This window comes from Salvia miltiorrhiza, chromosome 1 (assembly GCF_028751815.1).
Source record: "Salvia miltiorrhiza cultivar Shanhuang (shh) chromosome 1, IMPLAD_Smil_shh, whole genome shotgun sequence".
NCBI classification, from domain to species: Eukaryota; Viridiplantae; Streptophyta; class Magnoliopsida; order Lamiales; family Lamiaceae; genus Salvia; species Salvia miltiorrhiza.
Genome location: NC_080387.1, coordinates 30744344 through 30816432, shown reverse-complemented (window position 1 = coordinate 30816432; position 72089 = coordinate 30744344). Strand labels below are relative to the sequence as shown.

General features: G+C 34.4%; 4 protein-coding genes, 1 long non-coding RNA gene and 1 pseudogene across 8 annotated transcripts; 4 read left to right on the top strand and 2 right to left on the bottom strand.

Moving 5' to 3' along the window:
* Positions 1–4416: 4416 nt before the first annotated feature.
* On the bottom strand, positions 4417–7895 carry LOC131019850 (ras-related protein RABB1c-like). Of its 4 annotated transcripts, none has more exons than XR_009100492.1 (8): positions 7516–7838; positions 6921–7060; positions 6641–6723; positions 5885–6089; positions 5719–5787; positions 5488–5597; positions 4811–5064; positions 4417–4737 (listed from the first exon to the last, which is right to left on the bottom strand). XR_009100492.1 is itself a non-coding variant. In XM_057948466.1 (7 exons), exons 1-6 carry the CDS (start codon positions 7559–7561, stop codon positions 5505–5507), a joined length of 636 nt encoding a protein of 211 aa, XP_057804449.1. In that variant the 5' UTR covers positions 7562–7838; the 3' UTR covers positions 4685–5064; positions 5488–5504. The 4 variants fall into 4 exon arrangements, 2 of the variants coding, with proteins under 2 accessions (XP_057804449.1, XP_057804459.1); XR_009100497.1 differs by having other exon boundaries at positions 4811–5061; XM_057948466.1 differs by having other exon boundaries at positions 4685–5064.
* Positions 7896–29668: 21773 nt separating this feature from the next.
* On the bottom strand, positions 29669–30610 carry LOC131019845 (uncharacterized). Its single transcript, XR_009100489.1, has 2 exons — positions 30298–30610; positions 29669–30185 (listed from the first exon to the last, which is right to left on the bottom strand). It is a non-coding gene; the product is annotated as an uncharacterized LOC131019845 (long non-coding RNA).
* A 6786-nt stretch (positions 30611–37396) lies between these two features.
* LOC131006152 (uncharacterized) lies at positions 37397–38488 on the top strand. Its single transcript, XM_057933327.1, has one exon. It carries the CDS (start codon positions 37397–37399, stop codon positions 38486–38488), a length of 1092 nt encoding a protein of 363 aa, XP_057789310.1.
* An 11027-nt stretch (positions 38489–49515) lies between these two features.
* On the top strand, positions 49516–53672 carry LOC131019837 (cytochrome P450 724B1-like). The gene is made up of 9 exons (XM_057948451.1): positions 49516–49834; positions 50027–50351; positions 50446–50598; positions 50757–50999; positions 51376–51462; positions 51815–51893; positions 52091–52197; positions 53129–53250; positions 53350–53672. The coding sequence occupies exons 1-9, from the start codon at positions 49599–49601 to the stop codon at positions 53435–53437; spliced, it is 1440 nt and encodes a 479-aa protein (XP_057804434.1). The 5' UTR covers positions 49516–49598; the 3' UTR covers positions 53438–53672.
* Positions 53673–65527: 11855 nt separating this feature from the next.
* LOC131019833 (6,7,8-trihydroxycoumarin synthase-like) lies at positions 65528–67939 on the top strand. The gene is made up of 2 exons (XM_057948446.1): positions 65528–66670; positions 67260–67939. Exons 1-2 carry the CDS (start codon positions 65789–65791, stop codon positions 67872–67874), a joined length of 1497 nt encoding a protein of 498 aa, XP_057804429.1. The 5' UTR covers positions 65528–65788; the 3' UTR covers positions 67875–67939.
* Positions 67940–68861: 922 nt separating this feature from the next.
* LOC131019823 (probable isoaspartyl peptidase/L-asparaginase 2) lies at positions 68862–70134 on the top strand (annotated as a pseudogene).
* Positions 70135–72089: the final 1955 nt, after the last annotated feature.

Genomic DNA, 72089 nt, shown 5'->3' with positions numbered 1-72089 from the left:
AAAAACAATAACCGAAACCGATCCATTACCCGAAATTTTCGGTTATTGGATACCCAAACCCGGGAATTTCGGTTCGGTTAACTGGATACCCAAAACCCAATAACCATTTAGACAGCCCTAAATACAACAACAATACATCACCACATAAAGTAGGAAAACATCGCCTCCAAGCGGGATTGATCCCAAGACCTCTCACAAAAGAGAGTCTTTGGGTGCCTTAACTTTGCCACTAGAGCAAGGCCTCATTGGCGTCTAGAATTGTATTTTAGGAGACAAAGGTTGTATTGTTTTTGGAGGATGTAGTTGGAAATACACAATTGTATTTTTAAGAACGCAGTTACTGTATGTGATAAAAAAAACACTATGCAAGATTTGTTATTTTTTAATTTAAATATATATATTTTTCAGACAATAATGACCACATTAAGGATAGAAAAACTTAATTAAATGACGGCTTAATAAGACACAGTTAATAGTACACAATTGAAAGTACAGAAATAGGAGTACACTATTGTGTTCTTAAAGACACAATTAGCTATATTTATTTATGAAATGATATTTGAATATATATATATATATATATATATATATATATGTGTGTGTGTGTGTGTGTTTATACAGTTATGAGATAATTAATTTAGTCATTTATTAATTTGCATATTAACTAATTTATCTATTTATGTAATGGGTAAATTATTTTAAACCTCAAACTATTTTCACACTATGAATTATATCATGAACTATTGAAAATGATTTTTTAACCTTGAACTATCAATTTTGTATCAATTGTACCCTTCATCTATTTTTCACCCTTTGAATTTTTAATTAATAAGGCATATAATCACGTCATTTTACATAATGTAGGTAAAAAAAGAATAATTCTAAATACATTGTGGCATCCGGTGAGCCACGTCAAATTTTTGGAGCAAAAAAAATGGTCAAATGGTACAATTAACACAAAATTGATAACTCAAAGTTTATAAAATCATTTTCGATAGTTCAGAATATAATCGATAGTGCGAAAATAATTTGAGCTTTAAAGTGATATTTATCCATTAATTTATAAGGAATTAAATAGATAAATTAATCAATTGAAATATAATTCACTTGTTAGTAAATACTACATAAATGCGTAAATTAATAAAAAAAAATTAGTAAGTAAATAAAATAGAGTGAATTTTGAAAATAGCCTATTTTTTTTAGTAATTTAAAAATTATCCACTAAGATAAAAACTTTAAAAAATGGCCACACTTACCATTTTACCCTTTAAACATCACCCCTTTAAAAATTCGCGCATTTCACAACCAATGGAACTCACAACCAAAATTTTTTGGTTGTGAATTTACAACCAGTCGAATTCACAACCAAAATTTAATTCACTACTAGAATTTTTTGGTTGTGAATTCACAACCAAAATTTAATTCACAACCAGAATTTATTTTGGTTGTGAATTAGAGTTTTTAAAGTTTGAATTCACAACTAAAACTAGAATTTATTTTGGTTGTGAATTTGAGTTTTAGTTACGAATTAATAGATATAGTTGTGAATTCAAAAATATTAAGTTGTGAATTTATCGAGCTGGTTGTGAATTCATAGATCTGGTTGTGAATTTTAGAATATTAAGTTGTGAATTCATAAATCTGGTTGTGAATTGAACAACATTAAAATGTGAATTCATAGACCTAATTGTGAATTCAACATCATTAATCAATTATTCATAAAAAAAAATTCTCTCTCTCAATCAATTAAATCTCTTTCAGCCATAATTATCGCTTCTAATGTGCTAAAATTAACAGATGATGAAGTAGCAATTGACTTATGTGAAAGCTCGGCCAAATAAACTCCAACTTCTTAGTCATAGTTCTCATTTCGAATTTTCTATCTCCTCAAAACTATTTTCTAGAACCCCTGATTTTCTATCTCCAAGCTATGTCAATTTTGCTCACAAAACAAAAATAATTTTGCCGCAGCCCTAGCCCTTCTGCTAATTTCCAGAAACCACCACCTCTTGTCTCTTCCTCCCCTTCTCCATCACCGCGTCCTTGCTCTGTGCCCTAGCAGATTCAGCACCATAACTAATCGAAATTGCTTCTGAATTTCGAATTCACCAATTGATTGGAGAAAAATTGAAAGAAGAAAAGAGAATAGGAGAGCTCCGACAAGGATTTTTTGTGAGCGAGAACACTGACAGAGAGATTCCGCGTTATCCCGATGACCTGAAGATCGCCGTCACTGTCGTAAATGGCGTAAACATCGGACTCGGACAGGAAGTTTATGTCGGAATCGGAGGAAATCGTCACCGACTCAGTCTCTGATAGCTTGTGCAGCGCGGAGACGACGAGGTCGAGGCGGTGGCGCTTCGCCGGCGATCTGAGCTCGAAGGATGCGGAGTGGAAGAGAGCGGTACACCAGTTCGCCGCCGGAGGAGAGAAAGAAAGAGGGATGGGGAGAGAGAGAGAGAGAGAAATTTAGTGTAGCTAATTTTTTTAATTTTAAGGGGAGGGGTATTTCTGACTTTTTGCTTAAAAACTGGCCATTTTTAAATATTTTTATTTCATAGGCTAGATTTTAATTTTATAATATGAAAGTGGACACTTCTATATATTAACTCAATAAAATATGTGGACAAATTTTTGAATAAAAAAAGAATAAATAAATGCATTCTTACGAGACACACTGGAAGTACACAGTTTGAAGTGCACAGTTAGGAGTACCCTATTGAGAGTACATTGGATTATTAATGACATAATAAGTTATATCTTGGAATCAACATTATGATTTATTATTTTTTTGATTTAAAATATATTTGCTCACATTTATGACTACATTAAGGATAGAAAAACTTAAAATAATGTATTTGATAAGACACAATTAAGAGTACATTGTTACGTTATTAAGGACATATTTATTTAAATGTCATTCCTTTTTTTTTTTTTTTTGCAGACATGTTATCGCAACTTCCTATTATCCGTAATAGTGGACATATATTGGGAGAGATCATATTATATAGGTGGGGACGAGGTTATTACATACATGCACGTGAGTCATATATTTTATGATAATTAGTATTCCCTCCGTCCACTAATTCAAGACCTAGGAAGCAAAACACGGATTTTAAGAAAAAGTATACTTTTATTAGTTTGGTGGAAAAAGGGACCCACAAAATGTATTGTTTATTGGTTGAGTGGAGAAAGGGACCCACAAAGTATATTGTTTATTAGTTTAGTGGAGAAAAAGTGTATTGTTTATTGGGACCCACCAATTAAAATATGAATAAAAACTTACTAAAAATAGATAGGCCTTGAGTTGGTGGACGGACCAAAAAGGAAAGTAGGCCTTGAATTAGTGGACGGAGGGAGTACGAGATATTCACGAGCAAATACATACTAATGAAATTTAGAAGTATTTAATTTATATGACAAACACGAACAACGATATGAAAATAAAGGTTCACTTGAAGAGTGATACATATTTTTTTCGATTTCTCATAGAACAATATGACTATCCAATAGTATATGTGATCAAGAAAGACAAACAATTAGCAGCTGCAAGTGTATCATATCATAGATACTCAATGTTCTATTATCTTGCATAAAAAATATGATGTTGATCAGAATGAACCACATGATGACGAGTCAGTGTCATCAGATGGGGATGACAACCACCATAAAGAACTATTTAAATCATTAACACGTGAATTTGAAGGTTGGATTCGTCAATCAGGGCACCTCGATAGAATTATCGAGCGACGTAATTTCTCTTATGAGCATCATGTAGGCAACGACGCTCATCATGATCATGATATTGATCCATCGCGTCATGACCTACTTTATTGGATGATTGCAATTTTCAAAAAACTAGCATCCTCTAGCTTGTGGGCCATGACCTCATGTATCGCATTATTGGCACCATTGCCTATCATCAAATTAAGAAAGTGACCAAATGGTCTTTTCCTAAACTTGTTCACAGCTTCATCGCTGCCTACTGCGCGTAACATCGACCCAACATGCACTACAACATCGTTCACATATTGTGATACGTCCCTTATATATTTGCATTTATGGTCTCATCCATTTACATTTAGGTTGTAATCATGTAAATGATAAATCTATAAATCAAATGTTCAACTGTATACAAGATATCAAATGTTTAAGTCAATTGTGTGCTATCTCAAATGTTCAACTGTGTAATCATGTTCAATGGTGTATTCTATATCAATTGTGTATTAACAATTAATTGTGAACTCGTGTTGTCCCAAATTTTCAATTGTGTATTAACAATTAATTGTGTATTCAATTATCAATTATGTAATTCAACTTTGTGCTATCTCAAATGTTCACTTATGTAATCATGCTCAAATATTCCCCAACTCAATTCCAACTGTTAATAAATTTCATAAAAGAACAAATCACATGTATTGCAAATTATTCTTCAAATAAACTAGTAGTTGGCAGCATTAATATTCGGATTCAGTGGGAGAATATGAAATGAAAAGAAAAAGACGAGCAAAAAAAAGGTTGAGAATGGAAAAATTCTCAGCCTGAGCTCGAGCCCTCTCGGCTGAAGCCGAACACGTCGAACTTCTATGAAAATCCTACCCTCTTCTCTCATTTTCTTGTATCGGTAGCGAGTGCAGCAAAGCTACTGCCACCGCCATTCTTCGCCTCTCAACAACGGCACTAACCCACAACCTCTTTCCTCAACTCAAAACAACAACAATATTCTCATTCTTTTTTCTCAACAACGGCACTAACCCACAACCTATTTCCTCAACTCAAAACAACAACAATATTCTCATTCTTTTTTCACTCTACAGTCACAGCAAACTCATACCAAGTAAGACAATTTCAATTTTATTTCTAAAGGAAATGGGTGTTCATAATCTATGTGATTCGTGAAATGGACTTATGTGCCATCGGGAAAAAAAACTCACTAGCAAGTGTGGCTCTTTCGCAGCATCGATAGGTCCTCTGAAGTGGTCATTTTCTACTTCACCATTGTCAATTGTTCACCGGTTGTGTACTCTCGTGGCTTCGCCAGCTCTCGCGACTTCTCCGCCCCTTCTGCCGTCGACTTTGAAAAGTTATGTATATGTATATACGGATCACAGATTCACAAATATAGTTTACTTTCTCCAAAAGCTCACTACATACCTATCAATAGACACTTTAATATGCCTACTATTTAGTATGTATGTGATCACTCCCCTCTAAATTTCTACTTAAAATTCGATTTTTCATCAACACAATCCTTGCACATAAATATATATAGTAATAGAGTTTAGTTTAACCATAAAACAAAAGAACATATACATAAAGAATTTGATAAGGAATGTCCTTTGTTTTCGCATCAATATAATCTTTGGGACATGGATCAATATTGTTCTGTAAAATCTAATTGGATCAAGACAACTTTAGATGATAATAAATATGTAGGCCTATTTGAAACTGAAGAAAATAGGGAAGAAAACATCTTCGTTTTCATACTTTTTCTCACAAACTTTTCAGCTGCAGCAAACTCCTCCTTGAGAAGCAGCACCATCTCTTCCAGCCGAAGTTCCTTGGTTCCCTCCATATCCAATTTTGATCCCATTCGACTGCGAAAATAAGAAGCAAACTCAAACTTATATAGCAAAGATCTCAACATCATTCTAGCCAAAATGAGTTAAGGCCATCATCAATTTGTCATATCAGAAGATTCAGAAAGATTGCATGTACCTCATTAGACGCGTCAAAAGCTCCATCCTGAATCTTCTTATAGATCGTTGATGCAGTCTGCACAAAGGCCTGTAGAAGAAGAGTCGCGAGAAACATGCAAGATTATGTATATATAATATGCCATACAATTCATTAAGGCCTTGAGCTCGATGAATACTGCTTTTACCTCCTCGACATTCTGAGCTGTTTTAGCAGATGCCTCCATGAATACCAAGCCATTCTCCTTTGCAAACTGCTCACCTTCCTCAGTGCTCACGGCCCTTCTGTGAGCAAGATCACACTTATTTCCTATCAACATTATTGTCATGTTCATGCTCGCGTGCTGCCTTGCATCCTCCAACCAGCTGGCGAGGTGGTTAAAAGTTTCCCTCCTAAAAGAGTTGGAATCCATTTCAATCAGTTTGACACGAACGCGTGTTGTTGGTACAGAATGATTCAAGATACACAGAGCCCTTTTATGTCAAAATCGGGGGCTTTCATTGGTAAAGTGGAAACATATGTTATTGTTACAAGGGCTACATTATGCGGTTCTCAGAGTAACAATATGTTGTAAAAATTTATAAGAACATTCTTATTCTGTCAACGATGTCATTTAATCGATTCTGTCTCACAAAGAGTACCTACGCAACCACAATGTAGTCGAGGCAGCTTAAATGAAAAACAATACACAAACAAAGTTCAAACTGTATATGCACATATCAACAATCAAAGACTCAGAAAATTCAGTTATCTTAGTTTGCAAGATTCATGAAATATGGGACCATATATATAAGCATGAAGTCACAAATGTATCTCATTGTGAAAGAAGAGAAGCAACCATATGCGTCCGAATTTAAGTCCGGTCCAATATAACCCCTTGATTTACACCATAGCATTAATGCTCATGTATCTAATCTCCAAAAATTCAAGAAAGAAATAGCACCTTGTGATGTCGTAAACTAGCAGGGCTCCAGCAGCACCTCTGTAGTAAGACCTCGTAATAGACCTAAACGATTCTTGACCAGCCTGGCATGAACAAATGAATAAACAAACCAACTAATCATAGTTACTTTGTAAAGAACAAACATAAAATAAAGAAATCTGCCATGGGATTGCCATACTACTCCCCTCAATCCACAAGCTGACACAATAAGAATGTAGCTATTGCCCTCCTTAACTTCATTACATCATAGGAAAAACAATGCTATGTTATTATGACAAACCGTATCCCAAATTTGTAGCTTGATGGGCTTGTTCTCAATTGTGATCATCCTGGCTCCAAATTCGACACCAATGGTCAAGTCGTGCACTGGCTGAAAGCGCTTGTCCGTGAACTGCAGAAGCAGACATGATTTTCCAACACCTGAAGAAATGATAACAAGTCATGAAACAAATACAAAATCTTCATCCATCCTCCACTAAAACAACAACAATGATGTCCAGCTTCATACACAAACAACAATAAGCCCAACCTAACTTAAACCGGCATCGTTCCCATCATAATATATTCAAACAAAATACAATGCAAAATAATTTTACCGTGATGCAATTCATTCTTGTTTGCATCATAATGTTAAAAATCTATAAAGCCAGAGACACAGAATCAGAATCTAAAATATTCAAATTTTCTTGCCAATATAAATGACATGATAGAATTCAGATTCGAATTCTTCAATAATTCCTCACTCGAAACAGAGCTCACATTTCAACATTACAGATCGGAAGCCAACAACAATCAATCAATATCACTACCAAAATTCAAAAAGATAATAATTTAATAAACAAAAACAAACACCCAAAAAAGGAAAAAGAGATTACCGGTATCACCGATGATAATGTACTTGAAGAGGTAAGCGTACGACATTGAATCAGCAGATCAAAAACCGAAGTGTTTTTTGTCCAAATGAAAGCCAATCAAATAATGATGAATTCGATACGAAATGAGGTGGGAATTCTTATCCAGAGAAAACAGATAAAAGAGTTCTTGAATCTTGATTTGTTTGAACATGGGAAGATTCCAAAAATGTTTTTACGAGGTTTCGATGTTGCTTAACATGGAGAAATTCTTCTGTGCTAAGTAACAGAAATGTCCTTAATTAATTTTAAAATACTGTTAAAGAAAGAATTGGGTAAAAAAAAAAGTAACAGAACTTTCAACTACTTTGTTGCGTTATAAATCATGTAACGAAACATTGTTAGCGGTGCATATTCACATCCTTTTTATCGCTTAGTTTGTAACCTTGTTTAATAATCTTAATTGTTTAAGTTAAAATTGTTTTAAAATAATTTAGAAAAAAAAAAAAGAACTGAAATACACACGGTTATTTATCTTTAGATTTGTGGCTATCCTAAAATTATAGTAATATGGTTTTTTTTTCTTGGATAAATCAAAATCCATATTTCAGTAACAAACAATCCAATTATAGCTTAGTAGGAAGTTTGGGCCTTGTTTTAGTATAGATACCTGATGGGCCCATTAGTAAAAATCATTAGTTGCCTGGGCCTTTTGCCGTATATGCTTGGTGAAAATTCTATAGATAATGACACTAACATATATAACGAAGAATAAAAATTAGCCATTTAGTGAAATTAAAAAAAATATCTATTCATAGCCCCATTTTATTATTTATAGTCACTATCTAAAATAATAATTAGAAATTTATCTCATATTTTACCCTACATTTAAATATGGAGGCTATAAAAAATAAAATCACCCAACTTAAATAATGGAGTACATAATAGTATCTAATTTTGGGGTGAAAAGACAAGTTCTCCATTAAAGTGGGCTTTTATGATCAATTTTCGAAAATGTACAGTGTGAATGGTGTCATTCTCATTCACTATTTATGAGAACTTATTATTTTAATATTATTTTTTATTCTAATAACTTTTGAAGTATTATTGGAAGGGTTAATTGTAGTTTATGACTCGAACTTTGGAGTATTTGTAAATATGGCCCGAACTTTAAAAAATACAAAAAATAACTTAAACTTTGAAATCATTTGTAAAAATGGCCCGAACTTTAAAAATAACATAAAAATGGCATGAACTTTGTAGTCATTTGTAAAAATGGCATGAACTTTAGAGTCATTTGTAAAAATGACATGAACTTTAAAAAATACAAAAAATGACATGAACTTTGAAGTCATTTGTAAAATAGCCAAACTTTAAACTCATTTGTAAAAATAACACGAATTTAAAAAAAATACAAAACTAATTTGAACTTTGAAAATTTGTAAAAATTGTCTAAACTTAAAAAAATACAAAAAATTCATATTGTCAATAATATTTTACGAGAGAAAAATTATTTGTACGAGATTAAAATTCTTATGATAAAAGAATTAATTATCATACTTTATTATAAATATTTCAAGTGAATTTATAATTTTCATATAATTTTCACATCAATGTCGGACTTTCCACATTGTCATAATTCAAATCCGAAAGTGTAAGCTCATGCCATTTTTATACATTTGATAAAAATTGAGTCATTTTTTATATTAATAAAGTTCGTGCCGTTATTACAAATGACTTCAAAGTTAATGTCATTTTTACAAATGACTCCAAAGTTCAAATTATTTTTACAAATGATTTCAAAGTTTAGGCTATTTTTTTGTATTTTTCAAAGTTCAGGCCATTTTTGCAAATGATTTCAAAGTTTAGGCTATTTTTTTGTATTTGTAAAAGTTCGAGCCATATTTACAAATGACTCCAAAGTTCGAGTCATAAACTACAATTAACCCTTTATAAATTACTACATAAAAATTAAAATTCAATTTATTTTCTCCCTTTTCTTAACCTCAATTTATTTTCTCCTTTAAAATAGACTAATAAAGGAATAACAAGAATGATTAGTTTTTAATTAAGTTGCGTCCATGAAGAAATTTGTAAATGACTCATTGCATCTAGAGAAATGTGATTAATTTGAGTCCACCCCTGGCAATGGCATGTACCCCCATCAAAAGGTGTTGAACAAAAACAACTCTTCTAGTTCTCACAAAAAGACATTATCTTTTCAAAGTTTCATCTATAAAGAAAGAATTATAAATGATAAAAATGAAAGCTCTCGTAGATTCTGACCCATAAATGATTTCATAAAAAAAAAAAAGAGTTGGTTTTAGGGAGATTTATTTGGATAGTATATGGCAGAGAAAAGTGGTTTGACCCCATATAAAATAGTACTAGTAGTAGAGAAAAAGAAGGGCAACCCCACCCCCACGTGCAAACCTCCATTAATGGAAGCTTGAAAGCCCTCTCTCCTTCCCTTTATTTTTTCTTCTCTCTTTTTTTCCTGCTCGCACGCATGCAACTATTTCTAAACCTTCAATCGCTACCACGCAACGCATCATGAGTTATTTGAATATCTCCACACTCCGATTTACATTAGGATATCATCAACTCCTAATTTCTTTCGCATCAATTTGATAAGAGTAAATATCACTTTAAACTTTAAATTATTAATTTTGTATAAATTGGAGTACCATTTAGTTCATTTTTTTGACTCCAAAAATTTAACGTGACTCCTTGAATAACACGATATATTTAATTTTATTTTTAATCCACAATGTACAAAAACGACGTCATTATATGTCTTATTAATTGAAAATTTAAAGGGTAAAAAATAAATAATGGATACAATTGATACAAAATTGATAGTTCAAGTTTTAAAAAAATATTTTTAATAATTCAAGATATAATTAATAGTACAGAAGTAATTTGAGGTTTAAAGTGATATTTACCCATTTGATAAATACCATATTTCCAATATACAAATTGAACAACTGTCTTTTATTATTATTATTATTATTATTATTATTATTATTATGAATTCAATTTTAATATAATATCAAAATAAGCCGAATGGTAAGAATTTGTCGGCCCCCATGGGCCCATTAATTCTAATGGCATCTAATCGATCAACAATGTGTATAATTTAAAATACACTTACAGAGGGTTGAATTTATGTAGTAATAGTACCATGTATTCTAAGCCGAATAGTCTCGTTTGATGGTAAATACGAGTTTTAATAAAGTTATTAAAGTTGTTATATGAGTAAAGGTATAATTTATAGGGATAATTTTAGTACAATAAAATAGAATAAAAATATATTATTAGATAAAAAATAAAATAATTAAAAGTACAATTTATTATTAAATATAAGAGAAAATGAATAATGTGATAATTCAAAAAGTTAGATAAAGCTTTTTTTCATTGAAAAAAAAGGGGCAAGACTCTTTTTCCTGGACGTAGGGAGTATTAAATTTGGATCACACATTATGTAGATGTGGCGCATCAAGTCAAAATACACGCAAGGGTAAAATAAGACTAATAATTTCGAATATTAAAAAAAATATTAAGTATAATTTGAATATAAAAATTACTCCCTTCGTCCCTGAAATAACTTCATCTTTTTCCTTTTTGGAATGTCCCCCAAATAACTTCTTCTTTCTTTCTTTCCATTTTTGGACAAATACCTCACTACTAATAATACTTTATTTATTTTTACTTTTCACTTTCACCACTCCCAACATTAATTATAACATTTTTTCACAGCTTCCAATAATAATTATAACATTTTTTTTCCACTATCAATATACTTTACAATTTTTTCTTAAAACTCGTGTCGTCCCCAAAAAGGAAGCTATTTCAGGGACGAAGGGAGTATTATTTTTTACATTCAGTAGCCGCCTTGATTATACATATAATGCATATAACTGGACATAAGTATGTATATAATTAAACACACACACACACACACATATATATATATATATATATATATATATATATATATATTATATATATATATAATAGCATCCACATCGGCTGACTCGAGTCAGCCCATCGAATCAGCCGAGTGGATGAGTTTACCCATGCAGCTGCGATGACTCAAGGCTTGATTCGATGAGATGAGCCAAGCTCGTTCCCCTTTATAATTGGCGCATGTATTACACACGCCTATTAAAGAAAATGTTTAAATTCCAATTGCAACGACTATTTCAGCCGATTCTTTTTTCTTCTCTTCTCAACGACTGCTTCACTTTTTATTTTTTCTTTCTTATTTCCTTCTATAAATACCTATCTTTTCCTACACTATTTCACACTAAAATCATACTATCTCATATTTCACTACTTCATCATTTCTCTATTTCTCCCTCAACTTTCTTCTCATTCTTTCAAGTTTTTCTCTAATGGATTCCAATTCTCCTGATGATTTTTTTTTTTTTTAAATTGGACATGTAATCTTTCTGGTCCATACTACCAATTCAATCTCTAGGCGGTGAATTTAGGGGAGGATCCGCAAGGCGAAGGGCATGGTTCGACGGAGCCACAACCACCAAAATCGAGGAAGGCGAAGGCCTAGAAGGAGAAGGCGCCGGCTAGTGGAGGCGACAAGAGGGGACGCCACACTTACACGCTTGAGGAGACCGATCTTATCGTCTTTGTTTGGATCGAGAAAACCAGTGATACCATCTGCGGTATCGACTAAAAAGGCGATGTCTATTAAGTTTACGTTCGAATCTCAAAAATAACAAAAAATTTAATTTTCGTAATTCTGGTATAATTATACAGCAAATTAAAATTTGTAACACATATACATCATGTTACATATTTTGTCTTGGACAACATTTTAATCTGCATTGTTTCTAATGAAATTTGCATAATCGATCGAGACTTGATGTTATGATTTTATGTTTATTATGTCCGTACAAATGTCGATCAATGCACACTTTTCTTGAAATTAAAAGAATATACTTTAGAATATAGAAACTACTATTCTAATGTCAATAATTAACATAAAAGATGTTAATTATTCTAAAGGTGTGCATGTGTTGGCCAAGCGTTAAGGGGTTAATGCCTAAGGTCAAAGGTCTTTGGTTCGAGTCCCCTGTGACGCGGCCATTTAATTTCTTTATCTAATATTGTAAATTTATCAAAAAATAAAATAAAAATAATTAACATAAAAGAAATAACTTCATCAAGACACATCTCGAGCCTCCTGCAAGCATATTTAAGCCGGAATTAATTTAATCGCTATTTAAATAATTTTAAATAATTCTAATTGTATATTTATTATATTATCAAACTGAACTAAAGTGAATCTAATTTTATAAAAATAAACTATAGAATACTAGAGAATTTCATGTGCTTTCATTGGACCATTTAATAGAAAAATTAAGTATTGTGATCGTTTGGACTACGAAAATGAACAATTGACCTCAGTATTCACACAAATGAATCTAACTAGTGGGATGTTCGGATTTTCTATCCCATAATTTATTACTATGTTTCACTATTAATTTTATTATTTTTATAATTATAAAATAAAAAAATAATTTCTTTTATTATACAATAAACCCTAATTAAAATTCAAAAATTTATAACCCTAACTTTATACCCTTATAATCAATTATTAATTAAAAAAATTAAGAAATAAATATAAAAATAATTATAAATCCTAATTAAATTAGTAAAACTTAATTAATTTTCCTAAATTACTGAATAACAATAAATTTAAATTGATTTTTTATATAAAAATTAAAAATAAAGCACCAAAAGTGAGACAGAATATTATAGATAATAAATGATAAGTATTGTGATCTTAACATAGAATTCCTTCATTAAAAAAACACATATAGTTATCTTTTTATGTTTAGATAAAAATAATAGAGGGCTGCTATGTGACCATATTATGGTTAGCCATAGATTGGTCAACAGACAAAAAACTTAATTTATTTTTAAAAAATTGGTTCAAAATTAAAAAGAATTTAGTTAATTTTCTATTTTGTCCACATTGTAATTATTTTCTTAAAATTATTTTATTTTATATTCAAAAAATTAAACAAATAACTATAATATGGACGAAAAATTGAATAGTTTTTGTTAGTTTGAACATTTTTTTTAAATAAATCAATTTTATTTTATTTGATCAGTTTATGGTTGACCACAATATGATTGTGTAGATTTACTAAAATACACGAGTTTTAGTAAATGGCTCAAAGTTGAATGGAGAGAAGAACTCATCAAAATTGATGTGTTAAATAATTTTTTTATATATAAATATTAAGTGTGAATAGAGTTTAAAATATAATGAGTAGTCTTCAAAAAAGAAAAGGGTTAATGGCCTGTAAAACCACGAACTTTGGACATATTCTAGTTTTAATCTCTAACAAAAAAACTCTGTCTGTAAAACCACGAACTTTGAGCATATTCTAGTTTTAACCTCTAACAAAAGATTCTACATGTAAAACCATAAATTTTTTATTATTTCTGATTTTAACTATGAGAACATTATACGACCACATACGTAGATTTAGTTAAGGTACATTCTGCGTGATTATCATTAAAATATATTTAATTTATTCATTTTTCTAAGTATGAAACAATATCATTTAATATTTATTAATCACATCAATTAGTTACAGGCCACGTAATGTTAAAATGCCATATATATGATCAAATACCGTTCATGTAGTTAAAATTAAAAATAATTAAAAGTTCGTGATTTTACAGGTAGAATATTTTATTAGATGTTAAAACCAAAATATTTTCAAAATTTGTAGTTTTACGGACAAAATCTTTTGTTAGAAGTTAAAATCAGAATATACCTATAATTCGTGATTTTACATGTCATTGGTCCAGAAGAAAAAACTACGATTTTCATAAATGAACGAAAATAATACTAATAAAATTAAAATTGATGTATGAAATACTCCCTCCGTCCCTGAAATAAGTTCATCTTTTTCCTTTTTGGGACATCTCCCAAATAAGTTCCTCTTTCTTTCTTTCCATTTTTGGACAACTACCTCATCACTAATAATACTTTATTTATTCTTACTTTTCACTTTTTCACCACTCCCAATACTAATTATAACACTTTTTCACTTTTTCACCACTCTCAATACTAATTATAACATATTTTTCTCTACTATCAATACACTTTACCACTTTTCCTTAAAACCCGTGCCATCCCCAAAGAGGAACTTATTTTGGGGACGGAGGGAGTAATTAGTATTAAGAGTGGTGAAAATGTGAAAAAATATTATAATTAGTATTGGGAGTGGTGAAAAAGTGAAAAGTAAGAATAAATAAAATATTATTAGTTGCGGGGTAGTTGTCAAAAATGAAAAGAAAGAAAGATGAACTTATTTGGGGACGTCCCAAAAAGGAAAAAGATGAATTTATTTCAGGGACGGAGGGAGTATAATATATTTTTCTCCACTATCAATACACTTTACCATTTTTTCTTGAAACCCGTGTCGTCCCCAAAGAGAAACTTATTTTGAGGACGGAGGGAGTATACGAGTATTTGATACTAGTATATTGATGTCCCACATTCCTAATAATTATATGGTGCATGATTGCACGTGCACCGGTCCACTCAACTATCTCTCATGAGCGTTTTTCTCTTCCATTCTCTCTGGCTTTGGGCCGCCTCATGAGCACGACTACTTTTTCAAACACGCCTTTCTGCCCAACGTTAACTAAATACTATTCAAAAAAATGATTTATGAATTTATTTACACACAAAAATAGGCTAATATTTCATATAATATAGAATAGTATTTAAATACTACTCATTGCTTGGTATCACTTTTTTCTTTTCTTTTTCTAGACGAGAAACAAATAGTATTTGAAAAGTCGTGTGTCGATTAAATTCAGGGCCGGCCCTTGTGTGTATCAAGTGGGGCAATGGCCTAGGGCCCCAAATTTTTGGGGGCCCCAAAATATAGATCCAATACTAATGTTAAAAAAAAAAAAAAAAAATCTTTCACTACCTATAGGTCAGCAATCAACAGCAAGATAAAAAAAAAATTATATTCCAAATTCCTAATCTTAAATGGTAACAGAACATAAAACGACTCTCTATTGCATAAATTTATATTACTAATCATAAGATACTAATTTTATTGGATGAGAAACGTTGCATAATTTAATTTAAATTACAATTCAATTTATTCTTTTTTATCATATTCTTGAATTGAAAGGGAAAAGAAATATATCAAGCTGTGATTTCTATTTAATTTTTAAATTTAATAATCTTAATAATATTTTATAATGTATATAAAACAAAAAATAATACGTATTAAAAGAAAGTAAAATAATAATGTAGAATATATGTCAAAAGTGTTCCAAATTGATGCTCCGTGTATTAAAGTTGACAACTTAATGCAAGGATTAGGCTTATATATGGTCTATATAAAAATATACACACAATAATTTAATAAACTAATACATGCAAAGATTGATTACACCGTTATCGCGTCATTCTGCACTAAAATAGGTAAAGCTATGAACAGTTTGACTTGAATTATTTAACATATATGCATGGTGGGATTATTGAGATTAATGATGGGATTGCAGCGCTAATGGGTTCATGTTCAATTCTAATAATTCATCAAAGTAGTTCAAACCTTAGTAATTTACAATTTTGGACCATCTATTCGATTGAAAAAAAAGTTATATATTAAAATGGGTGTGAATTATATTGTTGGCAAAACATGACATCCTGAGTGGCTCCAATCTCTTTCATGGAAACAACATAATTACAACTCATTTTGATTTTTAAAGATTGCAGTTAGCCTATGGAGATTGTGAAGAAACATTTTTATAAAGTGTGAAAATAAATTGTATGGAAACAACATTGATTTAAAAAAATGGAGAATCTTGAAGAGCGCAATGGAAATAGTAGCTGCAGAGTCAACATACAGTGAGTCCCACACTAGACTGTCCATTTCTGCACTCTAAATTTTTGATTTATTCCTCAACTGTAAAGCTGCTCTACACATGTGCAATCTTATTTGCATGCCAATACTCCATTTTTCCTCCTAAAATACTCGCCTGCATTTCATAAACAACTACACCATTCATTTTTGCGTTTTCATGTAAGATAATGTTACTTAGTTTATTACCCAAAATAAATATTTATACCCCCTCACTCGTTATAAAAAAAAATTTTATCACGGATTTTAATAAAGTAGTTGAATGTGTTATAACTGGAGTAAGGATTCCACTTTATTGTGAGTGAAAAACTTATCAAAATAGATTGGATACATTTTATGAGTACGGACAAAAATGACAAATTGAATACTTTTTATGAGGACAGATGGAGTATTAAAGATGTTTACTTTTGGAAATTGATTTTTATAGATAAAAATAATAACGCTTAAACTATTAAAAACAGCAAGATTTCTTATTATTTTAATTATTTGAGGTAGAGTTTTGTTTAATTTACATCTTACTAAAATAATAGAACTAGAGAAATTATAATGTTGAATAAAAAAAATACTCAATCATTCATCTCATTAATTATGCAAAATAAATGTCCCCTATAATTTATTATTGAAAGTAACATCATATTGATCTAAATGTATAGTTTTCACATGATCTTTTTAACGTGGTAATTATAATGATTCTTTAAAATTTTTGCAGTTATATTACAATATCTCTAAAAAACATTCGCTTAAGTTTGTATATACTCCCCTTTCAAAAAAAAGTTCGTATATACTCCCTCCCTTCGTCTATAAAAGGTGTGGTCTTTTTATCATTTTAGTTCGCATAAGTGTGGTGTTTTCATTTTGATACACACACCCTTATATTTTTAACTCAATTCACACTCAATATTTACAAAACTCTTCATCTAATAGATCATTTAATGGGTCGCTTTATCCACTTTATACACATCTGATAACACTCACTTTTCTATGGTTTTAATGCTCTTAAGATGTCAATTTTGTAGGGAATTGAGTGTTTGATAATTCTTTTGTGTTTGAATTGTTTTATTTTGTAAAATATAATACTTTCTCGTACTTTGATGAATTTTGCATGAATATTGAGCCTGTATTAGGTGAATCATTCTGAATAAAAGTTGAAGTTCATCTTGATACAAGTTCGTAAAACATATCAAAAATTGGAGTTCAAACAAGGGAGTTATGGTCGAACAAAAAACTCGCATGTAGTAGTGAAACTCGACGTTCGCCGAGTTAGTAGCCGAATTTTCTGCCTGTTGTAAGTCAACCCGGTGATCTCCAAGTTTGAAAAGAGGGATCTCATTTTAAAATGAGTTGATGCATTCAAACCTATGGGCAAATTCGAGCCAAATTGGAGGAGCTTATCATTTGCCTCATATGGATGAACGACAACTTACCTGACTACGGAATGTCAACACTTTGAAGAAATTTTACGCTTGATCCAAAAATTGTAACATCTCAAGGTACCAAACACTCATTTTCCCACTGAGTTTTAATGAAGTTTGGGAGCTGTGAGATCGTAATAAAAAGAATTCATGGCTATTAGGGAATCATGGCTGTCATATTTACTATTGCATTATAAGCACAATGTAAACACACAAATGACATGTTTGTTTGGGCACACACATGTCACTCGGACGGAGTAGGGAAGGAGTAAGGTATACACCTCTACCTCACACCTTCATAACCTATTTTATGTGAATAAAAAACCAAGAATCGCTTATTTTCACAATTGGGAAGGTACCCCTGAATGTCACAAAAATGTCTATTACGAAACATCCTGGGCATAAAAATCTAAGAATCACTTGTCATGGGGAGACAGGGAGTATTAATCAAGATTTCCTCATCCACGCCTTCTTCTTCATCTCTAGCAGATTCAAGTTGGTTCCCAGATAAAGCCCCCACCACCTGCTGGTGCAACATCACCTCTGAGGTGCGCATTGTGGCCAGGGTTGTGGTGTCTATTGTCTACTTAGAAGCTACCATGTTAAGGTCTGCCGAATAAAATGGATCATCTAAAGAAAAACTTGCAGAAGGAAGAAGAGGGAGGGCCATCGCTCGGAGAACATCGAGAAAAAGGGTTTGGGGAAATGGAGCAGCAGGGAGAGCATTCGGACAAACGCCACCGCCTTGTCCAAGATAGGGGCCCACCAAGCAGGGCCCTTCGGAGCTTTAGCAATAATACCCAAGCTCAGATTCAAAGCTTGATCATCTATATCCTTGAGCAGTCGACAGTGATCTAGTTAAGCTTCTTGCTTAGGGCTGACTCCTACTTGCCTCAGTGCCTCCACGCTGATGTCCATGGCATCTAAGATCTCCGGTGCACTAATAGGATGCCAAAGTATCATATAGATGATATTGAGAAATTAATGACCACTGGCGGACAAGAAAAATTGAAGACGATAATCCATTGTCCCTAACTCATACGCGTTGCGCTTAGCATCAACCTTTTTCTAAGCCCATCTATCTTTAGCCGCTTGGAAACAGGTATTGTACCCATTGATAAGCTCAGCTTTAAAATGAGCCATCTCTTCATCTCGGTCTTTACTGATGATCTGGGCCAGCTCTGGTTGGAGCGAATCTCATTCCGCTCGAACCTAGTTAATGTCAGCCTTAACAGCCCGAAGTTCTACCTCCGTAGAGATGAGTATTGTGAGCTCATCTGAAAAATGAATATATAAGGTAAAGATGAGGAATATATAAAGCATAATAGTAGTGACAAAAGATAAACGAAATACCCAAGACAATCATAGACGAGACACACGAGAAAAGCTTTCACAATCAAGATTGGGCGGCACGCTGCTTAAGTCATCGGGCCGATGAAAAAACCCGTAAGTTCATCTAAAATATATATATATATATATATATATATATATATATAAGGTAAATATGAGGAATATATAAAGGATAATAGTAGTGACAAAAGATAATCGAAATACCTAAGGTCATCACACGCGAGATACACGGGAAAAGCTTCAACAATCATCAATGGCAGAAAGAAAAGAAAAGTGACGAAGAAGAAAAGGAAAAAGTATTTATAACAAAGGTAATGAATAGTTTTGAGGGGACGTGTACGCCTAGGGTTGAGCACAATATTAAAAAAAAAATAAACGGAGAGCCTAGATGAAACCATGACGACAAGAAGCAAATGAAGGGACGAGATTTTTATAGATACGAAAGATTTTTACCTCGAGACCTGAAAAAGTGTAAAAATTTCAAAAATACAATTGGCACTATCATTATTACTCGTAATGTCATACAAAATGACTATTATTATAGAGCCGATAATCAACGCCAATAGACTAGGGACTGATAACCTGGTAGAGAACTTTCGTTTATTTTTTACCAGGGGGAGTGGCTGATGTGGAGTCTAACTAGCAAGATGAGATGGATTTCCTAAGATGAAGTCTTTATCTACTGAAAATGAGAACACCGATCAAGGGGTAAAGCTTACTCATCACTGAAAGATGCAGCGCTGAAGGGGAACCACTCACAACATCAGGTGTATTGGAAATAGAATCTCAAGACAACGATTCTCAGTCCAAGATATGGCATTGCTGAATTTATACATGAAACGCATAAAGATCAACCATCAACTCTGGCGAAAATGTAGACGAAATAACTAGTTGGTAAACGAAATCTATTAGATCGATAGTGACATAGGAAAATTCATGCAGTGTACGTGAGTCTTGAGTATTTACTTCTTTACCCCTATAAATAATGTGTCTCCACACAATGCAAGGTTACACTGCATAAAATTTATAAATACTCTTGACTTGCTACTAATTCGAAAGGTTCTTCATTCGGTATTTAGGATTTCTGCTACAGGTTACTACTTTATCTCTTAATTCATAGATAAGTAAGAAATTGGTTAGCTATCGATTCACTAAAAAGAACAAACTCTTTAAGCCAACGTAACTTCCCAAACCTCCACCCACAATGGAAGCTAACAACGTAAGAACCAAGCATTGCTTTGACTTGAGAACTGACTCTCACCACCCAACCCTTAGAAAGTAACAGAGAATAACTCTCACAGTTTTGTACTTTACACATATTACAACTCAACTAGATGAACACAAAAGAGTATAACTTATCTTTCACAAGAACAAAGAATGTAAGTGAGAGAACAATGAAATTAAGACTAGAAAATCGTTGTTGTTCAAAGAAACCTTAGATATGTTACCTTCTTGTGCAAAGCAAAAAATTCTCACGCGGGAAACATACCAAATGATCTGGTACAAAGAAAGGCAAGATAAATTGTCCATCCCATGCGCTCACGCCAGATATCTTACTAGAATCTGCTCCTAAGATCTTTACCAAAATTCACAACTTCGCACAAGGAAAGTTACCTTAAGACCATAAAGAAAACAACGAAACACTTACTCTGTTACTCCGGATGTAGAGAATTTTTTTCGATGAGTGCCTACATAATGACAAAATGTGTAGAAACGCATGCACTTACAATCTCACCCTTTGTCATTTATGCAGACAAAACCAACTGCATATTGTCATTAATCAATGCATGCGGAAAAAAGAATGCAACGACATCTTACATACAGTGCTCTCCCTTAAACTAAGAATACAACTTCATTAAAAACTCCCCCTTAAACCAACAGGAGGGAGCGCACACCACATCAAAGTACAAAGAGGATCACTCAGTTGCTCTGTACTCGGTATTGACAAAAAAAAAAACTTAAAACACCAACCTAAACCAACCAAGAAAAAAAAAACAAACAGAAACGACCACGGGCTACCAGATGCTTAAAAATGATAGAGCAAAACATACTCCAGCTATCCATCACCAATAACCATCTACTCCTTATTTTTGTCACAGAAAATGACAAAGCTCAGACTCTTGGGGATATGGACTCCTTATCAGAACCATCAACAACAATATGAGGGGGGGAAGGACCGATGTCATCAAAAGCTGCACCATGGTGGAGATTGAATAGAAAAAAAAGCAACATTATTTGGGCATTGAGTGGCACTGTGAATATTCTTGCTGAGAGATGAGTTTTCATGCTCGAGTTAAGCCACAATTCGGCTGCCAAACAATTCTAGCGTTCTTGTCTTCGCTGAAACTCTACTAGTCACTTTCATCTTCCCATGTCCATTCTCAACTCCCAGGGATGCACCTTAAACATCCTTCACATGCATAGACTCATTGAAGAGGTTCCAGCTGATGACACGCTTATATGGTTGTGGGTCGTAACAATTTTCACTTTCCAGTACATCAACCTACTTTATCATCAAACCAAATGTAAGATCTTGAAAACCCAGGGCACTTCTTCCACGATGGGAGGACTCAACATGGCTCACCACATGGTTAAAAATCATGCTTCCAAAATTAATGAATTGTCAAGTTTGAATACAATACATTACAACAGCAAATCAAGAGCTTGACCTACATCGAAGCGGTGCTTAGTGAGAAACCAGTTGAGAATGATAATCTTGTGTAAAATAGAATATTTATAGTAAGTAGAGATCCATAAATTTTGCGGTAGACGGCCAATGAGAGTGAACACCCCCAATTATAGTTAGTATATTTTATTTGTGTCTATACTTATCTGAATCAATTTGAAACAGGTGACATGTCTAGTCGTAGAGGTTTGTTGGGGTTTGGTCAGTCTTCTCGGTCTGCACAGGATCCTCAGGCTGGTGACACATCTGATGGGTGTGGGCTGCATATTTCTGCGACTCCTGAGACTCCCCAAGCCTCTGCTAGTAGTTCACGGGGCTAGAAGGCCCAGAGGCCCTACAACTGCCGATATCAGAGCCAGCTCGGCTAGGGACGGAGGGAGGATTATATTTCAAATGGATCACAATGGGTAAGTATTTTAATTTAAATTATTATTTATCGTATAGCAAATAATTCAAATTACTTTTACACAGTGTGTTGATGGAGCCAGTAGGCCTATCCAAACCCTGCATGCAAACATTTAAGAGGATTGATAACCCAGGCGGGTACACATGGAGGTTGACTCACCCGAGCGTGAATGATGCGTACTTTGAGGAATTACGGGTATAATTGAATTTATAGTACATATAAATTTATCATTATATATTGTTAAAATGCTATATATAAAATTAACTAATTCTTTCAACAGAAAGAATTTGCTTGGCAGCCTGAGGATGAGCATGATATGAGGTGCATGTGGGAGCGAAATGCCCGCAAAAGGTACTCCGACTTGATGAGCGACTACAAGAAACAGCTCAGGGAGTATACGGCTAAAGGGCGGGAGATGCCTAAACCCGTCTGGATGACTCCCGATTTTTGGACGGGACTCCAGGGACACTGGCAGTGGGGCGATGTTCAGGCCTTATCTGCGCGGGCATGTGCAAACCGAATGTCTGAGCCCGATGGAATCGATACAGGAATCAGCAGGCACGTGGGGGGGGTCTCAGTCCACTCGTATCCTGCAGCAGCATCTGGTTAGTAATTATCAAATAAGTTCATAATTAATATATAATATATATCGCAAATAATATAATTTATTTATCTTATATACATGCATGAACAGAGCTTGGAGACTGATCTCCCCCAAAATGCACACAACTACAACACCTTCCTCCGTCTCCACATGCGCTCAGATGGAAGTTATGCGTCAGAGAAAGATGCAAGACTTGATGTAAGTGTTTAAGTTTAATCAAATATTAGTAATTAATACATAGTGAAATGTATTTATTTTCTAACAATTATTTTGTTATGTATGAATTAGGCGGAGATTCATCGAATCACCGTTGAGACATGACGAGAGGACCGGCTCGATGAGGTCTTTCAGGAGGTCGTACAACCCAACAGGTCACGGCTCTACGGCACTGGAAGTGCCGGTCGGAGCCAAGTTAGTAGGGGATCTACTAGCAGTACTAGCATTTCTCAGATGTCTCAGCAGGTTTATGAGACACGGATCTCCACGCTGGATGAGCGCCTGCAGAAGGCTGAGGATGATAGGGCTGCAGAACGTCGAGAGTTCTTGGAGCGAATGACTATGATGGAGCAGTATATGAGGCAGATGGGTCAGCAACCTCCATCCCCTACTCATGATGATGATGATGATGATTAGGTCTCTCATCCCGGTCCATCGTCTTGACTTATATATATTTAAATTTTGTTGAACTATTTATTACATGTTTTGGAACAACATTACATTTGACATTTTGTTTTTACATCTATATTTTATTGAACTATTTATTTCATGTTTTGAAACAACATTGCATTTAGCGTATGCAAATGAATTCAAAATACATTTCAATTACCAAATTCAAATACTTATATATACTAGATTGATAAAAAAGCATTAGTTAAAAATTAATAAATAAATATTTTTTCGACATAAAAATAAGGACGTAAACAAATAAACTCAAAATACATTACAATTACCAAATTAAAGTACTTATAGTGTATAAACTAGCAAATTGAAAACTCCCTTTTTAATATAGTATAGATTAATGGAAAGGGGAAAACCCTAGCATGAAAAACCCTTATGCGATGTCGTGCGTTTTGTCGCCGGATCTGATTTCTGGTGGCTGCCGTTGATCACTATGAGTAAGGATAGCCTTAACCTACCGGTTATCTCCAACAATTTTTCGAAACACTCTTCGCAACATGTTTTGGCGACTGGAGAGGCTTCGCACCAAGCAGCTTCGAAGGGTTCGGAGGAAGGGCTTGCCGTCACTTTGCATGACAACAACACCAATGCCCTCCCGACTGGTTTAAACACACCTATGGATACTGGTGTTGAGGAGAGAAGAACTTATGCCGATATGGCGGTAAATCGTGCGCCAAGGAGACCTGATGTTGCTGCACACAAATATCATGCTTTGCGTCCCACGAAGGACGGGGATCTGTTCTATTTTAAGATGCCGAAGGATCTTCTCGAAAAGCAAGTTTCTGGTTTCAAACATGCTCTAACTGGTCGGCTGCTTCTCAAAAAAGGGAAAAAAAAATAGTGTATAAACTAGATTGATTAAAAAAAACTAATTAATTAATAAATAAATAAATATTTTTCCGACATAAAATAAGGACGGAAACGAGACCGATCCGTAATTAACAACATCTCTTAGATATATTTCATCTCGACATATTCTAAAGTAATGAATATATGATATTTGTATATAGCTTTTAAATGAATTAATAGGTAATACATATATCAATAATACGAGTGTTCTGTACTGGTGACCACTCGAAAAGAACTTCAAGTTTAAGCGCGCTTGACTCAGAGCACAAGTAAGATGGGTGACCGACTGGGAAGTTCGTCTAACTTATCTAATACTGTATAAATACGAAATAAATTGTGGATAGAAAATAAATAAATTAAAATTAAAAATATTACCGGCGCCGTCGCTAATTAGCGGCGGTGAAATGCCGCCGAAAATACCAAGTCACCGATCCGGCGATTACGCCACCGCCGGCCGGCACATTTAGCGGCGACGTAACGCCGGTAATCGTCCACCGGTCCGACGAGTGAGCCACCACTGTCCGATGATCTTTATCAACGACGGTGTCGCCGCCGCTAATTGCCGGCGATGTCTGCCGTCGGTAATTTTCCAGCATCCCTCCGCCATTCAACGGCGACAATTGGCGGCGACGGTGCCGCCTTTAATTGCCGGCGGCGTCCTACCGTTGCCGGTAATCGGCTTACTGACTGCGTTTTTACCGACGGCATCTTGCCGCCGGTAATACCGTCGGTAAGCCGATTACCGACGGCGAATACCCATTTTTTTGTGGTGTTAAATAAGTAGTCTCCTCAGTTTATACTCTTAACACTTTATTTTTAATTTTTGTGCCCATAACAAATATGTCAAGATAAGTGGGACGAAGATAGAATATAACAAGGGAGTATTAGATAACAAAAATCAAAATTAAAAGTGAAGAAACCTCAAAAAACAAATAGCTAGTCACATAAAAGATGAAAACTCGATACATAAACTAGTAGCATACTTCCTCTCAAAAAAGGATATTAATAGTAACTTAATTTAAGATGCGACGGTTTCTAAAGCCCGACCCAAATTTATTAGAGCATCTCCAACGCGGGTCTTAAAACCCGCGTCAATCCGGGTCGCTGGAGGGGCTGCCGCGTTGGAGACCTCGGCTGGGTCGAAGCCGGGGCGAAGCTTAGCACCGGTGCTTGGGGGGAGATTGGGGTAATCGTGCGTTCCACGCGCGATTAAAAAAAAAGAAAAATATTGTGAAGAGGACGAAGGCTGTGACTATGAGCAAGAAATTAGATGGGGGAGAAATAGAGAAGCAAGTTGCAGAGGATGGGGGAGAAATAAGAAAAAAAGCGGCTGGGTGGGGAAGAAGGAAGAAAAAAGCGGTGGGGTGGGGTGGGTAGGGTTTAAATTTTTTTTTTTTCTAATTTTAATTTTGATTTTAATTTTTATTTAAATATTTGTTCTTTTTTTTTTAAATCCTAGTAATTTTTTATTTTTTTTTCATTTTCACTTAATTTTTAATTATTGCAATATTTTTAATTTTAAAATCTTATATTTTATTTTAACTGATATAATATTGAATTTTTAATTTTAATAAAATATTTAATTCTAAAATAGAAGTGTAGAAATATGATTAAAGTGTAAAAATATGAATTTTGTGGAAATGAAAATTTAAGACTCACTTTAAGACCCAATACATTGGAGATGGGTGTATCTTAAGTGAGGACCACCATCTAAAACCCCCTCTAAAACACAATGCATTGGAGATGCTCTTAGTCTTGCGACTCTTGCCAATGCAAAGAGCTTTTGTCACAGAATGTAAAATAAGAAAATAAAGAAATTAAGAGGAGAGTATGATAAGAAAAGGAGTCAAAGTGGGAAGAATAAAAACACAAGATTGGTCCAAACTGACACAAGCTCGTGCAGTCTTGAAACTTGTGAATCTCACATTGCATGCATGGCATTTTTGGCTTCATATATATGGCAGATTCCATATATACTATCCTAATTAAGAGTAGTGTAAATACATTATGAAATTATTTTCCAATGTACTACGATGCTCTCTTGCTTAACCCTAATGATACCACCATCATTAATTTTATAATCAATGCAGCTAATATCATAGTTAATGTTTTCTATTCTTCTTTTAAAACCCATTTAATTAACGATTTCCTATAACACCCCAATGTGATTTTTTGTTTACTTAGGAAGGAGTAACTTTTTATAGTTATACAGTGACATTTTCTCGATGGTGTCATTCAAATTAACTGAAAAGATACGAAAAAAAATCATATACGATAAATTATTCAAAAAGAGAGTTTTTTTCCTTTATTTTTTCTCTTTCTCTTCTCATCAATTTTTTTTTTCTCTTTCTCCTATCAATTTTTTTTTTAATTTTAATTATTTTCTAAACATCGTCAAATTTGATTCATAAAAAAAATTAATATACATCCTAAATTTAAATTAGTGAGAAGATCTTTAATATGATAAAAAAAATCATCAAAAATGAATATAAAATGAATAAGTTATGAAAAATTTAAAATTTAAAATCTTTTATGTTCTCTCTCTTCATTAAAATTTTACAAGTTTTTATTTATGTTTGTGTATAAAAATATTTATTTATTATTATTATTAAATTAAGGTTTATTAAAAAAAATATATATATATTTATTTATTATGACACATAATACTCTATAATAATAATAATATGTAATGCTAATTTTCATTATCAAATAATTTAAAATGATTTCATAACTATAATTATTACTCATTTCGTCTTACTCTAATAGTCTCATTTCTTTTGGGCACGAAAATTAATAAAAAATTTTATGAGGAAATTGTCCACATCAATTAAGTACATTTTTTTACTCAAAATAAAAAACGAGCCTCTTTTAGTGGGGCGTCTAAAAAAAAGAGTCTATTAGAGTGGGACGGAGGGAGTATTACACTTTATACAAAGTTGAAATTTCATGTTTCAAAATTCAAAATTTTATTGAGCAATTGATGTAAATTATTTTATTTTAAAAATATATTTTACATTTATATATATTTTGAATTTATTTAATATTTATATTTATTTATTTAAATATTGCATTTAGTTTCGATGTTCACCATATTGCACGGATGAGTGTACTAGTTCATGTAATAAAGTAGTAGTGCGGTGTCAATATAATTTTCTAACACCGTGTGCATGATAGACAAGATCTTTGCGATGCGATGTCATTAAAAATTTAAAGAAAATTAAGTTAATCTAGTTTATATATGGAAACAATAATGTTTACTCCCTTCTACTAATTAATTTATAAGTCATTTTAGGCTTTACGATTCTTTTAATTTTTATTATTGTTTTAGCTTTTCAAATCAAAATTGCCTTTAGTTTACTAACTTCCCTCTTTGCAAGTCAAAAAAATAACCTTGATTTATATTGTCCGTACATACCTAAATATATGCTTGAGAATGTCATTGCGATTCTCAAAGTTAATACGACAAAACGTACTTCTTATAGTCAAACTAAAATCATTCGACGTTCCAATTTTTCAAATTTTATGTTAATTTCACTTTATTCCTTCTACGAATACGAAAACATAAACTGCCGAAGTTATGGATAAATTGTCAGATAAATAGAAAAATGCTTCTGAAAGATTCAACATCATTATCCCCACCAGTGTGTTTAACAGCATGCAGCCGTCCTACAAATCCCTTAAATTCTGCTTTTATTTTGGTATTTGTCACCCAAAAATACAACGACTACTTCTAAAAAATAAATAATTAAAAAAACTTTTATATGTATTAATTCTAGTACTCCCTCCGTCTACTCCCTCCGTCCCATGAAGCAAGATCAAGTTTCCTTTTTGGTCTGTTCCGCGAAGCAAGACCAGCTTCTAAAAATAGCAAAAAATTTACTCTTTATTCACATTTTCACTTTTTCACCTATCACACTTAACACACAAAATACCAATTTCTTAATTCACATGACGAAAAGAATTTGGTCTTGCTTCATGGGACGGAGGGAGTATTAGATAATTTTTTATATATATAACCGTTGGTCTGAAGTGTGAACCGTTTCTCTCTCTCTCCAAAAACTTGATTAATCATAATTCATAAGATATAATCTGCAGTGATTATGCAAAAACTTTTCACACACACCTACTAATAGAGTTGTTAAGTACACGCTTCTCTCTCTCTAAAAAGTTATTTTAACTCTAAACTTCAAACTTTCCGACCAATAGATCTTTTGTTTGTTCCTTTTATTTGGATTGTATTTATTTATTTTATGTTATTATTTTTGTCTCCCGGCCCTCATATTCAGTGAAATTTAATCTCCAATTCTTCACAAATTGTGTTTCTTAATTTTTAGTGTTTTTATGCCTAATTCTTGTAATTTGAAGGAACTTTTTTTTTAATTATCATTCACTTTGTCACGTTGACCTCTTCCATCAGTATGATGATTGTGTGAGAATTTGTTTTTTGGTTGGAGAAGATTATAGGAATTACAATTTAGTTCTGTATTATTACTATAATTATAATAATTAAATGCAAAAAATTCATCTCAATAATAGAAAAAGTTGTCACACTCTTTCATTCAAAGAAAACTGCGGCTTGGCCACGCTTTCTTCCCTTGTGCCGACTTTCTCAATAAAAAAAGAAAATGAGTTAATTGTGATTTAATATCATATAATATTATTTGAAAAAATATATAAGAAATGACATATGCGACAATAATTAATATTATTGTTTAGAAACTTGCGATTGCGATTTTTATACGCTTTTAGAACAGAGCTCATCAGATAGTAACTTAATTAAAAACTCAAGAATATATAAACCATAATTTGTTATTAATTGATTCTAATTGAGAGTTGCCGATTAAATTTTAATAATTATCATACTATTTTCACTTCAAATTAATTAAAAGAAATTAAAATTAAGGTATGTTTGGAATTAATGTGTGGGAGAGAAATTGTGTCAGGAGGTCATCACTAGATTGCGAACGTACGCATAGAAAGTTACATGCATGATAATTTATTTTGTATATTTAACTAATTTATTAACATGATGTTGTTTCCCCATGAAAGTACATAAAAGGAAAGCATTGGAAGACAAAAACCAATTGCATTTCCATGCTTGGTTAGTTGGTTAAGAGTAAAGCAACATTTAATTAGTTCATGAGTTAAATCCTAATTAATTAATTAGACGTGCGAATTAATCATCTCTAAGAGAAACACATTTTTGTATTTGTAACTACAAATTATTTCACTAGTTATCCATAGACGTTTGGTAGTGGTGTATATGTAAACCAAAATTTAAAAAAATATTGGCAAAATTCGAATCTACTACACATACAAAATAATTAATTACAAAAAGAATATTGCATGACTTGTAGCGGATTTTTTCAGCTTACATGCAATATTATAAAAGGTGAAGGTGCATATAGACCCCTGTAGTGTAGGCCCTTATAGCGTATTGCTCCTCATACTCACTGTGTGTGCAAATTAGCCCCTAAAGTTCAAAAAATCGTACACTTAAACCCCTCTGACCAAACGCCGTCAGTCAACGTTAATGATTTTTTTTTTAATTCGAATTGTGGGGCCCACCTGCAATTTTTTCTGCATATTCCTTTTTTTCTTCTTCTTGCTTAGCAGTCATCTTTCTCAGCAGATTTCAACCAAATTTTTGATGCTAAAGCTCCACTCACCGACGACGACGGCATCAGCAAGTCCGCCGCCGTCACCTACAAGACCCACCCTGCCGACACCCTCGCCTCCATCTCCGCTGCTGATGAAGAGCACATTCGTCACTCTCCATCTGCAACATTAATCACCATATATATTTTTTAGGTTTTGATTCTTGGGACCTGGATCAAAATTTTGGGTAGGCGTGGGGGTGATAGTGTCTGCAACAAGAATAGTGTGCTTACTTTGGTTGTGTTGGGGAGCAAGCTTCTCAACTTAGCAAGATGATTGTTGATTCTCTCTCTTCGCCGCCTCTCCGCGTCGTTTTGGCTCTTGGACGCGGCCAGCGCCTTGGCGTCCATGATTTCTTAGGTGGAGAGCTTCTGCAGCTCCGCGTGGAGGCTGAAGGGGGCGCCAGAGGCGCCATGGCGCCCTAGTGACTGCGAGAGCAGCCGTAGCTGCTGTTCCGACTCGTATCCCGCCGACGGCCTCCTGCTGAACATGCCACCGTAAACGGCTGCGCCGCGGCGGCAGAGAGGAGATTAGATTTCTGGCGAGAGTTTCTGGCGAGAGTTTTTGAGAAAGAGAGAGTGAAGTTTAGAGAAGAAGAAGAAAGGAAGGCGGGCCCCACAATTCGAATTAAAAATAATAAAAAATAAAAATCACTGACGTTGACTGACGGCTTTTGGTTAGAGGGGTTTAAGTGTACGATTTTTTAAATTTTAGGGGCTAATTTGCACACACAGTGAATATGGGAGGAGCAATACGCTATAGGGACCTACACTACGGGGGCCTATCTGCACATTAACCCTATTATAATAGCATACATGATCTTTTCCTAAAATTCTCATATTTATAGTTTGATACATGACATAAGATTGTGGCGAAATTAAATAATGCATCGTGATTAATGTGTGAGGCCAAAAAAAGTCTCATATTCAACTCCACCATGGCATAAAATTTTAAATATTTATATTTCTTTAATAAAAAAGAAATTAAATAATGCGAAGACAACTATAGAGCTCAGGATACGGTATCGTGTCTTGGTTCATTTCCTAGTGAACAAGATATCATTATTAAATAAGATTTGCGAAAATTCCAAAATTCAAGTATTTCTGTGAACTCAATGCGATTAAATCATTTAGCCACAATATCTTAGCGCGGTTAGCACTTAGCACAATAAGAAAAGATATTTCAAAAGTATACTATCACTACAAATTAAATCTTCCAAAATACTAAATGAAACAAGTAAGCTTATTTTTAAAAAATTATAAGATGTTTCGAGAGTTTGTAATATGTAGTTTCTTAAGAATTTATAAGTTGTTAAAATATTTGAATTAATTGAGCTTATAAGCTAGAGAGATAACTTTTAGTTAGAGAATAAAATCTTTGTTAGATGGAGAAAATGGAAGAAAGATGAGGTTGAGAGAGTATATAAAAATAACACATTATAGTTAAATAATCTTTCTAAAATAATTGTTACGTATAAAATTATAAAAAAATAAAATAAATTGAAGTAGAGGAACTTATTTTTTAGGAAGCTTATAAACTTTAAGTTTAGTTTTAGAACTTATAAGTTGTTTAAAAACTTAATTTGTCAAACACTTTTTAAAAATTTATAAATTTTAAATAATTTACAAATTATTTTGAAGAGATTATAAACTCAGTCAAATACCCTCACCTAGCATAAGATTTTTCATTGTAAAGATATTCATAAACAATCGGGTTTTAATTAGTTGTGGGCACAAAGAAGAAAGTAAAGATAATGGAATAGCCGCAATTAGGGAGCATAAGGTCCAGTAATTATAGGCATTAATGGGTAATTAGAAGTTGGGAGACAATATTAATGGATAAGTGGAAAATCATGAATTTCTACTCATTACATAGTGGCTAAATTTGACCACCTAAAGTGACTGCATGTTGTTAGACACTGTCGTTTTCGTGCTCCCTTTTTGTTCGAATTGAATCAAGTTTTCCACAATTTTGTTTATATTTATTATTTTAATAACATTTTTAATAAAAATAAAATTTATTACTATAAATTAAATTTAATTTTCATTTAAAAAAATTAAAATTATATACCCTAACTTTGAATTTAACAATCATAATAATAAATTATTACATTATAGAAGTGAAACCAAATATTATTATATGCCTTAATTGTATGAAATAAATTTTAATTAATACAAAATTAAATTAAAGCAAGCGTGATTGAAATTGAAAAAAAAAAAGAAATTTTTTTGAAAATCACACAAAATGAAACACCCATCACACTTCATCTCAAGATATAAATACATTTACATAATTTGACCCCCCCCCCCAAAAAAAAAGGTATACTTCCGAGTTTTTTTTTCTTTCCAATTTTTATCATTATGATATTTTAACTTTAATTTATTGTTTGTTTGATAAAATTAATTACCACAAGTCTCTAGCTTTCTTCTTTTCACATTTTCTACTCTTGTTTATATGCGTAGTCAAATAGCACCACTCTTTTATATATATATATATATATAAGGAGAGGTTCAAGAAAGAACCACTAAATAAAAAAAGAACGGAGAACTATTTTCAGCCATTCGATCATTAAGATCTATGGTGGATTCATCATCTTGTTGGATGAATGCAGATCTTGGGTTCGAATCCTGAAGGGAGCAATTTTTTTTTTGTTTTTTTTAGTGCATTAATTTTTACTGCAAATGCATTAATTTTTACAGTGGATTCATTAGATTTGATGGTTCACACGTTCTCACAAATAATGTAGGTCTCTCTAGAACCACACCCTATATATATATATATATATATATATATATATATATATATATAAGACCTTTATTTTTCGTGAGATACCGAGTACAATGAATAAGACATATATACTTATGAACAAGGCAATATATATTGATGAATGAAACTGGCTTACGGATAAAGGGGGGAGTTTGCGGGAGGATCTTCTTGCGATAAGCCCAACAAATGCTGAGACACTGGAGTGGGCCGAAAACAAAGGCCCAACAAGCGAAGTTTATGTGGATACAGATGTTTTAAGCCCAAACGATCTTGGTTTTAATCAGGGTCCTTCTCCAATTGCAACTCAATCTGATCTCCCTCGAAGTGCGCACGCCCCCGATTTAAATGACGGAACTCACCTGGATTCAGAAAGGAATAGAGAAGCCGAATCCTCTCATTCAACACAAAACTCTTTGCCTGATCGAATTGTAACACCAGACCAGGAGATACAGTTTGGTGAGAGCGCCCCGAGTAGTAAAGGGGAAGAATTTCAGAAGAGTACATCGAAGGAGGTTGAAACAGATCTGGAGGCAATTGATTCTCCTGGAAGTGAGTTTCCCGTTAGGGCTGAGCATAAACCGAACCGGACCGAAAAAACCGACCGAACCGATCAATTTTGGTTCGGTTCGGTTTTTAAATTTTTGGATCGGTTTTCGGTTCGGTTTGCAAAATTAAAAACCGATCAGTTATCGGTTCGGTTTCGGTTTCCCGGCCATGGTTCGGTCGGAAACCGAACCGAACCGATATATATATATTTTATTAAATAAATTATTTAATATATATATATATATATATATAATAATGTAGTTAAGTGATTCAAAACCATAACATAAGAATTCAGATCTGAATCCCCGCCGCTGCGCCTCATCACTCTTCTTCACTCTTCAATCACTCACCCCACCTGTCGGCCGCTGCAACCTTAGCAGATCGGCGACACCAGGCCGCTCCCTCTCCGTCCACCGGTGCGGCCGCTCCCTCTCTGTCCTCGGCTACTCGTGCTTCACAGCCACAAGCCCACAGAGCACTGCCTTCGCCTCTTATTCTCCCTCTTCGCCGCCAGCGGCATAGCCCGCCGCCTGTACTGCGCCTCGGCCGGCCTCCCCTCCCCTCCTCGCCGCGACGACACCCTTATTACGGACAGCTGAGTAGTTTGCTTACTCATCAAGCATTTTCTAATTTTTGGATATACGACTAATATGCTTATGAATCTATTAGTGTATAACTTTAATTTATTAATTTTGCCTATGAATCTATGGTATACAATAGGGCATATGTTTGCAACTCTCAATTGTCTATCGAAGCTTTTGAATTTTTGATATGTGACAGAAGAATTTGCTCCTTCACTGATTGATTTTTTTTATGTGACTAAAGATCGGTTGGTTCGGTAAACCGACCGAAACCGATTGGTTTTTGCCGGTTCGGTTTAGGTCGGTTTTTCAGTTTGACTCGGTTGGTTCGGTTCTTGTTTCTAGCTTATCGGTTCGGTTTCGGTTTTCTTAATTTGGTGTCGGTCGGTTCGGTTTTGAACCGATGCACACCCCTATTTCCCGTGATTCAAACCGGGGGTAGGAGGAAAGGAAAGGAAAAGAAGGAGTCGAGAAGATCAGACGTCCAAAGCAAACTTCAAATTTCTCCAAAACCAAAAGGTAATAGAAAGAAAAACAGAAAGCAAAGTAGAGAAGAGGCGAAAAATAAATGGGGGATTTTCATCTCAAATCTGGAAAATGAAGGAAACTCGGACAGACAAGAGGAAAGCTTGAAGACAGTACAGAGGAACAATGAAGTGCCCGAAGTCATGGATAAAGAAATATCGGCGAGTCAAGAAATTTGGTCGCTGGGTAAACAGCTGGGGATTACAAGTCATCTTGAAGATAGTGAAGTTGAACGCCAGATTGCGCATCAAGGTAAGTACCAAGACACAGAGAAAGATAGGAGTTTACCAGTTAGTTTCCCATGAATTTTTTGTCTTACAATGTGAGGGGCTTGGGGAGTATTGCGAAACAAAGGGATGTGAGTGTTTTGGTTAGAAACCAGAACTGGATTTTTGTTGCCTCCAGGAAACAAAGATGGAGAATTTTCTTGATTTCTTTTGTCAATCTTGGTGGGGGGTAAATAACTTCGAAGTGGCGGTGAGGAACTCTGAAGGGAGGGCCGGAGGGATTGCTTGTGTGTGGAATAGAGATGTTTTTGAGGCTTCCAGTAAATGGGATCTTCCTGGGGCAGTGGTTGTTAATGGTATTGTTAAAAAAGGGAATATTGGGTGTTGTATCATTAACGTCTATGCACCGGCTCGAGCAGGGGAGAAACATAGATTGTGGGATGCTATCGGAACTATTGTTGTTCAAAATGCAGATATGTGTGTTTGCGTTATGGGAGACTTCAATGTGGTGAGAAGAAGGGAGGAAAGAGCAGGCAATGGGGAGACTTTTAATGAGGCAGAGGCAAGAGGGTTTGATGATTTCATTTGTAGTAATGAGTTAGAGGAAATCAGAATTCAAGGTCGGAAATACACCTGGTTTAAGCCGAATGGTAGATGTAAGAGCAAGTTGGACCGGTTCCTGGTTAATGAGGAATGGTTGCGAGTGTGGGAAGGATCAGTTGCATGTGGTCTTCAAAGAACCATTTCAGATCACCTGCCTATCCAACTCAGGACCAAATGCGAAGATTGGGGCCCTACACCGTTCCGGTTTCTTAACGTTTGGGTATCACACCCGGACTTCCATGATGTTGTTGATGATGTGTGGTCAAAGGCAGATGTTGTGGGCTGGAAAAGTTTCGTTGTCAAAGAGAAACTAAAAATGCTTAAGGTGAAGTTAAAGGAATGGAACAAATTGACCTTTGGAAGTATTGATCACAGGATTCAAAGTTTGAAGATTGAAATTCAAGAAATGGATAAAAAAGACGAGGACAGTGGGCTGCAGGAATCAGAAATTATCAGGAGAAACGAAGCTCAAGCGAAGTTGTTCCTTCAATTAAAAGACAAACAGAGTCTGATGAAGCAGAAAGCTAAAATCAAATGGTTGCAAGATGGAGATCTCAACACTAGCTTCTTTCATCGGGCCATAATTGGGAGACGTAAAAGAAATGAAATTTCTGGTCTTGTTTTTGAGAATCAGTGGATTTCAAACCCGGTTGAAATCAAAGCGAGAATCAGAGATCATTTCGGATCTTTCTTCAAACGACGACAGCGCCATTTACCAAACCTTCCTCTTGATCTTATGAAAATGAGGCTTTCGAACGAGGAAAGAGTATGGTTGATTCGGGATTTTGATCTGGACGAGATTAAGACGGCGGTTTGGAGTTGCAGCGGTGATAAGAGTCCGGGTCCAGATGGTTTTAATTTTGTATTTTGGAGAGCAGCATGGCATACCGTCAAAGAGGATTTATTGCAAGTGATGAAGGAATTCCATCAGAACGGGGCTATCCCTAGAGGGTGTAATTCAACATTTATCGTTCTCATCCCGAAAAAAGAAGGCGCCGAGTCTTTGGAGGAATTCAGACCTATTTCTCTCATTAGTAGTTTATATAAAATCATTGCAAAAGTCCTCGCCGGGAGATTGAAGGAGGTTGTTGGGTCGATTATTTCAGAAAAGCAGAGTGCGTTTGTAAAAGGTCGATCTATTCTTGATGGAGTTGTTATCTTGAACGAAGCAGTGACAGAGGCCAAGAAAAGGAAAAAAGGTCGAATTTTCTTCAAAATCGACTTCGCCAAAGCTTACGATTCCGTTCAATGGGACTTCTTGGATAGACTGTTGTTGCTCCTGAATTTCGATGGTAAGTGGAGGAGTTGGATCAGGGGATGCTTATCTTCAGCGTCCGCAAGTATACTGGTAAATGGGTCGTCTTCGGGTGATTTTAAAATGGAGAGAGGTCTTCGACAAGGCGACCCAATGTCACCGTTTCTGTTTTTAATAGTCGTCGAAGGTCTTAACTCACTCATTGAAAAGGCAACAGAAAAACTGATCGTGGTTCCAGTGTTGATGGGGAGAGACAAGATTCCGATCTCTCATCTGCAATACGCAGATGACACTATCTTTTTTCTTGATGAAGATGAGAGGAATGTGTTGGCCATCAAGAACCTGTTACTTCTCTTCCAGTTCTTGTCGGGGTTGGCGGTTAATTTTGAGAAGAGTTGCATCATGGGAGTGTCGGTGACCGCAGAAAAAATTGTCAGATGGGCAACAATCCTTAGATGCAAGGCGGACGCCTTCCCTTGTAAGTACCTCGGTATTAAGGTGGGTGGCCGAAGGAATTGCATTGGGGACTGGAATTTCCTGGTTGACAAAGTCGCAAAGAAAATTGGAGGATGGAAGAGAAAAACCTTGTCGCTTGCTGGGCGAATTACTCTGATCAAATCGGTGTTGCAAGCCATCCCGGTATTTCAACTTTCTTTCTCCTTTATCCCAAAAACGGTGATTAGTAGGCTTAATTCTCTGTTCTGTAAGTTCCTTTGGGGGGGAAATGGAGAGTCGAGTGGCATTGCTTGGGTCAAATGGAGTGCCCTCTGCTACAAAAAGAGAGAGGGGGGGGTTGGGGTTTCGGAATCTGGAATGGTTTAATCAGGTAATGGTTTTTAAATGGCTTTGGAGATATTTGACGGGGGATGAAGCTCTTTGGGCTAGGGTGGTTAAATCCATTTATGGTGAGGTGAGCTGGGGGATTGAGGGAGAATGCAGGTTGGAGAATAGGGGTGGGGGAAAGGGATGGTGGGCGAGATTAATTGCGAAGAGTGGGGAGAAGGACGAGAAATGGTTCTCTAGTAATATTTCTCGGCGGGTGGGTGATGGGATGAGGATTAGCTTCTGGGACGAGGTGTGGGTTGGGTGTAAACCTCTGAAATTCGTCTTCCCTAGATTATTCAATCTATGTGGTAACAAAAGAGGATGTGTGGGAGAGATGGGATTTTGGGAGAACGGGAACTGGATTTGGGAGATCGGATGGAGAAGGGAGCTGAGAGATAGGGAAAGAGGGATGTGGGAGGAGCTGAGGACTTTTTGCTCTCATATTACTCCTTGTGCAGGGAAGGAAGACGACTGGCAGTGGAAACCCGGCAAAGACGCAGCTTTTTCAACAAAGACAGGTTATGATACCATTGTGGCTTCTAAAAACGGTCAGCTGACGGAAACGGGTAACGACGCAGCTCAAGTTTGGAAGGCTAAGACTCCCCATAAGGCAGCTGTGACAGCATGGAGAGTCTTGCTTAACAGATTGCCTACATGTGATAATTTGCTTAGGAGAAATGTTGCAATTGGTCCTGAAGAGAGATGGTGTAACTCATGTGTGATGCAAGAAGAAACGGCGGAACATATCTTTTTGAATTGCCCCAAAGTTGAGATGGTCTGGGATGGAATTTTGCAATGGCTGGACATTAAAACAGCAAAGCCTAAAGGTATTACTCAACACTTTAAATCCTTTGTCTTTGGCGCTAGAAGGAAGAAAGGGAGAAAACTACTTCTTGCTCTTTGGGTTGGGATTGTGTGGCTGATTTGGAAATATAGAAACGAGAGCAGGTTTGAGGGTAGGGTATGGGATGCTAAGAAGCTCGTTTTGGATTTGAAGGGTAGATTATGGAGTTGGAACAAAATAAACCAATTGGTGGATGTCAATGTGCCCTTCTCCTCTTGGTGTTCTTGTGAACATAAACTCGCTTTTTTGTAATACTCTTGGTACCTCTGGTACCTTGGGTTCTCTCTTTTCTTTGTCAATAAAGTTTCTTTTTCACTGATCAAAAAAAAAATATATATATTGATGAATAACAAAATTTAAAATATTTCGCTCCCTCCAGGATTCGAACCCTGAGAACAAAATTTGCCATCTAGGTACAATATCAGCCATATAATTGATAAAATAAATGCATGAGATCGTGTCTAAGATCTCACTAAAAATAGGGGGTCTCATTGGAGCGCATATGGTTGACTTCTATAAGAAAACCTCCCTATAGAGAGAAAGAAGACATAATCTGGTTCGTTGGATCAAAAGTAATCAAGGGATGAGATTGAAAGTTCTTTTAATTATTATAATCATTTCTAATATTAAGTGAATAAATCTGACGTTTGTAAAGTCAATTAAGTAAAAATAAAATAAACAGAATTTGGTAAGAATTATCCTTAAAATTTCTCACCTTCCAAATCTGTAGCAAATCTTCGTTCGTTTCGATGGGATTTGACTATACGTATGTGTTTATTTTTTATACCATCACTGAGGACGGTAAGTTATTGATTCTTTGTGTTGCTTCCGCTGTCGACGAACCCTGATTCATTATTTTCTGCAGTCGTCGATCAGTCGCTTCTATTCATTCAGTATTTATCGAAAGCTGGTTCATAGAAATCATTCGATGGATATCAAGGTCATGTTCAAAACAAATATAACGCTGAACAAAAACATGTTGTTCAAAACGTTCAATACGCTCAAAACTAATAACAAAAACATGTTGTTTAAAACGTTCAGTATGTTCAAAAACATGCTGTTCAAAAACGTTCAATACATTCTTAAAAACATGAACGTTCAATACGTTCTTAAAAACACAACATCAAGAATTGAGCTTGAAAAAATCTTTTCATATAAAACGCTGATTACGAGAATCTTATAGATATATATTTACGGTTACTAATAAAATGAAGATTACAAATCTAACCTTTTCATATAAAATAAATATATAAAATCTAAAATTAATTCAACCGTTAGATTTGATTTATTCAATGCTCAAGATTAATTCTCCATTCTCTGCATATATATCCTTCGCTATTGAACTTTCCCCTATATATATGTGTGTGTGTGTGTGTTTTTTTTTCATGGCTACAAATTAAAAAATAGTGTTAATATTACACTAATTTATAAAAGGGATAATTGTAGTTTATGGTTCGAACTTTAGAGTCATTTGTAAAAATAGTCCAAATTTTGAAATATATAGAAAAATAGCTTAAACTTTAAAGTTATTATTTGTAAAAATAACATGAATAAACTTTAGAGTCATTTGTAGAAGTGGTATGAATTTTAGAGTTATTTGTAAAAATGACACAAATTTTATTGAATACAAAAAATGGCCTTAATTTTTCATAAAAATTATGAAAATGGTATGAGTTTACACTTTCGGACTCGAATTATGAAAAATTGAAAGCTCGAAGTTATGAAAATGGTATGAGTTTACACTTTCTAACAAAATATAATAATTCTCTTCTCATACGAATCTTACTCTCGCACAAATAATTTTTATCTCGCAAAATATTTTTGACATCACGAATTTTTTGAATTATAATGAGCGTGACAACACAAATTTATTGCGAGAGAAGATAAAATTATTTATGCGAGGTTAGGTTCATATGAAAAGAGAATTCTTATAATTTGTTTACAATATGAGAATGCACCAAGTGAACTTAAAAATTTCACATAATTTTCATATGAACTTCGTGACTTCTCCGTTGTTATAATTCAAGCCATTTTTTGTTTTTATGAAAGTTGGGCCATTTTTACAAAATAATTTTAAAATTCAAACTATTTTTGTATATTTTAAAGTTCAGACTATTCTCACAAATTACTTCAAAGTTCGGGCCATTTTTACAAATTATTCCAAAGTTTAAGTCGGTTTTCGTATATTTATTAAAATTCAGGTCATTTTTACAAATGTCTTGAAAGTTCATGATATGTTTTTAGATATTCTAAAATTCGGTCAATTTTTACAAATGACTCCAAAGTTCGAGTCATACATTACAATAATCCTTTATAAAATATGTCAAATATCAAAATTAGTCGGTAAGTGGTTAATGCCCAAGTTCTGAAGGTCTTTGGTTCGAGTCAATTGTGGCACGGTCTTTAATTTTTTTTATTTACTTGTGTAATTTATCATTTTTTTTATCAAATTCAGTTAAAAAATTGTTAAATTTTAATTTTTTTAGTACTTATTATTCCTATAAGAAACATTAATTGTTCATAGTTTCTACGAATTATGTTTGGATTGGGACTGTTTGGCTGATCTGGAAGTATAGGAATGAGAGTAGGTTTGAGAACAAGAATTGGGAGGTGTCCAATCTTGTTAATGAGGTCAAAGGGAGGCTTTGGAGCTGGAACAAAATATTCCATGTTGTCGAGTCCAATGTTTCTTTTACTTTGTGGTGCTCCAACGAGTTTGCACCACTTGTTTGATGTTTTTGGTACTCCTAGTACCACCCCAGTTTTTTAATGAATTTTTTATTGATCAAAAAAAAAAAAAAGTTTCTACGAATTATGTTGTATTATTATATCTACGTTCTTCGGTTAAGGCAAAAATGCAGTTCGTAGTAAGCGGTATTAATGATAGAGGTGGTTTTGGTATGACCAGGTGTACATCATGTTGCATCTTCATTTAGACCCTAACTCGTATTCTGATCCGAACTTATATCTTGATACAAATTTTATAAATAACATTATTTTGAGTGCCGGTCACCCGATTGCAGGGACGGAGCCAGGAATTAAGTTCGAGGACTAGAATTTTTTTTAGGCATTCCGTATATTTAAGGCATTTTTTTACTAAAATACGAGCATAATAGTAATAATAACGAACTATATTTTTATAGATTATATAGTTTCAATATATTACAAATTAATTTCAATCCATTACAAATTTTATTTTGAACATTTCGTAAATTTTAGATATTTTTTTTATTAAAAGACAAGTATAATCTAAATAATAAACAATTTTTTTTGGGCATTTCATACATTTTCTATTAAAAGACAAGTATAATAATAATAGTAATAATAATAATGAACAATATTTTTATAGATTATATAATTTTAAATAACACGATTATCCTTAAGTTAGGTATATGAGTTAATATAACAAGCAAATCAACTTTTGTATAACAAAGTTCTTTTATAATAAATATAGACATATATCTTCAAAAATAAATTATGTATATAAAAAAAATTCTCAAAATTTGGGAGGGGGCAACCCCCCTAGCCCCCTGACTCCGACCCTGCCTGATTGTGCGGTACACTCGATTGGACTCAAATTTTTATTAATGGTGACACTTATCACAGGAAACATCATTGAGTTACTGCTCAACCAACAAATTAATTAATGTGTTAATTGTACTAATCAGAAAAAGTAGCCCAGAGAAGCGATACATCTTGAAGCTGAAGATCACCTACGCTTTATCTGAAAAGCATTTAAAACCTGAATTCATTATTTCAGTCAAATTTTAAATAAAAAATAATATCAAAGAAAACAGTCAAATACCATGATAATAATGTTTTCAATTCATTTTCTTCTCTCAACTCTCTGCTCCCTATTTGTCTGTAAAAGCCCGGCCCAGATCCTAGACTAGGTCGATCTCATCTCTCCAATTTCCTTTTTATTTATTTTTTAAAATATTTTTTGGTCCTAGTGTAATTGAATATGTTCATACAATTAAATTTAATGTCGCTCAATTTAGTTTGATCATCATAATTCATACATATAATATATTTGATAGACTTAATACATCAAAATATCCATATTCATATAACAAAAAAAAAAAAAAAATACTCCATCCGTCTATGAAATAACTTCATACTTTCTTTTTTGGAACGTCGATAAAAAAAAATTTCTATCTATTTTTGGACTATACATCACCACTTAGAATACTACATTTATCTTACTTTACATTTTCATCATTCCTCATAATAATTACAACACATTTTCACCACTCTCAATATACTCAACAACTTTTTCTTTACTTTCAATATACTCAATAACTTTTTTTTTAAAACTCGTGTCACACTCTTCTAGGAAGTTCTTTCATTGACAGAGGGAATATTCATTAACATAAAAAAAAAACACTTAAAAACTAATCAATTTTTTGTTAAAGAAGACAATTTTGGTCTCTCTCTCTATCTCTCTCTTTTTCTCTTTCTACGGGTGATGGCAACAATTAGTCCCCGCTGATGACGGCAATGCTCTCTCACGACCGGTGCTGCTATACATTTTCCCTCACTCGAGCGAAGACTTGCGAATGTGAATCGAGCAGTGCCACGGCCAAAAATCATCTGCGACGTCTCCAGATTCATGTCGCGGTATAAAATTCAAAGCCACAATGATTCTACCTGCAACCGGCATAACCAGCGCCCGAGGTGTTGGAGAATAATGCGATGCTAAATGTCGGTGTAAATCTGCCGCGCCTTGGAGGTGATATTGGGGGCGATTTGGCGACGGAGATCCTTGTGATCCTGGCTGAACATGTAAATGAGGTTGTCTCGTCGAAGTGCTTCTTCCCGAAGGGGTAGCCGACGAGGTGGGAGGCGTCAGGGAGGACATCCACTACAAAAAAATAGAGATTACCGACGGTGATTTACCGTCGGTATTGACAGCACGGCGGCCGGTAATGTAGTTGTCGGCGGTGTTACCGGCGACAAATCGCCGTCGGTGATTTCCTCGTCGATAACGCCATTACCGACAGCGATCGGCCGCCGCCAGCAATTAACGGCGGTGAAGCTGCCGGCATTTCCGCCGTTGAACGGTGGAGAGTTGTCGAAAAATTATCGACGGCAAATGTCGTCGCTAATTAGCGGCGGCGCCACCACCGTCAATAATGTAGACCGGACGGCGGTGGCGCACTTGCCGGACTTGGCCGAGGTATTACCGATGGCAAAACGCCGTCGCTAATATTTTTTAATTATTTTTTTAAAAATTTATTTATTTTATTTTATTTATTTATTTTATTGTATATCCATAATTTATTTCTGTATTTATACAGTATTGCATAAGTTAGACGAACTTTCCAGTCGGTAACCCATCTTAGTTGTGCTCTAAGTCGAGCACACTTAACCTTGAAGTTCTTTTCGAGTAGTCACCAGTACAGAACACTCGTATTATTGATATATCTAGTACCTATTAATTCATTTAAAGTTTACTTCAATATACAATATCATATATATTCATAACTGTTAGGTCCGGAGGGTCTCGAATAGGTGTATGGGGGGAGGGGGGGAAATACACCTATAGGCTATTTTTCAAAACGAAACTTGAAACACAAACTGACACAACCTTTTCAGTTAAATAAGTTTAGTAAAGTTTTGGTTGATGACTAATACTGAATACTTTTCAGTAAGGAGTTATCAGTTAAGTCTGAGACTTTAATTGATACACGTAAAGCTTCAGTTAAGTTTGTTGAACAGAGAGATGTTATGAATCTTACTGACTATCCGAAAATTAATCAGTTAGACTAATAACACACGCGGCATAAAACTTTTCTTTCGAGATTAATCACGTTGTCAGAAATTAAGTTTCTATTTGCAGTTAATCAGTTTTCAATTGGAGAAGGTTTGAACACAAGTCAGAAGGTAAAAACTGAAAGCTGTAAACAATACAAATATTTTTACGTGGTTCGGAAAACACTTCCTACATCCATGGTCAGTCGATCATACTGACAAACTTCACTGGACATGTGCTTACGGGTGCACAACAAACCTAGACAACTTAAGATCCTATCTTCAATACCAACACACCTGGTTGGATTTCTCACTCTTAGCGCACACTGGGCACTAAGATGTCTTCAGAGACAGAGCACTGGTCTGAACTCCTTTACAACTCAAACTCTCAATTCGGTCAGTTGAATAGAGATTCGAAAACTTGCCAACTAGATTACAAAGAACAAGTTCTCTGCAATCAGTTATACCTAGGCTTTGGATATACAATATTTGCCTAAGTTCTAAGAGAATGTATGTAATCAGCAGTGACTAATTTTTGACTTTGTGATTCTGTTCTTTGATTCAAACTTTGGAATGGCTTTGAATGCTGAGTGACGAATTCGGCAGCGTTTCAGCTTATGTAGTTGAATCGGTGAAGATTGAAGTGATCCTCGAGCTCTATTTATAGGAGACGTCTTGAATAAATCCGTTGGCTGAAATGGTCTTCAAGAATTCTTCCGTAGAGAGTAATTTGAACTTGGGCTGAGGCTTCAATCTTATGTAGTTGAATCGGTGAAGATTATGTAGTTGAATCGGTGAAGATTGAAGTGATCCTCGAGCTCTATTTATAGGAGACGTCTTGAATAAATCCGTTGGCTGGAATGGTCTTCAAGAATTCTTCCGTAGAGAGTAATTTGAACTTGGGCTGAGGCTTCAATCTTCGAGGATCCTTATTTGGTAAGGACGACTATTGAGGAGCAGGAGAAATGACATCTCTGAAAAGGTAATCAACAAAAAGGAAAGGCCTCTGCAGAGAAAGGACGATCCTGAGATCTCTGCATTTAATGCGGTTGTACTTCTGGAGTGCGTGGCTTCCTTTAAACTTTAGAGGTTCAGTCCGAGGAAGAATGTCTAACTGATACTTGACTTTAGTATCAATTAGCTGAGTCCACGTAGCTAATATTAAGTAATCAGTTGTAACTGATTCTTGGACTGGTCAGTCAAATATCAGTATTTGACTCTGCCTTTCATCGTTACAATAATCGGCTACTTCAGTCTTCAGTCTTCAGTCCTTCGATCTTCAGTCTTCAGAACAGAACTAAACTAGAAAAATAACTCTAACACTTGAGTTCGAACAGTTCTAGTCTATTACACAAGAAACCTATTGATTTTGGTATCATCAAAACTAGGATTATGATATTTCATTAAGTTCCCAACAATAACCTTAGAATATGTCGAGATGATATCCAAAAAATGTTGTTAATTACGGATTGGGCTCGTTTCCGTCCTTATTTTCATGTCGGAAAAATATTTATTTATTTATTTATTTTTTTTTTTTTATTATTATTATTATTATTATTATTATTATTATTATTATTATTATTATTATCATCAATCTAGTTTATACACCATAAGTATTTTATCAATCTAGTATGAATCTTGAATTCTTACTAGGAATATTGTCTTAGATTAGTGATGAGTGAATCACTAATCAAATTAACATTCTTAAGTTATACTTATAAGTTTCTTACAAAGAATCTTGAATTCTTAGTAATAATATTAGATTAGTGATGATTGATGAGTGAATCACTAATCAAATTAATATTCTTAAGTTATAATTATAAGTTTCTTACTAAAAATCTTGAATTTTTAGTAATAATATTAGATTAGTGATGATTGATGAGTGAATCACTAATCAAATTAACAATCTTAAGTTATAATTATAAGATTCTTACTAAGAATCTTGAATTCTTAGGTAATATCTTACATTAGTGATGAGTAAATCACTAATCAAATTAACATTCTTAAGTTATAATTATAAGATTCTTACTACGAATCTTGAATTCTTAGTAATAATCTTAGATTAGTGATGAGTGATGAGTGAATCACTAATCAAATTAACATTCTTAAGTTATAATTATAAGTTTCTTACTAAGAATGTTGAATTCTTAGTAATAATATTAGATTAGTGATGATTGATGAGTGAATCACTAATCAAATTAACATTCTTAAGTTATAATTATAAGATTCCTACTAAGAATCTTGAATTCTTAGTAATAATCTTAGATTAGTGATGATTGATTAGTGAATCACTAATCAAATTGGCATTCTTAAGTTATAATTATAAGTTTCTTACTAAGAATCTTGAATTCTTAGTAATAATATTAGATTAGTACTGATGATTGATGAGTGAATCACTAATCAAATTAACATTCTTAAGTTATAATTATAAGATTCTTACTAAGAATCTTGAATTCTTAGTAATAATCTTAGATTAGTGATGAGTGATGAGTGAATCACTAATCAAATTAACATTCTTAAGTTATAATTATAAGATTCTTACTAAGAATCTTGAATTCTTAAGTAATATCTTACATTAGTGATGAGTGATGAGTGAATCACTAATCAAATTAACATTCTTAAGTTATAATTATAAGATTCTTACTAAGAATCTTGAATTCTTAAGTAATATCTTACATTAGTGATGAGTGATGAGTGAATTACTAATCAAATTAACATTCTTAAGTTATAATTATAAGTTTCTTACTAAGAATCTTGAATTCTTACGTAATTTCTTACATTAGTGATGAGTGATGAGTAAATCACTAATCAAATTAACATTTTAAAGTTATAGTTATAAGATTCTTAATAAGATGTGTATATTAACGTATGAATCAGATGATTTGTTTGATGATACATTAATCTATGTTGGATAACTACTTAAACTCTTGGCTTGTTTTATTAGCTAGACTTCTTTATTAATGAAGTTTCATATTTTCTGATAGTCTGGTTGAAAATTGATGTTGTGACACATATTGCTAAAAGAGGTCATTATCTGACATTTATTAAACATGAATTTGGAGAATTTGATTTAAGTAAACGAAACTTTTGAGGTGAATAATCAATGTTTAAATTTTCAATTGTATTTCAATATATATTTAATTTTAATATTTTTATATTATTATCTTTGACCAACTTATTAGATGATAAATGAAAAAATAAAATAAAAATGAACCAAAAAAAAATCTAAACAAAGCTGAAAAAGATAAAATAAATTACGCCGTCAGTAATTTTGGCCAAACGGCAGTGGTGCTATCTCCGGATGTCACCGACGGTGGTGATTAGCGGCGGCCACATGTCGCCGGTAAATAGCGACGATAATTGACGTCGGTAATAAATAAATATTATTAAATTAATTAATAATAAATATAAAATAATATATATTTAAATTAGCGACGTCACAACCACCGCTAATTAGCGGCAACTGTTTTGCCGTCGGTAATGCGCCGGTAATAGGCAAAAGACGGATCGCCGTTTTTGCCGCCGCCGTGCCGTCTGTAATTGCTGGTGACAGCGCCGCCATCGCTATTCACACATCTTTTTGTAGTGATCAACGTAGATCTTGTGTGAGAGGTCAGAGCTGTAGACGTAGAGGATGTAGCAGTCGATGATGTAGTTGTCGGAGATCCCTAGCGAGGTGGATTTGGCGTAGGTAGATTGGCGGTTCCAAAATTTGGTGGGATCGACGACGAGGGGGATGTAGTTGCCGATGAAGGGAAGGACTCGAGGCAAGCTGGGGAGGAACCAGTACTTCATGGGATAAGTTCGTGTTGTTAATGTTCTTAAATTTACAACTAGTCGATGAATTCACAACTGAATCGCTAGTGTTGGTTGTGAATTCGAATTTAAAAGTTCGAATTCACAACTAGTTGTCTTGGTTGTGAATTCCGATTTTAAAAATATAATTCACAACTCAAATATAGATTGGTTGTGAATTCAAATTTTAATTTAAAGCTACAATCACAACTATAGATAGTCTTGGTTGTGGATTCGAGTTTCAAAATTAGAATTCATAACTCGAAATAGATTGGTTGTGAATATGAGTTTTAAGGCTACAATTCACAATTAGGAATAGTTTTGGTTGTGAATTCGAGTTTTAAATTAGAATTCACAACTCAAAAATAGATTGGTTGTGAATGTGGGTTTTAAAGATACAAACACAATTTTGATTAGTTTTGGTTGTGAATTCTAGTTTTAAAACTAGAATTTACAACTCAAGAAAATATTGATTGTGAATTGAAGTTTTAAAACTAAAATTCACAACTATGAATAGTCTTAGTTGTGAATTCGAGTTTTAAAGCTAGAATTGACAACTATGAATAGTATTGGTTATGAATTTGAGCTCAAAAAATAGAATTCACAACTAAAAAATTAGTGGATAACTTTTAGGGTTAATTGCTTGTAATATACTGAACTTTCATCAAATTCTAGTTTGGCATACAAACTTTAAAAAGATATTGTGGTATAAACTAAACTTTCATCAGATTCTGATTTAGTATACAAACTTTAAAATGTAGCGTGGTAATTTACCACATTCTGATTTTGCATACAAATTAACTTTAAAATGTAGTATGATCATTACCGAACTATTGATTTAAATATGATTTTGCTACCAATCGAGATTTCGGTCAAATTTTATACTCACATGGCTAGCTGAATAATTGACGCAACATAATCGACGAGGGAATAAAATGACATTTGTAATGACACATCGCAACCACTATTCAAAATTATGCAAAATCAGATTATTCAACTACCCATGTCAATAGTAATTTCGTTGGAATTTCGATTGGTAGCAAAATCAGATTAAATCAATAGTTCGATAATTACGACACTACTTTTTAAACTTTGTATGCAAAATCATAATTTTAGGAAAGTTCAGTAATTACAACGTTACCTTTTAAAGTTTTTAGGCTACTTTCAAAATTAGTATGCAAAATCATATTTGATGAAAGTTCAGTAATTACTATACTACATTTTAAAGTTTGTATGCAAAACCAGAATTTGGAGAAAGTTCGGTATTTTACAGACAATTAAGCCTAATTTTTAAGTTTTTTAAGTTGATAACGAAGCGCAGCTCAATTGGTAAAACGTTTTCCTTCTAACCAATGGGTTGGAGGTTCGAGTCACCATGAGAGAAAATGAAGAACCATTATCGATCCTTTTTACTAGGAAAAAAAATCCCTAATTTTAAGTTTTTTATGTGAAGGATAAAATGGTAAATATGACCAAATTTAAGTTTTTTTTATCTTAGTTAATATGTTTTGTTTTTACTATTTTAATTTGGATATTTTGTCCACTCTTTATTATTTTGATATTTTTTTTATTTTAATTTTAACATGCTATTTTCTGCATACGTCCCCATACTTGGAAAAAAAAAGACTAAAAAGAAGTGTTCTTCTTGTAAATTTTATTTCCCTTTATTTTATTTTATTTTCAATTTCCTCTCTCTATATATAGCCAGTCAAACTCAAGGCTTTCCAAGATTTGTTGCCACCCTCAGAGAGCTGTTTAGCAACAAATTTTATCTTGTTGAATCCCAATTTCAAAATTTTGTAATTAAAAAAACATGTTGGTGATGATGGGTATAGCGGGAGGGCTTTGGATGATGATGAACGTTGTTGTTATGGTGGTAGTAGTGGTTTCATCTTTGGCGACGATTCTGTACCATTTTTGGCCTTTGGTGGTGGTGAAGAATGTTCCTCGAGGATCCTTCGGGTGGCCGTTTCTCGGAGAAACCCTCTCCTTTTTAAAGCCTCACTCCTCTTCCTCTATTGGGGCCTTTTTGCAAAACCATTGCTCTAGGCAAGTTCATAAACATGCTCTCACATGATTGTGTCTTTCTTTGTGTGTGTGTGTGTTTTCTTCATAAAGCTGCCATCACTCACTTTTTCAACTCACATTTCACATGCTCACTCACCTAGAGAGTGTGTGAAAAAAGAAAAAGAAAAAGAAAAAGAAAAAGAAAAAGAGGTGTTGATGATTCATTATTTGCAGGTATGGGAAAGTGTTCAAATCCCATCTCTTCTTCTCTCCCACGATTGTTTCATGCGACCAAGAGCTGAATTACTACATACTACAAAACGAAGACAAACTGTTCCAATGCAGCTATCCTAAGCCGATTCATGGGATTTTGGGTAAGAATTCCATGTTAGTAGTTGTTGGTGAGACGCACAAGAGGCTAAGGAACGTCGCCGTTTCACTCGTGACATCGATGAAGTCGAAACCGGAGTTCTTGAACGACATCGAGAGGACTGCTACGCAGATTCTTGATTCGTGGAAGGACAAGAACCAAGTCCTCTTTTGTGAGGAAGCTAGGAAGGTATGTGTCGTCTCGTCTCGGGTTTTCGATGAGCGTGTGACAGATACCTATGATACTCTAATATCTTCGTATTCTTTTTTTCTTTTTATTGCAGTACACATTCAATGTGATAGTGAAGCAAGTGCTAGGTTTATCAGAAGATGAGCCACAAACAAAGGAAATTCTTCAAGATTTTCTCACGTTCATGAAAGGCCTCATTTCTCTGCCTATCTACATTCCTGGGACTCCATATGCAAGAGCTGTTCAGGTTCTTAAATTTTCTATTATACGTATCTAGATTTAGATTTGATCAAATTATTGAGTCCCTAGAATTTCATATAGTTATTTTCTATCTCAATAGAAAGGAGATGGGAAAAAAGTTATTAATTGCATGTGCTGACCCTTTTTGCCATGACATCTTTACAGGCTAGAATTAGAATATCTTCAACTGTCAAAGCAATCATAGAGGAAAGAAGAAGAAGAAATATTAATGGTTGCAAAAAGAGTGATTTTCTTGAGATTCTTCTATGTGTAGATACCTTATCCCAAGATGAAAAAGTTAGCTTTGTGTTGGATTCTCTACTTGGTGGCTATGAGACCACCTCCCTTCTTATGTCCATGGTCGTGTTCTTTCTCGATCGATCACCCTCAACCGTCCACCAATTAAAGGTAAAATCCGCGACGGTTTTCGAATTTCAATCTCGTATTTTATTTCATTTTTTAGATGATAGAAGATGCGGCGTGCCTTGCTACAGTACCATAATAGAGTGCTTTATTCTTTATTATCAAGAACAAGTCAACACTTTATTTATACTTGTGTTGACGATTAAATTGAAGGATGATAATAATTGGGTGTGGTGATAGTACATTAATTAGTACTTTTATATGAAAACTAGATGGCTTCAAACTAGTCAAAGTTTTTTAACTTTGATTTTTTGCCTGCTGGAATTATGTCCTGATATATGTAATATGTGTGTGTCAATAAATATTATATATAGTATTTTAAATATTCTTGTTAAGCTACATTTGTTGTTTGCTGTTGTAGCTAGAACATCAGAAAATAAGAAGCATGAAGACAAAGAATGAATTTCTGAACTGGGAAGATTACAGATTGATGGAATTCACACAAAATGTAAGATATTTTTCCACAATTTATTGTCTATTTAAATAGTGGTAATTTATAATAAAGTATATTCTGTTCTTGGACTACAAGCTGTAGTACTTTTTATATGTACTCTTTCACACTATTTTTTAATAGTTCACTGAGCTCGACATATATTCTTTATATTATCTTGGATTACATGTACATGAAATCGCCAATTTACATATACAAATGATGTGACTGCAATAACATACAGATTTATATATGTATATATGCTCTGATAGAAATAAATATGGAGTAATTTGATTGCAGAATGCAACTTTTTGACTGCAATAATAGTGGCAATATTGATATTAAATTTGTGTGGACCTTTCTAAGACAGGTCATAAGTGAAGCTCTGAGATTTGGAAACATTGTTAAATTTGTCCACCGAAAGGCAATCAAAGATGTCAAGTTTAGAGGTACTCCATCCATGATATTTAAATACATGTTATTAATTAGATGGTCCACAAAATTAAGCTATATATCTCGCAATCTTTGACAACCAAAAAAGTGGTTTGTTTGCAATTATTACTCATGTCATGTATATACATACTTTTCCTATCTGTACATGTATGTAGATGGTATTGGTGAGTTGATGATGTTTATTTTGGGGCAGATTATATAATTCCAGCAGGTTGGAAGGTCCTACCTGTTTTCTCTGCAGTTCATCTCGACCCCTCTATCCATGCAGATGCTCTTCACTTTGATCCCTCCAGATGGCAGGTATATACATATATATGAGGGGGCTTCAGCACCCTTAACCATTAAGAAAACTTTATGTTTGATAAGCCTTATACGTTTGGATAACTAAATAATTTGGGGTTATGTATGCGTTTGGTATTCCGGATTATTAATCAAGAGGATTCAGGATAAAACTAAACCCCTCTCTTATTTCACTATTCTTCTTTAAAAACAACCTCCACCTCACCCTTGAGATAAATTAATCTTAACTCTACAGTAACTATTTATTGTACTCCCTCTGTCCCGGTTATCTTGAGACCTTTTTTTTTAGCATGAAAATTAAGAAAATAGTGTATTGTGTGTAGGTGAAAAAGTGAATAGAAAGTAAAACTTGCCAAATAAAAAAAAAATATCTCAAGATAGGTGGGACGTCTAAAATGACAATTGTCTCAAGATAGGTGGGAGGAATGGAGTATTATTTATCTTACTTTTATTAATCAACTCATAATCATTCCAAACATAAATACCAAACAACTGTTTAATATTTTGCAATAAATTTTTGAAATTTAGTTTCAGAAACTATTTTCCTGCACCCGCCCTTGGCCATCAAATATAAAAGAATAAGAATAATGAAAATACTACATGGATCTAGAAAATTGGCCTTAGAATGATCTGATAGCTTAATAAATTTGTACCTACGCTCTATATGCGTGCTGACTTAGTGGTAGGTTGGTTAATCTTCGAGATCAAAGATTTTGAATTTTAGTAATACGTCACACATTTTTTTCTCAAAATACTTGTTTCTCCTAAACAAAATGTACCTGCAATAAGTAAACAATTACAATATTAGTAGTCAATTGAAAGGAATTACGATTTCTAGCTATAAATCCACATACTGAATTGTCGTATCATACTATATTATAGTATATATTAAAAAAAAAAGAGGTATGATTTGGGTTGGTTGAATATGCAGAAACAAGATCAAACATGCAAGAAATTTACTCCATTTGGCGGAGGGTCGAGGTGTTGCCCAGGTTTCGAACTAGCAAAAGTTGAGGTCGCCTTTTTCCTCCACCATCTCGTTCAAACATATAGGTAATCGATCCATCAGGTTATTAATTTTATTGCAAAATATTACATAGATAGTTTGATTTTAGTTATTTAAAGGTGGTTGAAATTGGAGTATGCATGCAGATGGGATGTGGGAGAGGGCGAAGAAACGGTGGCGTATCCATACGTAGAGTTTGCAAGAGAACTGAAGATGAATGTGCATCGTTTGTGAAGTTAATTATTTATTATATATACATCTATAATTAGGATGCGTTGATCGAGTTTGTAATTTCCTTGTATACGTATGAGTCATAGCTCTTCTTCTACACTTATTATATGCAATCTCCAACCACTTCAATAGTAATCATAGGTTTAATTTCCTAGTACATATACAATGCAATCAAAGAGTTTTTCTTTTTCTTTTTCTGGTCATAATCCAGATATCTGAGTCCAATTAATTTTTGGGAGATGGTGACTTTGAATATAATTTCTTTCTGGATGAGGACTGCTTTTTCTTTTTTCCTTTTAGGTCAATCAAACATAAAAATATAGTAGAAAACTTGGTTTTTCTTGAAAGAGAAGAGGAGAGAGAATTTTTTTTTTCGTTTTTTCTTCGTCATGATTACTGACACTGGCCAAATTCAAAATTAGAATTAGTGTCGCTCTACGTTTTATTTTTTATTTTTTTTTAGGTAGAAGACAGAAATTTTATTCACGAATCGTGATTCGATAATATCCCTAAACCATCTAGGAAAATTTTTAAGTGGTAATTGCCTGTAAATTCCTAACGTTTACACGGAATTGGTTTTTGCACATTTTTTTATTTTTCTTCTTTTAAATACCTAACCTTTAGTTTTTGTCTCAAATTTGTCCGGTGACCGGTTTTTTTTTACGCCGGCGCCGGAAATGACATGGTGGCAGCCGGAATTGATGCCGTGGCAGCCGAAAATTGACACCTAAGCATATGATGACATGTGGCATAAAATAAAAGAAAAAAAAGAAAAAAAATTCCACATCATCATCATCTTTCACAAACCCCCAATCTCAAACCCTAATTCCCCTCCCCAACCGGCTGCTGCTTCCCCCCTGCCACCACCACCGGCCGCCGCCTCCCCCTGCCACCACCACCGAATCTAAAGCTGTTACCAAAATCATCGGTAAATGAAATTGGCACACCTCCATTCACCACCACCATCACGTACTGTAACAACCAAATCAATCTCCAAATCGCCAAATGAAATCAAATCAAACTCCAAATGCAACAACCAAATCAAACTCCAAATGAAATCGGCACACCTCCAAATCGGCAAATAAAACCAGGCCTTAGAGATTCGGGTTTGCCGATGATTTTGGCAACCGATTTTTTCTCGTTACCCATTTCTTTCTCTAGATGCCGTCGACGCTCCTGAGGTCGTAGCAAAGGGTGGCGGCGGCGAAAAGCAGAAGCTGTGAGCAGAGGAAGAGGCAGGGGCAACGGAGGGACGAGAGTCGGCCTCTCCCTCTCTCTCAAGTCGTCTCATATGTCCTCCCCCCTTCTCAAATCGATCTGAGCCCTAGCTCTCTTCCTCCATCTGGTTCAGTCGTCGTCGTTCTCAAATCCGGTGCCTTGGTCGTTGTTGTGGATTTGGGCAGAGAAGGGTACTCAACTGTTGCAGTCGTTCTCGAATTCCATTGAGGCAGCAGCGGCACCAAGGTGGGGGAAGGGAATGGGGGACGGATGGCGGCGGGCGCCGGTGTTCGGAGGTCGCAAGGGGTGGCGCCGGATTGGGGAAAGGGGAATTAGGGTTTGGGGTGGGGGAAATGGGAAGAAGACATGAGGGCATTTTTCTTTTTTCTTTTTTTTTTCTTTTATTTTATGCCACATGTCATAATATGCTTAGGTGTCAATTTCCGGCTGCCACGGCATCAATTCCGGCTGCCACCATGTCATTTCCGGCGCCGGCGTAAAAAAAAACCGGTCGCCGAACAAATTTGAGACAAAAACTAAAGGTTAGGTATTTAAAAGTAGAAAAATAAAAAAATGTGCAAAAACCAATTCTGTGTAAACGTTAGGAATTTACAGGCAATTACCCCAATTTTTAATGCCACAAACGGACTCCAAACAAGATGTAGCAAATTGAGCGAGGCTATGGACTGCCTTATTGGCAAGTGTACACACATGTGACACCTGTAAATAAGTAGATTCTCATTAGCTTCACTCAAATTATCAGTTGATAAAAATTGTTCTTCATCCTCTGCATTCGCCATAAGCATGGAATCTAAACTCGTAGCAATACCATTATTTCATGGAGGATCGGCTTCATTTTCTTAGCAACAGCCACCATATATGATAATAATAGCAGATAATTTTGAGCAGTGTATAGCATGAGCTTGCTTAGCTCCTCATCACTTTGCAAACACAATTCATACTCATCTCCTCCTTCGTTCCATTAAACTCACCAATACTCACGGTGTTGCTCTTCAAATTTCATTCAATGTATTCAATACTTCACTTTTCAATATAATTTCTTATCTACAAGGGCTCAAAAATTCATCTCAATTTATTATTTTCAACTGCATCACCAGCATCAAAATTAAATAATATTTTTTAAAAAATTTAATGCTTCTCACGTGCACAAAACTAGTGAATTATAAATATTGTGTGTGTGTTGGTCTAGTGATAGGAAGTTAATATCCAAGACTTGGGGTACTGAGTTCGAGCCTCCATCGCACCATCTTTAAAAATTTCTTTATAAATATTCTGTGCAACTTGTGAGATTTAAAATAGGGCAAATTGCATGAAAATACCCCACTTTCATCAAAATTTGATTTTTTGACAATCTTTTTAATTGTTGCAAAAAAATTAACGAGCTTTCAATTTGTTGCAATGTCCGTGTGGAGAAATTTTCCGGCCAAATTAAATCTGAGTTGGCAGTCGGAATGCCAACGTGGCATCAGAAATGCCAAATCACACCCACCATCCCCTCCCACGTCACCGGGCAAATTGCATGAAAATACCTCACTTTAATCAAAATTTGATTTTTTGACAATCTTTTTAATTGTTGCAAAAAAAATAACGAGCTTTCAATTTGTTGCAATGTCCGTCCGGAGAAATTTTTCGGCCAAATTAAATTTGAGTTGGCAGCCGGAATGCCAACGTGACATCAGAAATGCTAAATCACATCCATCCTCCCTTCCCACGCCACCCTCTCTCTCTCTCTTCCTCCATCCCCCTTCCCCCTTCCCCCTCTCCCTATCGACTCTCTCTCTCTTCCCCCGGAAAACGTCGATCCTCTTCCCCCTGCGCAGACCCCTCCCTCTCCTCCACCCCGACGCCGCCGCATCTTTCTCCAGCCAGCGAACCCTCCCCTTCCTCCACCCCTCTAAAGCCGCTGGTGTTGGCTCAAATTGGCCGCCACTCTCACTCCATTGCGGCCTCCCTTTCCTTCACCAGATCCGCCCAGATTCTTGGGTCTCCCCGCTCAAAATGATGAGAATTTGCGGGGGCGCGAAAATCATGGGAAAAGAGGCGGAGGTTGATGAAGGAGGAGGAAGGTTTGAAGGGGCGCGAGGCGGCGGAAATCGTGGGGGAAGAGGGATGGCGGCGGAGGTCGATGAAGGAGGGTGAGGGTTTGCTGCCCCGTGAAGGAGAAACAGGGTGGAGAGAGAGAGAGGGTGACGTGGAAGGGGAGGGTGGGTGTGATTTGGCATTTCTGATGCCACATTGGCAATCCGGCTGCAAACTCAAATTTAATATGGCCGGAAAATTTCTCCGGACGGACATTGCAACAAATTGAAAGCTCGTTAATTTTTTTGCAACAATTAAAAAGATTGTAAAAAAATCAAATTTTGATTAAAATGGGGTATTTTCATGCAATTTGCCCGGTGACGTGGGAGGGGAGGGTGGGTGTGATTTGGCATTTCTGATGCCACATTGGCATTCCAGCTGCCAACTCAAATTTAATTTGACCGGAAAATTTCTCCGGACGGACATTGCAACAAATTGAAAGCTCGTTAATTTTTTTGCAACAATTAAAAAGATTGTCAAAAAATCAAATTTTGATTACAGTGGGGTATTTTCATGCAATTTGCCCTTTAAAATAATGTCTCTCTTTCTCTCTGTCTAACTCTTTCAAAAATATCTTGTCTTTTTTCAGGTGATTCATTTTAACCAGAAAGTCAGAAACTAATATGGACTCCTACCATCTATATATGATATAAATATATCGGATGAATTTTTTTCCATCAATTTTTCCTACCATTTTTTTTGGTATATTTTAATTCTTTTCAAAAGATCATTAACTTTAATTCATAAAAAAAAATATTCAATATAAATATTAAATTAAGGATTACAAAAGGATCTTTAATTCAATGTAAACATTATAAAAATAAATTTGAAACGCATAAATTATGACAACTTAAAGTGTCAAATTTAATAATTTTTCTCTTTCATTTATTTATAACGTTGAACATTATACTCTTTCTCATTTTATTTTCGTCCGTTGGTGCAAAAAAAAAGTAGATGTCATTTTTTTTCCTTTCAAAGCAAAAAAGTTTACATCATTGTTTGATTATAATTATTTTAAATTTAAATATTTTTAAATTATAGTAGTTTTTAAAGGAATTAAGGAGAAGGAAATTTATATTAATTTGAATATAAATTTATAAATAAAAAATTACTCATTTTTTTCCTTCTCTGTGAGGTTTTATGAGGCCTGTCCCTTAGCTTGATTTTGTTATATTGATGATATAGTGTTATTTGCTCAAAATGAGATTGACTTAAATCATTTTATTTATAATAATAATAATAATAATAATAATAATAATAATAATAATAATAATAATAATAATAATAATAATAATAATAATAATAATAATAATACTCCCTCCGTCCCATGAAGCATGACACACTTCTTTTCGGCACGAGAATTAAGAAATTGATATTTTGTTTGTTAAGTATGGTAGGTGAAAAAGTGAAAAATGTGAATAAAAGGTAAATTTTATGCTATTTTTAGAAACGTGTCATGCTTCATGGGACAGACCAAAAAAAGGAAACTGTGTCATGCTTCGCGGGACGGAGGGAGTAATAATAATAATAGTAATACCTATTTAACTATTATTATACAATACTCATTAAATTTAATATTATAATCCTTAAGTCAACAAGATTGTTATTATACGCTAATTTAAATCAAATACTAATATTTAAATTAATATTTTTTTTGTTATCAATTAATATAACTCATAAATAATACTCTCTCCGTCCACGAAACAACTTCCTAGGAGGGAGTGACACAAATTTTAAGAAAACAGTTAATGAATGTATTGACATTGGAGAATAAGTTGTTGAGTGTATTGACAACGGTGAAAAAGTATTTTAATTGGTATTGAGAGTACATGGTGAAAAAGTGAAAAATAAAATGGTGGGTATATTCTAAAAATAGATAGGAAGTTCTTCTGTGAACGTTCCAAAAAGAAAAAATAGGAAGTTATTTCGTGGATGGGAGGAGTAATATTTAATATTTGGGTTAATTGTGTGTAATATCACGAACTTTGCTTAAAATTCATTTTCCCCACGAACTTTAAAAAATCCACAAATTATCAAATACTTTAAAAACTGTTCAAACTCCCCATATCAATTTTTATGATAATTACAAACCTACCTTACATTCATATAAAATTATAAAAAGACCTCCACATCTGTTCAATATTTGTACAAAATAATAAAAGAACCCCAACATGATATTATTCAGACAAAATTACTCTTATGAGTTTTATATAATTATAAAGCTATAATAAAATTATAAAATAAGGTCTAACATGCTTCTGTATCACTTCAATATTAATTTTAGAATGTGTTTTTGATAAAACTCAATACTCGTGATAATGTCATGAATATTCTTTCCTATCTTTCATGTTGTAGAGCCTCTCTATAATAGCTTCATTATTACAATAACATTTACAAGTATATTCTGAGAGAGAACTCATAATTGGCAAAAAAAAAAAAAAGAACCTAATTCCGTGTAAACACCGAAAAATAAAAAATAAAGAATATAGTACTAGAAAGAACTCATAATATACATATGTAAGAATTGTTATATTATTTCATGTTAAAAATTAGAATAGAAACTATACTTTTTATTAATATATGTGAAATGACAAAAATACACGCACCTATAAATTTTGAAAATTTCCAGGGGTGTCCAGTGACCCCACTGCCCCCCTCTGGCTCCGCCAATGCCTGTATGCATTACATTTCGGATAATTGTCCGGATCTATAATTTTTCTTTGAAGTCTCTTCCCACGTAGGATTCATTATTAAATAAATATAATATAATATAATATAATATAATATAATATAATATAATATAATTTCTCAATAAAAATCCACTTTGATACGATTTTAGGTGAGAGTGTGAGAGAGTGTGAAGTGTATGTTTTATAATTATAAAAGAACAAATTCATTAGAGGGTATTTTGATATATAAGTTCAAAAGGTGAGGTTATTGTGTAATTTATTTTGTGAAGTGGTCAATTCTGAATATTCCAGATTTAATGGGGTCAGTTTTGAATAATCAAGAATTAAATCATGGGCAATTTGAACAAATATAAAAGTATTTGATATAATTTGATTTTTTTTAAAGTTCATGGGGAAAATGGGTTTTAAGCAAAGTTCGTGATATTACACGCAATTAACCCTTAATATTTTTATATAATTTAAATTTGAAAAAGAATAAAATATATCATAATTTGTGTACGATATGTGAGGACGTGCTAGCTGTAATAAAGCGCCATGTCTAATTGCTAGCCTTTTTATTGTTATTAAACTTTGGTCCTTTGAGTTAGGCCCGAGTAGATTATATATTTTGAGAGAGAGAGTAAAGACAAGATAAAGATAAAATCGAATAAATTGAAAATGATATGAAGATTCTAAACTTGACCACTTTCTCATTTTTTCGAAACTGCCGTTTGATGAAGAGTAAATTATGCGTGGAAGATACCAGCGCTGACCTTGGAATGGTAAGGATAAATCAACCGGAGGGTTACGCGAAAAGACCGTAAAGAGGCTTGAGGGGACGTGACCATGACAATTTTACGCTAGCATGAGTACAGTGCTGCAGTAAGGGATGGGCTGGAACCAAACTGGCAGGGCTGGTATCGGTTGAGCTGAAGAATAACACCTAGTACGAGGAACGATGGATACTATTTTTCAGGAGCAGATCGGCTGAACCATGTCGGTATACGTGGATGACATGATGGTGCAGAGTAAGGCTGAGCGATCACATCCGGCAGACTTGGAGGAAGTCTTCGTTGTCATTCGGAAGCATAGATTAATGTTGAATCCAAAGAAATGCACTTTTGGGGTCAGGACTGGAAAATTCTTGGGATACCAGGTAACTCCTCAGGGCATTGAGGTCAATAAAGACAAAGTGCGAGCTATAGTAGATATGACGCCACCAAGGAACATCAGGGAAGTGCAGACACTAAATGGTAAGGTCACAGCGTTGGGGAGATTCATCTCTCGCCTAGCGGATAGGAGCTTGCCTTTCTTTAAAGTCTTGCGGAAGGGATCGAAGTTTGAATGGACTCAGGGTTGTTAGCGAGCTTTTGAACAATTGAAGGCATTTAATTTATTGAGGATATCTAAGTCCTCAGAGGAAGGAGGGGGAAGAGAAGCAAGAATTCGGGAGTGGCGCTCGGGATGCCACTTCACATCCCAAACCCCAGCAAAGGAAAGCCAGGTTCCTTTGTCAGTGCGGACAAAATAATATTTACTGATAAAAATTTTATCAGTGGGTAGTTTGCTAAGGAAAGTGGTTTTGAATTTCGTATTGGTGGAAAAACTGTAATGGGTGTTGGTCTTTTTCAGGATTTGGGTTTGGGAAAAGAGCTGCGCTGTGTCAATGCAGCCATGGTACCCAACCACTATGTGAAAGAAAGAAGCCCGTCGCAACACTGACGGGGCTAACTGGTAAAAGGGGATGCGAAAGTAATTACAGACCTCCCCCAGGAAGGGCGGAGGAGGAAGATGCAGCCCTGCAACCACCTGATGTGCCCACATGGCTATGGTGTTTTCCCTAAGGTTGTTAGGAGTCATATGGGATTTATTATTGGGAACATTAAAGGCCAGGCCAGGAATGGGGCCTTTGAGTTTTTTCTCTATGCGTCTTACTTCTTTAACATCGATTATTGAGAGGGGTACGGTGTGCGAAGAAGACATATTTTCTTAAAGAAAGAATTTACAAACGACACGCAGAAACCAGATATTACCAACACAACAGTTCAAAAAAATCTGCCGGACAAGAAGAGGGGGTAGGGTCAAGGGCAATACCTAAGTCAGTGCACGTGAATCGGAAATAGCGGAACAGACGCCGGAGAAAGGTGAATGGTTGCCGGAGTGGGGCAGAAAGCATAAAATCGCCGGAAATCGTAAGAAGCTGGAGGGGAAGGAAGTAAAAGAAGGCAGAATGAGGAATATGGTGGGCTTTATATTTAGGGCGGCTTGGACATTGGAAAACGAGAGGCCCAATCAGGAGCTGATGCGTGGCACACTTAAAATGGCCGGTGGAACTGAAGAGGCGCCCTTTTGGGCGAAAAGGTAGTGATGGGACAGAAGTGGGACCCGAAACTGACACACATTTAATGCATTTAAACGGGCAGCGCTGATGTCCCTACGCCGCAGCAAGGGCAGCGCTGGTTCAGCGATTACCTAGATAAAAGGCAACGTCGGTTAAACTCGAAGAAGACCCGGTTTAACCCGACTAGGGGGGAGTAGCTGATGAGGAGTAAATTATGCGTGGAAGATACCAGCGTTGACCTTGGAACGATAAGGATAAATCTACCCGAGGGTTACACGAAAAGACCGTGAAGAGGCTTGAGGGGACGTGACCATGACAATTCTACGCTAGCATGAGTACAGTGTTGCGGTAAGGGATGGACTAGAACCAAACTGGCAGGGCCGGTAACGGTTGAGCTGAAAAATAACGCCTAGTACGAGGAACGAAGGGTATGAGGCAGGGCTGTCTCTAAGCATTCTTAGGGTCTCTTATCATTTAATTTAGGCCAGGGCTGCGACCCCAAATTTACCTTTATCCCTCTTTGTATGTATCTATAAATAGAACCATTGTATCGTTATGACAGGGTGGTGATTTCTAATACAACAAACTTTATTTTTCTCATCGATTACTCTCAACTCTCGTTTAACGCACAACAGGTAAATTCTTCTTAAAACAACCCACCGAAAATGGACACATCACTGTTCTCTCTTAAAAAAAGCTTTCGCTTTTTTTGTTTGATATTATTTGAATTGAATAAACATAGATAAGTTTTAAAAGTATGCGAGACCACTAAGGGTATATTTGTAAACTTACAACAAAATGGCTATAAAAACTTCATAGTTTTATGGAGTATGATATCAAACTTATATGTTGTATCATTTTGGCTATACATGAAGTTGGCCCTTGTAAATAAGCGCATGTCTAAGGTGATTTTATTCATAGCCCGTATTTTACTCAATGTAACCTCCTATTTAAAATAATAAAAAAATTAATTAAAAATTTACTATTTTATCCTATAATTCATATCCCCAAATTAAATATCTAATAATAGATATCAACCATGAATATAGGTGTCGTTCCCAACACTCATCTTCATCTATATTTCACAATATATCTCTGAACAATAATCTCATAGGTCTTTCCCTCTCTGCTTACTGCTGTTTTCTTGTGATCAACGAAACATTGAAGAAGAATAAAATCGATAGGTTTCCTTATGTAATCAAATGGATAATGATTCTTGGAGCAAAAAGGGATGAAAATTTATGTGTCCCCAGAAATATATAAACACAAAAAAATTAATTTAATTTCTCCATCAATGGTGGTAATAAATGCTTATGACTATGTCAGCAAAATGTTATACTGTGTTAAATAAAGTGTACGCAGATACACACGCTGAATCAAATGAATGACAATAGGCTATGAATTAGTATAATTTAGAGCTATATGGCTTCATACAAATTTACAGAGAATATGCAATTTAATTAGAGCTATAAGGATAAAATAGATATTTATTAATATTTAATATTATTTATTAAATAAGGGGCCTATAAATAGAAAACTGGAGGCTACGAATAAAATCACCTAATGTCTAATTGCTAGCCTATTTTATTGTTATTAAACTTTGGTCCTTTGAGTTAGGCCCAACTAGCTTATATATTTTGACTTATGTAATCAAATGAATAAAATCGATAGGTTTCCTTATGTAATCAAATGGATAATGATTCTTGGAGCAAAAGGGATGAAAATTTGTGTGTCCCCAGAAATATATAAGCACAAAAAATTAATTTAATTTCTCCATTAATGGTGGTAATAAATGCTTATGACTATGTCAGCAAAATGTTATACTGTGTTAAATAAAGTGTACGCAAATACACACGCTGAATCAAATGAATGACAATAGGCTATGAATTACTATAATTTAGAGCTATATGGCTTCATACAAATTTACAGAGAATATGCAATTTAATTAGAGCTATATGGATAAAATAGTTATTTATTAATATTTAATATTATTTATTAAATAAGGGGCCTATAAATAGAAAACTAGAGGCTACAAATAAAATCACCTCATGTCTAATTGCTAGCCTATTTTATTGTTATTAAACTTTGGTCCTTTGAGTTAGGCCCAACTAGCTTATATATTTTGACTTTTGAAGTCGAATAATTAGCACATGCAATGCAACTCTTGTATCACACGGCTGGCAACAAAAATTAGACTATAAAATTTAGCAACAATTGGGATTAAAAGTCTTGATATTGTAAGAAAACAATATTTAAAATTTTCTCTTCATTTATATGACACAAATCATGATAATTTTACTACTCCCAGCTAAGGGTGAGCATTCGTTTTTTGGTTTTATTTTTGCTAAAACTAAACTAAATCAAATTTATAATTGGTTTTTCAAAAAAACAATCAAATCAAATCGAAAAAAAGAATAGTCCAAAAAAATGTAAAAATAAAAATAAATGAAAAATCGAAGAAAGAAAATGAAAAATGAGAAAAAAAATAAAATTAATATAATATGAAAATTATACATATATACATATTTTAATACTCGTTCCAACTACCAAAAATAGTCTTAAAGGTGGACGATATAGATTTTAATAAAAATGGTTATTGTATTGTGAATGGAGAAAGTGGTCCATTAAAAAAATAGTGTTTATAATGATAATTAATTGTATTGTGAGTAGAGAATAAGGCCCACCATGTAATAGATAATTTCTAAAAATAAAAATGAACTAATTTTTGTAGACATCCAAAAATGACATAAATGGACTATTTTTTGTGGACGGGGGAGTATAAAAATTACTCCCTCCATCCCAGCTTTTAATATCCATTTGAGATTGACACGGGTTTTAATAAAGTGGTGAGTTATGAGTGGAATAAAGGTTCCATTTTTTATGTGAGTGTTAAAATAATTAAAGTAGAGCAATGATCCCACCTACTTTTACTAAAAATAGAAATAGATACTAAAATGTGAGACGACTAAAAAATAAAAGTTGGATACGCTGGGACGAAGGAAGTATATATCAATATGTATATATAGGGGAAGGCTAAAATAAAAATCAAAGTTAGACTATAAAATTAGAAAATCATTTTCAGCCCTTGGATCATCAAGATCTACGGTTAATTCATCACCTTGTTGGAATAATTCATGGTCCAGAGTTCGAATCCCATAGGTAGCAAAAAAATTTAATTTCCATAGTTCATACATTTACACAGCGGATTCATGGGTGTTCTACATATAATTCATACATTTTAATTAGTTTATAGTTTATAGTCTAAGAGGAGTTTTCTGAATAGCCATCCCCTATATATATATATTATTAAATAAATATAATTCGATTTTCGATTTTATTCGATTTTTACAAAATTAAACTGAATTGAATCGAAAAATCGAATAAACCAAACTAAATCGAAAAACTGAAAGAAAAAAAAAATCAAATCGAATCATATTTCAAAATTTGAATTTGGATCGATTCAATTATTCGATTTCGATTATTTTGCTCACCTTCTCCACTCTCCTTGTCTAGACAAACTCTCAAATCATAATTATTTTTTTACTGTCAATCTTTCTTTGTAATAATCTTCAATATCTTTTGTACAAAACTACTTTCCCACTCTGTCCTTTGCTGCCGTTGATACTTATTTTTTATTCAAGATTATGTTTAAGATCTTTTTTATGTCTCCTTTTATCTGCATCATTGTGCTTCGTCTTCAAATCCATCTATATGGCCTCCACGTGTTAAGGAAAATTAAATATGTATACTAAATTTTGCTTATGAAAACATGCTATGATTTAGCATTTATAGAAAACTATGTGGTAGATTTTAAAATTTGTCGGGTGATCCACACACATACATTAGTAGATGCTGTACATGAAGCTAGTTTTCAATTATAACCAAACAACTTTTTAGTTAAACCTTAAATTAGGGAAAATCTTTTTGTTTTTTGTTTTTTCGTGACTATAGCAACATTGTTAGTATATATACACTATTTCATGCTCTCCATATTTACACCCTCAAGTCTCTAGCACAAAATCCCCAATGATTCTTCTATTCTTCATATTTCTTCTCATAATCTTCATCTATGTCTTCCGCAAAACAACAAAATCAAAGCTCCCGCCGGGTCCCCCGCGCCTGCCGTTGGTCGGAAACCTCCACCAACTAGCCACCGCGGGCAATCTACACTATTACCTATGGCGCCTCTCCAAGAAATACAACTCTCCTATCATTCACATGAAATTAGGCTCTCTTCCAGTAATTGTTGTTTCCTCACCAAAATTGGCAAAAGAAGTGCTCCAAACTCAAGATTTGGCATTTTGTAGCAGACCAAAATCCATTGTTATGCAAAAACTGACGTATCAATACTCAGATATTGTCTTCTCACCATACAACGATTATTGGAGAGAGATGAGAAAAATGGCATCCATTCATCTCTTCAGCCCCAAAAAGATTCAATCCTTTCGCCCCATTCGCGAACACGAAATATCTCTTATGATCGCCAAGATCTCCAAAGCTGCTTCCTCGCATGAGGTTGTGAATTTGAGTGAGATCGAGACGGCTCTCAGCTGCAGTTTGATATGCAGAATTGCTTTCGGTAAGAGATACGATGATGACGGATCCAAAATGAGGCGATTCAAAAATCTTCTAGAAGAATTAGTGTCGATCACGCTCGCTTTCTTTGTGTCTGATTACTTTCCTGCACTCGGTTGGGTGGATAAACTCATTGGATCGACGAAGAGACTCGATACGATTTTTGATAATCACGATTCATTCTACCAGGAGCTTATCGACGAGCGTCTCGATCCGAGGAGGGCGACGAAGGAGGAGGAAGAGGAAGATTTTCTTGATACTTTGATCAAACTTAAAGAAGACAAGTCTTGTCCCATTCATCTCAATTGGAATTGCATCAAAGCGCTACTAATGGTAATTAATTGAGCTTTGATTATCATTTCCTCTAGTATTAATACTCCATTCATCCATCAATTAATGACCATTTTCATAATTGTACTAATGGTAAGAAATTGATTGAATGTGTTATGAGATGAATAAAGGTTTAATTTTTATTGTAGTCTTAAATTAATTATTGAAGGTACATATGAGGATTGTGTGGGTCCATTGATAGCACGTTTGGTAAATAACAAGTAAAATTAAAGGTTAAAATTAGAGAGCTTTTCGGAGTAAAACTTACCAAAAATAAAATAGGTCTATTTTTTGTTGGACAAAATCAAAATGGAGAAATGGAATATAAACTGGTGGATGGAGTGGGTAGTATTTTTTAACTGAAAATTTTATTATTAATATCTTTAATTACTTTAAAATTTATTTGGTGAATTTAATACATTGTTATTTAGTGTAAAAGACATTCTAGTAATTAATTATCTGCAAGTGTTGTATATTTTTTACAATCAAACTTTTGTAAATTAATGCTTCTTTTACAATCATTTCTTTTGTATATTACAAATTTTTTTTTCCAACTTAACAAAATTGGATTGATTTTCTCAAACTCTTGTAGGACATATTTGTAGCTGGTGCAGAGACAAGTTCCACGGCAATTATTTGGGCTATGACAGCACTGATCAAAGCTCCTAACGTCATGAAAAAATTACAAGCAGAAATTAGAAGTTTGATAGGCAAAAGAGGCAAAGTAGATGAAGATGATCTGCCCAAACTTCCTTATCTAAAAGCAGTCATTATGGAGTCTTTCCGCCTATATCCTTCCGCCCCACTTCTTGTACCAAGAGAAACAACAAAAGAGGGCATTCTACATGGCTATGAAATTCAACCCAAAACAATTGTGTATGTTAATGCATGGGCAATCTCAAGAGATTCCGAGTACTGGGAAAATCCAGACGAGTTTATGCCTGAGAGGTTCTTGAATAGCAGTATTGACTTAAAAGGAAAAGATTTTGGGCTCATTCCTTTTGGGTCTGGCCGAAGAATCTGCCCCGGTATAATTATGGGGCTTGTAAATGTGGAGCTTAGTGTTGCAAATTTGCTCTATAGTTTTGATTGGGAATTGCCGTTGGGGATCCGAGAAGAAGATGTGGATACAACTCCAATGCCTGGACTCGCAATGGCCAAGAAAAACGCACTTGTACTTGTTCCTCATAAATATGGCAGTGTTTAGGAAATTATCACGTGTTTTTCTGTTCGGGTTCGTTTGGTATGCAGTATGGAATAAAATATGATATGTTCGACTGACATGTCTTTTACTATATAACATATCAATGTCATGTTTGATATTTGATATATTAAAATATTTGTAATTTATAATTTAGTTTTTGGCACTATCTATTAAAATATTTGTAATTATATACTACATGAATGGATCCTAAAAATGTCCAAATTGAGATATCAAAAATAAAAATCATTCACTAAAACAAATAAAGTAATAACCACACTTACTATTTTATCCCCGAATTCACAACCAGCCTAAATTTATCTTTAAAATTCGAATTCACAATCACAGTTATTTTAGTTGTGATTTCTAGTTTTAAAATTCGAATGCATTACCAATCTATATTTGTTTTGTGGTTTCTAGTTTTAAAACTTGAATTTACAACTAATAAACATTGGAGTTGTGAATTTAAGAACAATAACAGTACAAAACTCGATTAAATCTCATTTAATTACAAAAATAAAATTATTTTAAATTTTAAATCTGGATATTAATTGATAAACAACACTTACTATACAAAATTCACACAATTTGTTATACCAACACTCTAATTTCACATTTCTTTATTTGGACATTGATTGGGCGTATTTATACATATATTTTGGATGTTTTGGTATGAATTTTATACTTGATTAGTGCTATATATAATTTTTTTGGTATGATTTCGGATCCTAAATGGTTCTTAATGGTTTTTGATAGGTTTTGGAGAAAAGCTTCAATTTTTGGGAAGAGTTTTGAAGGCCTAAAGCTATAAAGAGAAAACTGACATGATTTTTGACTGAATTGACGAGAATTTGGGCTGTACCTACTTTGACTTTTGTTAAAATGGGCTTAAACTTAACTCTTTTGGGCTTGAGCGCCCTTTATTTCCTTTTGGCAATATATGTAGGTTTACTTTATTATACATAAGTGTGATTATATTAGAGAACACAATATCTGACGCCACTTTTGGAGAAGCAGCTACTGGACGAAAACTTTGGATTTTAATTTAAGTTTTAGTCTTCTTCTTTCATCTTTACAATTTATTTTCTTGTTTTATTTTATTATGAGCTCTAGCTAATTCCTTTATTCCGACAAAGGTTAAGCAAGCACTAGAAAGATTTTTTTTCAACCTAAAAACTCCACGAATATTAAAGCACGGCGGCAGAGAGAGAGGAGAGAGGATGGGCGGTTGGGCTATAGCGGTGCACGGCGGCGCTGGTGTAGATCCAAACCTCCCCAAGCACTCGTTGCCTTAACCTCGGCATCTCCGCCCTCCGCTGCTCTCTCCCTCTCATTGATGTCGTCGAGAATTGGAGAGTGATCCCATGTTTAATTCTGGGCGTGGATCTGCGCTGACGGCAAAGGGGACGGTGGAGATGGAGGTGAGCATCATATGGACGGCGCTGCGGAGCCGTGTCCGGCGTCACCACCGTCAAGTATCACGTTATGGACAAATCGCCGCATTCCTATCTTGCTTTCTCTAGCGCTGAGGAATTCGCCAAACAACAGGGCGTGGAGATGGTTGAGAACGAGTACGTCATCACCGAGGACAACGTTGGAGTGCTCAAATTGGCCAAAGAAGCCAACTCAATCCTGTTCGACTATCGAATCCCCCTAAGCGGGTCGGATAGCTGCAGCGTGTACGCGCCGGAGACGGTGGGGTGCGTGGTGGTGGACGGGCAGGGGCGGTGCGCGGCGGGGACGTCGACGGCAGCCTGATGAACAAGATGGCGGGTCGGATCGGGGACTTGGGTGTCGTGCACGGGGGAGGGGGAGGCCATCATACGGGGGACCCTGGCGCGTGACGTGGCGGCGGACTTTGTGATCGAGCGGCGGCTCGACGGCAGCGGGAAGTCCGGGCTGATCGCGGTGTCGAGCAAATGGGAGGTGGCGTGTGGGTTCAACAGCGTTGGGATGTTTAGGGGTTGTGCCACTCAAGATGGATTCATGGAAGTTGGGATTTGGGAGTAGATGTAATTAATTAATAACTAGTATAATGCATATCATTAGTCATAGATGAGTTGAGATGATAGAGCATGATAATTGCTATGCTATGTTAGTATTTGCTCCTTTTTCATTTAGTTGCATGCTTGTTTGCTCGCCATCAACCTATCTCTTTTTAGCCTAACTCTTTTGAATAGAACTTTCTCTTTTTCTTGATTTTACAGATAAAAAAAAGGAAACACTAGAAAGATTATTTTGTGAGATCTAATTTGTTCTAATACTTTATTTTATGCTTGTATCTGTGATTCTCTGTGTTTATCGTTATTAATTGTTTTAATCCATTAGGTAGTGCACAATATTTAGTGGGTTGGAATTAATTATACAGCCAATTGAATCGGTTATACGTAATCGTGGTTTAGGTTTGATTAGTGGTAAATTGACACATCAGGGTCAAGGGAAAAGCAGTCTTAATTCAATAATTCTGCGTCAGAGTTTATAGGTTTTGAATCGAGTTTCTCTAGAAATTAATGTTGTTGGCTCATTAAACCTATAGAGAGTCTCTTACGGTTGTCAGTCGATTAGGGTAGTAATTAGTTGTCACACCCCAATTCTTGAACGAATAAAATATAATCGAGGTGCGACTAAAATCATAGAAATAAATAAGGAAAGAACCTTGTGGGATTCAAATAATGGGATAAAAGTCGGGGAACAGCCTTTGAGTGAAGAAAGACAAAACTCAGGTGATACTAATCAATCAACAACATTCTAAGCCTTAGGATCACAAGTTCGGTTTCATGCTTCCGATAACCATCGTTAAATAACATAGAGCTAGAAGTTGAGAGTTTAAGCTCGATAAAACATAATTCAGAATTTAACATAAAAGTCTTAAGTTGGAGAAACAAAAGACAAATAAAAGCTAGTGCAACAGCGGAAGACAAAATACGGAGTTGAACCCTAGCCTCAGCTCTGCCCCGTCAGCACCGACCAATCAACCTGAAAACATTTGAAAGTAATTTTGGGCTAAGTACTAATGTACTTAGTGGGCTAGCATTTTTATAAACATTTCATAATCATAAGAGCAGTTTATCCAATTATACTTGACATGACTTAGAAGGTTTTAAATTGAAATAACTTCTAAGCATGTTAAAACATTTTATTATATTGCGCGCAATTGTCACACTCCCTTTCCGTTACTCGCTGTGATCCCGGACCTTTTAGCCACCGACGGATCCATTACTCCTGCTTACTTGAACTGAGGGCGTAACCCAGCCAAGTTCCCATTTGGGACCCAATGCTCCGGAACACATCCCGTCGAGCACCCTTATAACGCCTCATACATGATTAGTGCCCGAATGGAGATCAACCCACCGAGTCAACTAATAGGTGTACACAATTCTCAAATAACGTGTTAGGTCAAGAGAGAACCTCGATCGATTAACTTATGCGAGCATTAAACAGAGCAGAGTGCACAAAATATTTTATCGGATAAACAGTTTTCATTTCATTGAAACATTTAAGCTCAATAGCTAAACCATACATTTGGAAAATAAGCCCACCTGATTAGGCAATGCCTGTCGTTTAATCTTAACTCTGAATCGGAATAGCAGTGCTAGTCCTCACGATCCACAAGCCTACAAGAAATCTATAATCTTAATAGGTCTCCTGAATCTAATCTTAAGTTATAGTGTAGTGCTTATCATCCTATGATTCACTTAGCCGGGTTTTCAAAATTTAATAAATATTTGAAAACTAAATTCTTGAGTCAAGGACACCAACAATATCCTTGCTCGATTTTACTTAAATAATTGAATTAATAATAAAGTCAATTTAATCATAAATGATTTTATGTAAAATGTTTGATGCAAAATTAATTCATGCTTTAACTCACATAATTAAATAAATATATTTAACATATGCACATAATAAGAAAATACTATTATGCAAACTTTTTCAAAAATAATTAATTAAACTCAAATAAAGAGTCAAATTAATAAATCAATTAAACAAGTCCAACAATTAAATGGAAGTCCATATTTTTATTTCAAAAATTCGCAGCCCAAACAAAAGTAAATAGCAGTCCACCATTTAAACTAAAATTTCGGCCCAGAGTTTAATTAAAACGGCCCATTTGTAAAATAATTTAAGGAGGCCCAATGGCCCAAAATTCTTCCTCCCTCTTCTTTTACACGCACACACATCCACACACACAGAAACACACGCACACACACACGCACGCAC

What these genes read in the sequence shown, in the direction of transcription:
- LOC131019850 (XM_057948476.1), bottom strand. Translation starts at nt 7,561, where the DNA reads ATGTCGTACGCTTACCTCTTCAAGTACATTATCATCGGTGATACCG. An exon ending in AGCTACAAATTTGGGATACG is followed by an intron (nt 6,724 to 6,920) that starts GTTTGTCATAAT and finishes TGTTCATGCCAG; the next exon opens with GCTGGTCAAGAATCGTTTAG. An exon ending in CTAGTTTACGACATCACAAG is followed by an intron (nt 6,090 to 6,640) that starts GTGCTATTTCTT and finishes CAACTCTTTTAG; the next exon opens with GAGGGAAACTTTTAACCACC.
- LOC131006152 (XM_057933327.1), top strand. Translation starts at nt 37,397, where the DNA reads ATGGTTTTTAAATGGCTTTGGAGATATTTGACGGGGGATGAAGCTCTT.
- LOC131019837 (XM_057948451.1), top strand. Translation starts at nt 49,599, where the DNA reads ATGTTGGTGATGATGGGTATAGCGGGAGGGCTTTGGATGATGATGAAC. An exon ending in TTGCAAAACCATTGCTCTAG is followed by an intron (nt 49,835 to 50,026) that starts GCAAGTTCATAA and finishes CATTATTTGCAG; the next exon opens with GTATGGGAAAGTGTTCAAAT. An exon ending in CATATGCAAGAGCTGTTCAG is followed by an intron (nt 50,599 to 50,756) that starts GTTCTTAAATTT and finishes ACATCTTTACAG; the next exon opens with GCTAGAATTAGAATATCTTC.
- LOC131019833 (XM_057948446.1), top strand. Translation starts at nt 65,789, where the DNA reads ATGATTCTTCTATTCTTCATATTTCTTCTCATAATCTTCATCTATGTC. An exon ending in GCATCAAAGCGCTACTAATG is followed by an intron (nt 66,671 to 67,259) that starts GTAATTAATTGA and finishes AAACTCTTGTAG; the next exon opens with GACATATTTGTAGCTGGTGC.